Source organism: Erigeron canadensis, chromosome 4 (assembly GCF_010389155.1).
Source record: "Erigeron canadensis isolate Cc75 chromosome 4, C_canadensis_v1, whole genome shotgun sequence".
NCBI classification, from domain to species: Eukaryota; Viridiplantae; Streptophyta; class Magnoliopsida; order Asterales; family Asteraceae; genus Erigeron; species Erigeron canadensis.
The window spans coordinates 36,056,862-36,127,760 of NC_057764.1; the positions used below are offsets into that span (position 1 = coordinate 36,056,862).

At 33.3% G+C, this 70,899-nt stretch overlaps 11 protein-coding genes across 17 annotated transcripts in view; 4 read left to right on the forward strand and 7 right to left on the reverse strand.

The window, feature by feature from the left end:
• The first annotated feature begins 8,703 nt into the window (after positions 1–8,703).
• LOC122596406 (transmembrane protein 256 homolog) lies at positions 8,704–11,501 on the forward strand. The gene is made up of 5 exons (XM_043768977.1): positions 8,704–8,868; positions 9,045–9,115; positions 9,250–9,330; positions 9,741–9,784; positions 11,209–11,501. Exons 1-5 carry the CDS (start codon positions 8,829–8,831, stop codon positions 11,306–11,308), a joined length of 336 nt encoding a protein of 111 aa, XP_043624912.1. The 5' UTR covers positions 8,704–8,828; the 3' UTR covers positions 11,309–11,501.
• Positions 11,502–14,655: 3,154 nt separating this feature from the next.
• Positions 14,656–15,972, reverse strand: LOC122597496 (protein ALP1-like). Its single transcript, XM_043770084.1, has one exon. It carries the CDS (start codon positions 15,970–15,972, stop codon positions 14,656–14,658), a length of 1,317 nt encoding a protein of 438 aa, XP_043626019.1.
• A 1,694-nt stretch (positions 15,973–17,666) lies between these two features.
• Positions 17,667–19,231, reverse strand: LOC122595427 (glucan endo-1,3-beta-glucosidase 12). The gene is made up of 3 exons (XM_043767784.1): positions 19,123–19,231; positions 18,351–18,602; positions 17,667–17,837 (listed from the first exon to the last, which is right to left on the reverse strand). Exons 1-3 carry the CDS (start codon positions 19,190–19,192, stop codon positions 17,803–17,805), a joined length of 357 nt encoding a protein of 118 aa, XP_043623719.1. The 5' UTR covers positions 19,193–19,231; the 3' UTR covers positions 17,667–17,802.
• A 2,263-nt stretch (positions 19,232–21,494) lies between these two features.
• Positions 21,495–23,001, forward strand: LOC122595426 (F-box protein At3g07870-like). Its single transcript, XM_043767783.1, has one exon. The coding sequence runs from the start codon at positions 21,605–21,607 to the stop codon at positions 22,862–22,864; it is 1,260 nt and encodes a 419-aa protein (XP_043623718.1). The 5' UTR covers positions 21,495–21,604; the 3' UTR covers positions 22,865–23,001.
• A 158-nt stretch (positions 23,002–23,159) lies between these two features.
• LOC122595425 (histidine kinase 2-like) lies at positions 23,160–29,918 on the reverse strand. Of its 3 annotated transcripts, none has more exons than XM_043767781.1 (13): positions 29,352–29,918; positions 28,281–28,835; positions 27,911–28,192; positions 27,296–27,465; positions 26,996–27,208; positions 26,717–26,903; positions 26,576–26,627; positions 26,267–26,496; positions 26,072–26,170; positions 25,334–25,989; positions 24,412–24,882; positions 23,771–24,294; positions 23,160–23,585 (listed from the first exon to the last, which is right to left on the reverse strand). In XM_043767781.1, the coding sequence occupies exons 1-12, from the start codon at positions 29,652–29,654 to the stop codon at positions 24,045–24,047; spliced, it is 3,468 nt and encodes a 1,155-aa protein (XP_043623716.1). In that variant the 5' UTR covers positions 29,655–29,918; the 3' UTR covers positions 23,160–23,585; positions 23,771–24,044. The 3 variants fall into 3 exon arrangements, with proteins under 3 accessions (XP_043623716.1, XP_043623715.1, XP_043623717.1); XM_043767780.1 differs by having other exon boundaries at positions 23,160–23,588; XM_043767782.1 differs by having other exon boundaries at positions 23,736–24,294.
• A 2,561-nt stretch (positions 29,919–32,479) lies between these two features.
• On the reverse strand, positions 32,480–33,151 carry LOC122597497. The gene has a single exon (XM_043770085.1). The coding sequence runs from the start codon at positions 33,149–33,151 to the stop codon at positions 32,480–32,482; it is 672 nt and encodes a 223-aa protein (XP_043626020.1).
• An 8,841-nt stretch (positions 33,152–41,992) lies between these two features.
• Positions 41,993–45,664, forward strand: LOC122598165 (F-box/kelch-repeat protein At3g06240-like). Of its 3 annotated transcripts, none has more exons than XM_043770765.1 (6): positions 41,993–42,164; positions 42,852–44,135; positions 44,766–44,956; positions 45,064–45,223; positions 45,348–45,458; positions 45,532–45,664. In XM_043770765.1, the coding sequence occupies exons 2-3, from the start codon at positions 42,871–42,873 to the stop codon at positions 44,806–44,808; spliced, it is 1,308 nt and encodes a 435-aa protein (XP_043626700.1). In that variant the 5' UTR covers positions 41,993–42,164; positions 42,852–42,870; the 3' UTR covers positions 44,809–44,956; positions 45,064–45,223; positions 45,348–45,458; positions 45,532–45,664. The 3 variants fall into 3 exon arrangements, with proteins under 3 accessions (XP_043626700.1, XP_043626699.1, XP_043626698.1); XM_043770764.1 differs by having other exon boundaries at positions 45,348–45,447; XM_043770763.1 differs by having other exon boundaries at positions 45,348–45,664.
• A 1,665-nt stretch (positions 45,665–47,329) lies between these two features.
• LOC122597498 (calcium-dependent protein kinase 25-like) lies at positions 47,330–48,480 on the reverse strand. Its single transcript, XM_043770087.1, has 3 exons — positions 48,145–48,480; positions 47,626–48,001; positions 47,330–47,430 (listed from the first exon to the last, which is right to left on the reverse strand). The coding sequence occupies exons 1-3, from the start codon at positions 48,478–48,480 to the stop codon at positions 47,330–47,332; spliced, it is 813 nt and encodes a 270-aa protein (XP_043626022.1).
• A 3,695-nt stretch (positions 48,481–52,175) lies between these two features.
• Positions 52,176–53,088, reverse strand: LOC122597499 (putative F-box protein At3g16210). The gene has a single exon (XM_043770088.1). It carries the CDS (start codon positions 53,076–53,078, stop codon positions 52,176–52,178), a length of 903 nt encoding a protein of 300 aa, XP_043626023.1. The 5' UTR covers positions 53,079–53,088.
• A 12,422-nt stretch (positions 53,089–65,510) lies between these two features.
• On the forward strand, positions 65,511–68,214 carry LOC122595652 (scarecrow-like transcription factor PAT1). The gene is made up of 2 exons (XM_043768064.1): positions 65,511–65,681; positions 66,478–68,214. The coding sequence occupies exon 2, from the start codon at positions 66,556–66,558 to the stop codon at positions 68,014–68,016; it is 1,461 nt and encodes a 486-aa protein (XP_043623999.1). The 5' UTR covers positions 65,511–65,681; positions 66,478–66,555; the 3' UTR covers positions 68,017–68,214.
• Positions 68,215–68,705: 491 nt separating this feature from the next.
• The window catches only part of LOC122596588 (WRKY transcription factor WRKY24), a 4,349-nt gene continuing 2,155 nt past the window's right edge, over positions 68,706–70,899 (reverse strand). Inside the window, exons 2-5 of one of the 3 annotated variants that reach the window (XM_043769198.1) lie at positions 69,796–70,584; positions 69,548–69,707; positions 69,315–69,473; positions 68,706–69,237 (exon numbers count right to left, since the gene is read on the reverse strand). In XM_043769198.1, the coding sequence (XP_043625133.1) occupies positions 68,988–69,237; positions 69,315–69,473; positions 69,548–69,707; positions 69,796–70,504 (1,278 nt within the window). In that variant the 5' untranslated portion in view covers positions 70,505–70,584 and the 3' untranslated portion in view covers positions 68,706–68,987. Of the gene's footprint in view, positions 69,238–69,314; positions 69,474–69,547; positions 69,708–69,795; positions 70,589–70,899 lie in introns of all 3 variants that reach the window. The other 2 variants (XM_043769200.1, XM_043769197.1) reach the window with 2 other exon arrangements.

Here is a 70,899-nt window from a genome sequence, read left to right on the forward strand (position 1 = left end):
AATTCGGAAGGATAGGAACTCATCATTTGAGAATAGTTGAAACTGATTAGAAGCATTTGAGGGGTAATCAGAAATGGTTCTCTTTAACAAAGACATGGAGTGATGAATTGTTGTTACTTCCTCCCTAACATTTCCTACAAAATGATTTATACAATGATGGTCCACCTACAGTCCTACAGAGAATTTTGTTTTTCAAAAGAGAAATTGAAAATGCTACATGTTGCCAATGCCAAAAGTACCTTAAGTTATAGTAGGGTCAACTGATCCATTTGTAACTAGAGAATTGATAATCGTACCATAACTTCTAATTCATCTACCACTATTATACAATATATACTTGTACTGCATGTTATATTAGTTGTACAGTGTGGTAAATTAATCAAAAGTTTTGGTACACGTATGGGCTCCCTTTGAAACTATTGTGTAAGATATGAAGAATTGACTGGTTGTTGCACCCTGGACAAATAGGATAGGTTAAAGATGTAGGTATCAACATTTTAACACCGAAACTTAATTCGGGCCTGCTTCTCTCTAGCTATATTTGATTATCTACTCCAAATAAAATTTCAGGCATTTATTTATATTACAGTACAAAATATCATTAAATGAGGACAAAATCTGAATAGGATCACATATTAACAAGAAATTTCAGGCAAATTTTGTGTTATCTCCGGACTCCGGATGCGGCGCATCAGCTACAGATTTGATATTTATACCCGACACATCCCTCTCAATGGTGTCAGAAATGCGACGCATCACTCAAAGCTTCAGCGTATAATAGTGCAACACATCTTGTGGATTGTGGCGCACTAGCTTCTAAGTTCGCAGAGTGTGGCACATCACTAGAGGATGCGGCTTTCCTTATTTCACCTTATAGATCCAGGAATAACCACCCGTATCTAAATGTAATCTTATACCCGAGCACGTGTAATATGATGCTTAAACAAAAACCAATCATTAAATGGTATTAGTTTATAGCAATTTTTTTTTTTGGAACAGCAAGGGCCGGATCACGGGTATCCGGACTGGACACCGTGGACCTACCTGATCCCCTCCCCCCCGCCCGCCCCACCAAGTAAAAGCTCCACGAAAGCCCGGACAAAATCCTGGCGGGCAATCACAGGCCGAGAGTATCGAACCTGTGACCTCTTGGACAAAACTCCGGGTGTCCAATCACTGAGGTAATCAGTGAAGAACATTAGTTTATAGCAATTATTTGAATTATCAATGACCGTTTATGGGAAGTGATATTTCTACCACATAATTTGATTAATTTACCACACAATACAAGTATTATAACAGAATGTACAAACAGTTAATGCATAGTTGTGGTAAATTAATCAAGTTATGTAGTACGAATATCATTTCCTATTTTGTAATTTATTAATGAGGAGTTAAAATCATAAAAAAACTAAATATGTGGCAATGATATTACCAAAGTTAGCATAGATGTACGAATAGTTTTTTGGAAATATTGTAAACTTGTTGTCCAAGTTATAAGTTCAAAACCTTTTTTTTAATTAAGACATAGAAATATAGAGAACTTCAACGGCTTTCTTAATTGATCTCCTTAGGCACATTTTTGTTCTGTGAATAAAACTCAAACTTTAAAAACAAAAAAAAAAAAAACACATAGAAATAGAACTATAATAACCAAGAATCAGGGTAATTAAAATAATTTGAGTAAACATAAGAGATTCTCTTGGTTAAAAAATATCAAAAATCAGTTAAGGATAAGGATATTGAAGTTGAAATAACTTTAGAGAATCGAAAATAGAAAACAAAAGTTGGAATTTAAAGGGATTTTGGAAGTGTTTTTCATTGGATTTTTAACTTCCGAAGGTATTGAATTACACTATATACTTTCTTATTGTTCATCTTCTTCTTTATTGTGTTCTTGATGGTGCTTATTGTGACTTCAAGAAGAAAATTTTGATTTTTGTTTTATACAAATGGAATTGTTGAGGATTTTCCATCAGAACCTTGTTTTAATTTTTTTTTTTTTTGTTCATACAAATATGATCTTTGATTAGTTTCTCTCAAAAACTTTCTTTATTTAGGGGTTTCAAATTCCAAGAAATGCTTTTTGATTATCTTTCCTTAAAAACTATGTTTTATCATTTTTTTTCTTAGTTAATGAAAGTTTTTTCTATTTTTGGTTCTATCTTTCTTGATAATTATTTTTTTCATAGTCATTGTTACATGTGTAAGCCATTGTTACATGTGTTTCTTGATGACGTTCTTTGTCTTTATTGAATATTTACATGTTTATAACTGTTATTTAAGAATAGTTATTTTTTATTGGTTTCCTATTTGGAGATATCACAATGGCAAGTTACGACAAGTTCATAGAATTCCCCAAGTTTTTCTCAAATTTCCTGAACAAAAAAAAAATATGAAGGATAAACCCTATGGTTAATATTTTTCAAGACGATGGATCATGGAGGTAAATGGTAGGGATAAATCAATCCCTATCGATTTTATCTGTCAAATATCCCTTGTGTTGTGGGTGATTCTGTCTAAATTTCTAATGTCCACATCAGTCTTTATTGTTAATTGTATGACACATAATATTGGTCACAATATCTTTTGTCTAATACTTTACTCTTAGACATACGATAGATCATCAATTGAGGCATGAATTGGTGCCCGTCTAAAATTTAGAGAAAATGGAGTATTAAAAAGATATTGTAAACAGTCTTTTGTGTTATACAATTAACAGGTAAAGACTTATGTAGCCTATAGAGAAAGATCCCTCATCAGCTCAAGGGACATAGTATAGATAAACTCACGAGGAACAGATTTATCCCTACCGGTTACGTCCAAGATCCCTTGTCTTGCAGAAATATCAACTAGAGGGTTAATCCCCTTATGTTTCGTTATTCTTGTTCAAGAAATCTGGAAAAAAAACTTGACAAATTTTATGAACTTGTCGTAACTTTCCATTTAATATCTTCCAGTAGGAAAGCAACAAAAGATAAGCTCTTTTTTATATAAGAGTTATAAACATGTAAATATTCAATAAAACAAAAAACATCATCAAGAAACACATAATAATGGCTTATAATAGTATAGTACCAATAAGACTAAAAAAAAATAATCATCAAGAAAAACATAACCAAAAGTAAAAAGTACTCTTAAAAACTTGATGCCATCAATAGCTAAGAAACAATGGTAAAACCGGGTTTTTGAGAGAAAATAATCAAGAATCATGTTTTTATAAAGAAAATAAAAAATCTTTATTTTAAATTTGAAACCCTAAAAAAGAAATAAGTTTTTTGAGGAAAAATAATCAAAGATCACATTTGTATTCGTAAAAAGAAAAAAAAATCAACAAAACAGGGGCTTTTGATGGAAAACAATCAAGAATCCCATTTCTATAATACACTAATTAACATTTTAATTTTGAAAATAAAAACCATAAAAAAAAACCATCTTTAAAACGTGATCAAACTAATGAAGTCACAAAAAGTAGCATCAAGAAAACAATGAAGAAAAAGATGAATAATAAGAAAGTATACACTGTGATTGACCTTCGAATGCTAAAAATCCAATGAAAAGCACTTTTAAAATCCCTTTACTTTCCAAGTTTTTGTTTTTAGATTTTAAAACTCTAAAGTTATTTCAACTTTAATACCTTAAATTGATTTTTAATTTTCCTTTAACCAAGAGAATCTCTTATGTATACTCAAATAATTCTGGTTAGTCTAATTTTTGGTTACCATAAATATTTCTATGTTTTTATTTAAGTTAGGATTTTATTCACAGAACGAAAACACGCCTAAGGAAGGAGATCAACTAAGAAAGCCGTTGAAATCCTCTATATTATTATGTCGAACAATAAAAAGCCAAGTTTGACCTTATAACCTGGACAACAGATTACAATGTTTTCATAAATACTATTTATACACATTTGGTAATATCATTGATACATATTTAGCTTTTTCACAACTTTACTTTTGGAAACTTCTTTTCTTAAAACTCCTCCTCAATAAAATACAAAATGATCATTGACATTCAGATAATTACTATAAACTAATACCATCAAGTGATTGATTTTTGTTTAAGCATGATATCACACTTGCTTGGGTATAAGATTACACTTAAGTAAATGGAGTTAATCCTAGATCTATAAGGTGAAATAAGGAAGATACATGGAGGCAGAGAGAGAAAAGTCCTCTAGTTTGACCACAAGCTTACTTGTTTACGCCACTAATCGAGTTGGAGTTGGACTGCAATAGGTTAGAAAGAGTGAGTTAGAGAGTCATGGAGGCAGAGAGAGAAAAGTCCTCTAGTTTGAGGCTTTTGTCTACTATTTATAAAGGAATTGAGGATTTAGGGTTTAGTGATTTGTATGGTGGGTTTTTCATGCTTGGGCCTAAATGAGGCAAATGACCTTGTAGTGATAAGTAGAGAGGAGTCAGGGTTTTAAGTTAAAGGGAGCTTATATACACACCCCCCCTAACAATATGATAAAGTCATGTTGCAATTGTGATTCAAGAACACACTATTTGTGATTCAAAAACACACCATTTATGAACATATACACAGGTTAAAGAACTAAAATTGATGGTTTCTTAACATTTCACATGCTATTTAGACTATAAGAACTAAAAATTAAAACCAAGAACATTCTTGAGAATGTAATTTTTTTTTGGGAAAGTTATATCTCACTTTTGACTCAAGAACACATAATTTGTGATTTAAGAACACACCATTTGTAATTGAAAAACACACCATTTATGAACATATGCACAGGTTAAAAATCTAAATTTGTTATTTCCTAACATTTCACATGCTATTTAGACTATAAAATCTAAAAATGGAAATTAGGTTCATTTTCGAGAATGTAAAAAAATTGGGACATCACTCAACAGAAAGAACTAATCAATTAAAACCATATGTCAATAGAAAAAAATATATTAAAACATAGGTAATATTATGACGATAAATATTTTTAACATTCAAAGCAAACTATGACAATGAAAAAATATATATAAAAATTAGTGTGTATATTTTAACAAAGTGACTAATTTTCATTTATAAAAATCAAAAATCAGTCAGATATAGAAGATTGGGGGAGGCTAGGTTGCCAAAGCCGCTTCCTTTATGCAAACCATAAACATAAACTCTAATGGAAGCTGACTAGTATGGTAGGGGCTAAGCACCAATCGGCCCACCTGTTAGCTCCGCCATTGGGGCTAAGGTCATGTTCAAGTCTATGAGGCTAAATCGGAAGCCTCTGTGGAGGAGCCATGCTTAAGTCTGGATGCCACGTCAGGAGTCTCCATGGAGCAGCCGTGCTTAAGTCCAAATGCTTCGTCAGGAGCTCCTGAGGTTAAGTAAGGTGCCTTCATGGAACATCTAGGCTTAAGACCAGAGGCTACGTCAGGTGCCTCCATGGAACAACCATGCTCAAGTCTGAGGCTTCGTTAGCCTCCATGGAGTATCCATGCTCATTTAGGAGGCTTCGTTAGGAGCAACCATGCAAGTCCGAAGGCTACATCAGGAACCTCCATGGAGCATCTACGCTCAAGTCTGGAGGCTTTGTCAGGCTTGGAGCCTAGTAGCCTCCATAGGGTAGAAAACATATTATCATCACTAAGTTATTAGGGAGGTGGTATATCATCAAGCCTCTCAGCCTAACATTGCATTACAAGCAAGTTTCATCAGGAGCCTCCACGGAGTAGCTATGTTCAATTCTGTAGGCTTTGTTAAGAGCCTCCATGAAGCAAATGTATCAATGTCACGAGGCTTTGTCAGGGAAAAAGTCTCCATCGAGTCAAAAGGATGTTATCTCTAAGCCATTCGAAAGCTATTACGAATGGGTTTGTTTAAAAAATAAAAATGATGAGGAAATGAAAGACAACAAAAACAAATAAAATGTATATTAAAAATGAAATATGAAAATGGTTTTGAGTTGGAAAAAGTGAATTTGTAAAAAAGAATAGAGAGATCCATGGATAGGGATTATGTCATCGGAGTATAACCAACTATGACTCAATGGTTATGTAATGTAGTGATCTTTCAAAATGGCTATCTGATGTAAGTACCTTCCATTTTTGTTCTTTTGATGTATCATACCGGGTAACATCCTATTTGTAACTGGTAATGCCACGTTGGACGTAAAAAAAATAGGGATTAAGGCACCAGAGAGTAACCAATTATGAGGGAATGGTTATGTGATGTAATGACCTATGAAAGTGTTAAATTGATGTAAGAACCTCTCAAATCATGGCCGTAAAAATTATATAAAATTTGTATCAGTTATAAATGCACTGTACGTAGCTATGGTCGTCAGCCACGAAGATAAGATGGCACCGGTTCAAAAACCACGGAACATAAAGCGTCATCTCGACAAAGGTTGCGGAAGTCGTTAATCGTTTTCAGGTCGGTCGACAAGCGAGTTGGGAGTACGCGGGTGTATGCGGTGAGTACTCGGGGATTAAAGTAGCCAAGTCGGAGATTACTCGGAGTAATCAGTCAACTCGACACCCTACCTTGTAGAGAGTACTCGAAGAGTACCCGGCTCTACTCGGTGAGTTTTACAACAGTCACTCGTACATATCCCTTTTCCTTTTGATGTCTTATTTTTAATGGTCGGATCTAGTCACTTTCAGAATCCATTTCAATTCATGGCCGTAAAAACCACAATATTGCTTTTCTTTCCTTTTCTTTATTTCTTCTTCTTCTTCTTTCTCTTTTTCTTGTTAGATCTACGGTTTTATCTTCTTAGATCTAGATGTTTGTGTTTGAGGTAGAATTTTCGCTACTAGGATACTGACAAGAATTTACGCTTTAAGTCCTTCAGTGATAATTACTTAACAATACGCTGTCTTAAAGGATCCTTAGTTTCAGTCAATTTATTAGTTCTAATTGCGTTATGTTGTTATCTTAATATGACAGGATCTTGATAGCACCAGGATCCATGATTTCACTAACGAATATATGTCTAGTACAATAGATATTATGTGCAGAATTGAAGTAAAAGTTGGCAACATGAAGAAAACGTGTTTCAACGGATAGTTTACCACTTCAACCACAAGAATCGGGATTGATAACATTTTTACCATGAGAAGAATAATACTCAACGGTCATCTTTACCATTTCTTCAGCGTAAAGAGCAAGTCCAGGAAGATCCAGATATTTCGGAGATATAGTTCAACGTCTAGCTCTATAAATAGAAGTAGATCTCGTTCAGAAGAGAAGGACATCACAACATATACACACTCAAGCATCCATCCGCTCTACAAACATACAACAATTTAGCTTCTTAGCTAATTATTTGTTTTCATTTCAATTCGTTCATTTCATTGTAATCATTCACAAACAATAATAATAATAATAAAAGAACAACAGTAGGGTTGATTGAATCCTCCCGGGGTTTTTTACCTAAGATCTCTTAATTGGATCAATGGTTTTTCCTCGTCAACAAAATTTTGGTGTCGTTGTCTTTTACGTTTTATCTCTAAGATCCTAGCTTTAATTTTCAGTGCTTTACTTTTATAACAGTTTTCTTAGATTCTCAAAGTAGTTATGTCTCAAAGGCTTTCATAAAACTCTTTTTACTTAAAACTCTTAGTTTTGATTATTATATTTAAGAAAACTTTTTTTTTTATTTGAAGATCCTAAAACACCAAACCCCACTTACAAATCTTTAGTACTTAAGTTGTCTAAAATCCTTTCTAAAATTATCTTATGTAATTTTTGACCGAAACAATATGTATGGCTGTATATTTGTGTAAAGATCTGGTGTTAGAATAAGAATGTAAAGGCGCAAATGGAGATGGCCAGAAGTAGATCCATATTGGTACAAATTCAGATCAATTAATATCGTGGTGGGGGATGATGATGATGATACGTGTATGGATTTGTTGAATGGTGGCGGTGACCGGAGAGTGGTTGTTTCCGGTGGCAGCCTGGTCTTTTGAACAACACCTCAACGTCAATAATTTAGGTAAAATATATGAAGAAATATATATAGATAATACTGTAGTACTTATTTATTTCTCAAAACGGGTCAACCGTTACATTGAATGAACAAAACTGAGAGGTTCTTACATCGATTTAACATTGTCGTAGGTCACTACATTACATAATCATTCGATTATAGTTGGTTACATTACAGTGCCTTAATCCCTTAATTTTATTACCGACTAGTGGTACAACCGGTCACCCGATACATTAACACTCCATTCTTGAGTTTTTTTTTTTATGGGGTAAGAAAGGAAATGGTAAGAAACTCATTCAAATCTTCATTTTTGAGTTTATTTTATAAAAGAAATGATAGGAGATGATAGAAAAAAATAGGTGTTTTAAGACTAAAAGTTTTCTTGCCAATTTGACATGATTTGGCTAGAAAGGAAAGAATATATATAAAGTTACCATTTTACCCTTCACTTCACATCTAATATTACTTTTAAAAAGGCTATACTTGTAAAATTATATCTTTTTTTCTTTTTCTTTCTTTTAAATAAAACTCAAGAATGTAATTAAGTTTTTTTTTTTCTCTCCTCTCATATCCAATCTTATCAATTCTTTTCTTTCAATTATAAACTCAAGAATGTAGTATAAAAGAACAAAAATAAAAAGTGCTTAAATCAAATAATCATTTTAAAAGTTCACTAAATTACATAAATCAAAATTTATTGAGTGATAGATGGATACACTTCGGTTAGTTCCATCGTTGGACGTTGTTTTGTTCCTCACCATAAAATCTGTTGTGGCTACTTTTCTTAAACCCCACAACATTTTATTAAAACTTTATTTTGTGATCATTACATATATATATAAACGCTGATCTGTATATCTATAAACAAAAACCAACAATGAATCCTCTTATTTGGCATAAAGTTGCTGCAATTTCTGGCAAGTTTTGTTGTTATTGTTTGTTGCACAACAAAACCCTTGTTTCTAAATCCATTAAAAGTCAAATATTTGGTTCAATTTTAGTGATACTTGAAAAACACACATTTCTTTTATATTATTTTGAAAAAACTTACTTTGTAATTATTATTTTGTATACATTTATTTGTGGTAAACAGGAATGGCAGCTCTTGGATTAGGAACATATGGTGCTCATGGATTCAAACCAAGCAATCCTTCTTATAAAGAGGTAAAAAAATTTTATTTTTTTAATTAAAATAGTTCATTATTATCTGATTTCTTTTTAATTTTGTATAGTTGGATTGTTAAAAAGTTGAAACTTTTTATGTTTTCTAAACAAAATAAATTACATTGTGTGATTAGGTTTGGAATACAGCATCTCTTTACCATTTAGTTCATACAGCTGCACTGGTTGGTGCTCCTATGGCTAAAAACCCGAATATCGTAAGCTCTTTCTTGGTTTTGTTTGTTTGTAAGGCGTTTAGATAAGCGTTTTGAAAGTGATTATTGAGAGTATGTTAAGATTCAGAATAAGGCAATATGAATGAACTAAAATAGTTTTATCACAATGATAATTCATAAATACTATTTGCCGAACCCTATGCATTTTTCGTGCTGTTTAGTTAATATAGTCACACTGGAGCACATTGCTTAGTTTATATAGTGTGATTATCACAATACGCAAATTTGTAAGTTTAGCTTGAAAAGATTTTGACAGCAATTTGGTAGATATATTTATGTGAAAATGCATCTTCATTGGTGACAAGTCACATTCTCGTTCACAGTCTGAATCTTGTTTGGTTGGATGTAGTAAATCTTATGCTCATGGTTTCTTTTGTTTTTGTGAGTTGTAGTTTGGAGGCCTTTTGGCTACTGGAATCATTGCCTTCTCGGGGACGTAAGTGCTGGTTTTGTGCTCTCATTCACGTTATTTATTATCAGTATATGAGTTTGAAACTTATTTCAGAATTCAGATTTGAGCTACTGAACCTAGTTAATACAAAGCTTTATACTATGTTAGCTAATATTACTGATCATATTATACATACATATACACAAAGCTTGGGGACTAATGTGTTTCACAGAAGACAATAGTAAGTTGAGAATTTCTTTTAGGAGGAACCTCAACTGCATATCTATAATAAGTATCGCTGTAGTACTTTTCTGATTTATCTTAATACCCAATAAATGCGTGTTTTTGAGTTAAGGATTTAATCCTGCGAGCTCCATGTATGTCCGGGAGACTGGATATCAACAGGCAAAGCTTGAAACTTTAAAGGGGGTCACATTGGTTCGCTGTTTAATTTAGTCACTTTAAGTAACTTTAGCCATACCTGTGTTAGAGTAATCTTTACCAAACAATACACCTATATTACTTTGTTTGAAGTATATTATACATATATACAACCACCCGGTTCTTTTGAAGGTTATGTTTTACCTCTGAAAAGCCTTTTTTAACTCAAACTTTATAAGTGATATGATCCATGATAGCGGTGAATCACATTTGACCTCTTTCTATACCATAGGATATCCCTTTCTTTAATATCTAAAGCCCACGATGCTGCCGGATATTAGTTATCCCATATAAGCTTCATGTTCAATGTTAGTTCAGGTCACTCCATTTGACCTCTAACTTTCTTGCTTGGATGAACAACATAAGAAATACGCAGTCAAGGTTTTGGCAAATGAACAGCTTTGTTTTGAAAAAAGTAAGTTTTCCTTGGGCAGATAAGATTTTTTAAAAACTCAACTACTACAGAATGGCTCACAAACACGTAAACACAAAATTCACTAATCTCATACAGGTACTAGTTGTGTTGCTCCATTTTCCAGTAACATTAGATTCTGTTCTGTTCTCCCAACTATTGAAGTTGTATTGAAATTCAACGAAAGTTTGAGGTTGTTTATAGGCCAGTTTCGAGTAAATTTCCATGCTTCTTTAAGATTATGACCGAAGACCCGATTCTCACTTTTATATCAATGTTTGATGTAATTTAAGGTCCCGTGAACTTGTTATCCAGGATTGTGAGCTTAGAACCGTTTTACATTCTCTTATCACAACCCATTTATTGTAGTCAAACCCATTATTTATGATGTACTTTTCCATTTGCTATCGGAGAAGATTTATTCATAAATTTCTTGATGGAAGTAACATGATTGCTTCTGGATGTTGCAAAAACATTAATGAATTCAATGATATGCCAGTTATATCGACCATTGTTGCTTACCCTTTTATATATGCATGTCCTTATTGTGTCTCAATTTCTTGTTCACTCTTTACACTGGTCAAAGATAAAAAAAATGTGGCCTTTAATTTTGCAGATGTTATGCAGTGGCGTTCCTGGAAGACAGAACATACGCTAAAGTAGCCCCACTCGGTGGGTTTGCATTTATTGCTGCCTGGGGAAGCTTGCTGTTCTAAAATGACTTTACCCCGGAGGTGAATGAGGCCAGGAATAATGCCCTTTTAGATTTTAATGGGGTATCTAACTCCTCTGAGAAGTTTTATGTGGGTTATTTTACATGTGTATAGTAAAAGAAATAAGATGTGGAATTACTATCGACCAGATCAACACTTTTACGTTTTTGTGTTATGCAAATACATTTTAACGTGAGTGTTTGTCACTGTTTTGAAGAACTTGCAATTATAACATGTCCACAGCCTTATTGTTCTTGTCACTTTTTTATAAATATTTAAGTAGTGTTGTAGTTTAGTTATATATAATTTTGTATGTTCAAGACTTTAATGTCTTTGATATGCCTGGATATTATCTGTGTTGATAAGCTAGTAGTCAAACATAGCCAAATCCTGAACTAGAAATGGCCAAATGGCAATAAAAGATGAAGTAACAAATAGCCGTGCCCATTTTCCGGTTTTTGCCGGACTTGAACTCGAACCCAACCCGGTTTTTGGCTGCTACTAGCAAAGCAGCCAAATAACAAGACTAGGCTTGGGACTTGAAGCTTTATTTGTTGGGTTAGGAGTTAGGACACGTAATATAATGGGCTGAGCTGGTGGCGCATGTGGGCTAGTTAGGCCACTCACAAAAACTCGTAGCCATGATAACTTTGTTAACACGTTGTGTTTAATTTATAATAATAATCTCTCTATATATAATTAGTCGTAATACCCGTACGATGTATGGTAGATATATATATTTTATCATAAAGAAATTCAAATATGTTACATACATGATCATAAGTATGAAATAAATTGTGGTCAAAATAAACCAATGATCGAAGCGAATTTATAATAAAAAGTAATGATAAATATAATATATGTTTAATTAGAATTTTGGATATACCTTAATTTTTTACAATCACATCATATTCGGAACTTGTAAACATAGCGTATGACAACAAATAGCCTTGTGCTTTTGGATCGTTAACTCAAATTTTTGAAGTCTTTCTGTTAATAACTTATTATAAGTAATTTGAGTAATATAAGTTGAAGAATTGAAAAGGAAAAGGAGACAAATTTATTAATAAAAAAACGATCAATTAAATAAGATTATAATATGTTTTGTATTTATAACATCGAACCAAATTTAGGAAAGATGGGAGATGTAGCGCATGGATTTCCTCAAGGAAACACACCCCCGGAAAAGGACGAAGTGACCAAGAATAGTCCAACACAATGCTTATTTAGAAAAAATCATCACCTTGGACTGGGGGGGGGGGCTTGATGATGTACCCTCTCAGCGGTACGCAAGACTTGCCACACGAAAGAACAGTAACATGTTACGACACGAAGGTTGTCCGTAACGAAGGTTTTCGTTGTAAGATAAAAGGATAAGAATTGTTCCCTATAATTTTGGGATTTGATCTTATCACTTGCAACCAATAATTAAGGAAATAATATTCCTGGCCTAAGACTTAAGGAAACCTTAAAGAGGCTTAACTTTCTCTCCAAGATAAATTCTCCTATAAAAGGAGATTCATAAGACCTCACGAAGACATCATTCATTCATTCTTACTCATTCACAAAGACTCAAATAGATCAGAGCACACTTAAAACACAATAGCACGATCTCAATCGGCTAACAATCAAACCATTATTGATTGGCTAAAGAGATCAAAACTCTACCTTCGGGGAATCGCCAACAAACAATCAAAAACACCCATCATCCCCTTTTCTTAACCTAATCTCGGTTTGGTGTACAATCACTTTCTTACTTGCAGGATCTTACAATGGCGAGTTACTTCACAAATCTTTTCAAAGATTTCTCAAGTTTTCTGCACAAAACAAACGAAGAGGGTCGATCTCCTCCTTCGGAGCTTACATGTCCTATTTGTTTTAATGTGATGACTGATCCTGTCTATTAGATCGTTCATTGTATCTGTTATCTAACACTCTTTTTTTTATTGTATTTTTAAGCTTATAGACCTATGAGCGTAGATGCATTACATCATGGTTCAATCGGGGCAAAAGTACTTGTCCAAGTACATAGGGACGACGTCACTTTGGGGGTAGTGGGGTCAGTTGCCCCCACTCCAATTTTGGTACAATGTAATTTTTTAAAATTTAAATGATATATTTATAATATTTTTTAAAAAATAAGAAAAAATTAATAAGAAATACATAAAAATGTTACCTTTGTTATCATAAGTTTATTCTTTTGAAATCATTGGTTACCGAAACATTAATTTTGAGATAGATCTCTCCATTGAAATAATAAAAACCTTGTGTTAATTTTGATTTTTAATAGAAAGAATGAAAAAAGGTTGAAGAAAAAGTTTTTTTTTTGTTTGGGTATATATTTGTAGTACACAAATAATGTAGTTTGCGGAAAAAAACTATTTTTGTTAAAACTATTATATATTTTTATCACAAACAACAATTTATAATAATCATAATCGTTATGTAGGAAGTATATAATACAAGCTAATTATTTCATAAAAATATATTTTTTGGTTTCTTGCATTATGATTGGATACGTTTTTATTTAATAAGATCTAGTCCGATACATGTGATTTTTATTTATTAAAAAAATGGTATTTTTAAATATGAACGTTATATTCGGTGTGGGGTACAAAATTCTTTTGAGGATCCATTCTCTATTCTTGAGTTAAGGTCCATTTTTTTACATTATTTGATACGCCTCTTATAAGTATGACAAACAACTTTTAAAATTGACCCCACTTAAAAAAATTCCTGGCTCCGTCTATGCGAGTACAGGAGAAAACTTGCAAAACTTAGATCATGTTTCTAATATTGCCCTCGAGAGTCGGATAGTGGAGTGGCGAAAGAGAATTGCATCCCCACAGAGTTTGGTGTGAAGAAGTTCAGAGCCAAATTTAATATGGGACTACATTGCTATGCTTTAGGCTAAGAATGGTGTCTTATCGGCCACTTGTTCTCTTTTGGAGCTATCGAGAAGAAGTAGTAATGAAGTTCGTTTTGCAATGGGGGTGGTGGGTGCTATACCCCACGTCTTAAAACTCATGAATACTTATACTAAGCTAGACACATCTACCCCTCTTCCACACTGCCACATCAGCTTTTTTCTCTCTTCATCCACCTCTTCCACACTCACTCCCTATAACCCCTCTTCCACACCTCTTCTACACTTTTTATTTATTTTATTTTATATTTACATAAAAAATAAATAATTCAACATTTATTTAAAATTAAATATTAAAAAAGCACACTACATTTATTAAAAAAAACACACTACATTAATAAAAAAAACCACAATACATTTATTTAAAAAAAAATACATTACATTTATTAATTAAAAAAACACAACTAGAAAAAACAAAATACACTCAACGTTCACGTTGGTTTTCCGGCAAGTTCCAAATGTGCTCGACGAGGGCGCCTCTTAGACGGTTGTGTGTTGCCCTATCACGTAACTCCCCTGTCATACGTAACTGAATGTCAACACGTTCGTCCCAAGAACGCGTTTGCGGGTTATCGGGAATTAGCTCCAAATCCAAAGGACTGATTGCACGCCCGTTATATTTAACGACCATGTTGTGCAACAACACACAAGAGTACACAATGCGTTTAATTTTGTTAATAGTTAATGGACGCGCACCCTGTTGAAGGATTCTCCATCGGCCTTGAAGTACCCCATATGCACGCTCCATGTCTTTTCTTGCAGACTCTTGGAAGCGTTTGAATTTAGAGGTCTTAGGGTCCATGGGACACTTAAAAGACTTGACAAGTGTAGCCCATTCTGGATAAATACCATCAGCTAGATAATAACCCTTTGTAAACTGTTGGCCATTAACGGTGAAATTTACCGCAAGAGCTCTATCTTGGAGAAGCTGGTCGAACAAGTCAGATTCATTAAGGACGTTGATGTCGTTGTTCGAACCGGCGGGCCCAAAGCAAGCATGCCAAAGCCACAAATCATACAAAGCAACCGCTTCAAGCATAATCGTCTGATGTCCTTTGTCACCACGAGTGTATTGGCCTTGCCATGCCGTTGGGCAGTTTCTCCAAGCCCAATGCATACAATCAACGCTTCCAAGCATACCCGGAAAACCATGTACCGCCTCATGTTTAGCGGTCACGTGGTTAACATCTTCTTGTGTTGGTTCTCTCAAAAACTCGGTGTGATATAATTGAACAACACATTTGCAGAGTGCGTTCAACGAATCGGCAGACGTTTGAGCACCCATTTCGAGGTATTCATCTAACTGGTCGGCAGTAGAACCATAAGCCAGTTGGCGTATAGCGGAAGTACATTTTTGAAAAATGTTTAACGTCGGGCGACCCACAGCATCGGTTGGAGCGTTGTGGAAGAATGCAAAGTGGGGCGGTAATGGTTGTACGGCATCAAAGTTATATATATCGTTCACTATACGAAGAAACATTTCTTTCGGCATTCGAAAACGCCTTCTAAAATAATCGGCAGGATAAACGGGTTGCGGGGCAAAGTAATGATTGTATAAACGTGTGGAGGCTTCCACATGGTTTCTGGTTATTGTTCGTCTCGGTATTTTTGGTCTGTCGGCCATTCTCGAGCTCTCTGCTCCTGCTTCTTCATCTTCGATTATATTAACGAAAGTGTTTAACATTTCGGCATCTATTGTATATTTACTCATGTATGAAAATGAATCTTCGGAACTCGACATATTTAGTGAAAATGTATAGAGTGTGTGTTATTATGTATAAAAACATATGAGTGAAAATAAGTGAATGAGATGAGAATGGTTGAATAGAAGTTGGTTTTTATAGAGGAGGTTTTTTTTTTTATAAAAAAACTAGCTGTTTGAAAAAAAAAAAAAAAAGTTAACGTTGTAATCGGTCCCACCACCACACTCCTCCTCCTCGTCAACACTCTTCGGCCGAACGAAACCACTCGAAGGAAGTAGTTGTCGACGAAGTCGCTCCCTAAGCTTGACTCGTCGACGAGCCCATCGACGACTCCATCGAAGAGGCTTAGTGACCGGCCTAAGAATGAATCCACACTGGATTATAGTTTGAAAGTGATCTTAAATCTCTCTGTCAGCTTCAAGAATAAAAGCACCATAGTATCAGTGGGGGGCATACAAGAATCTATTCAAGCTATGCTTTTTGCAAAGTCAGTGAATGTTAGTGAACATGCTGCTGATAATATTTTTAGCCGTAGTATCCTTGGTGAGGCTAAAAAAATTGATTGGTTCATCTGGAGGCCTAAGGCCCTGGGTCCACCTATTAGTCTATAGGAATGATAATTAATGGTCAAAAAAATGTTGTGCTTGCTCTCAACAATGTCTTTTCATCACTGTCAAATGTAGACTTAAGCTTTTAGATATGACTGTGAGCAACAATAAAGATGCACAAAAAGCTTTATATGCAGAAGACTTTTGGTCTCACCTTGTTACTATTATTCGATCTGACCGGGTCTCTGATGAACCAAGAGATTGCAGTTTCGGTTTTGAGACAGCTTTGTTCACGATACGAAAAGCTTCTGGAGCAGGTGTCTAAGATCGAGTCTCCTTGGAGATTAATTATCTCTATGAGATGCTGAAATGTGGTTCCGATAAAGGGAGGCGAGAGGCCACAAAGATGAGCAACATGATTTTAGCACATCGGAAGAGATATTGGGCGGGCTGAGATGGAACCTGGGTCCGAGTCAAGTCCCGAGTGCGCGCAGGTCCAAGCGTATTCGAAGCCAGTAATGAATTTAATTAGTGCTAATTGAGCTTTAATTTCCTCGGTTCTTTAGATATAGAGTTCGTTTATGTTTAATTTTTCATTTAGGTGATTGCTCGATCAGAAGACTTCGATCTCCAGAAATCTTATCTCACTACATGATGGATGGATATTGCCCAATGGCATTTGAAATATTATCTCACTAGTTTGAGTTGTGGACACAACCGTTGTACATTATCGTATGGCATCACAACCCATTTATTGTAGTCAAACCCATGATTTATGATGTACGTACTTTTTCCATTAGCTATCGAAGAAGATTTATTATTCATAAATTTCTTGATGGAAGTTACATGATTACTTCTGGATGTTGCAAAAACATTAATGAATCAATTCTATGGACCATTGTAAACTCTTTTATATATGCATATGTCCTAGCTTGTTGTGTCTCAATTTCTTGTTTACCCTTTTACACCGGTCAAAGATGGAAAATGTGCCTTTAATTTTGCAAGTTATGCGGTTGTGTTCCTTGAAGACAGATGAACATACGCTAATTAAAGTAGCCCCACTCGGTGGGTTTGCATTATTATCCCTGGCGTTACTGATTTGTTAAAGTATGTTGATATCGTCGTATGTTACCTAACTCGGTCACACCAATATTGTCGGAATCAAAAGTTGAAAAAATCAAGCGTCGGAGAAACCATTGCAACATATATATAGCTGTTAAACAAATAAGATTGTTTTCAAATCAAGAAAGCAAAAAAGTAACATTCTCATGTGAGTAATTATTTTCATCTCATATATAGTTTGTTGTACCAACCATTGCATCAAGGAGTATAATCATACTTGCATGAACCATAACCTGTAGAAATGAAAAGTACGTTAACATTTAAAAGCTTTTCAATGGAAAGAGGGGAAATAATTGCTAGCTAATACAGCTTGTAAAGATAAAACATATATATGCATGTGAACTCAAAGTATATGTTTCCATGCTTTAAAAGCTAGGACTAATAAAAGAAAGCCAAAAGGATGGAGGAAAAGTAAAGTAAATTGGAATTAGAATAAAGGTGTAGTTAAAAGAGTAGGTTATTGGATGAACATGGGTGACCTTTTAGACTAATATAAAGTCCCACAAGAAAAAATAAGACACAAGTCGATCACTAAACTATGCTTAAAATTTATAATAACTACTTATGTGATATGTCTTATCCTTTCTTTAATCACATGGGCGTAACGGGCTGATGGCGAATCTCTCTAGATTGAATGATGCTTTGTAACAGAGAACCCCTTATCCGTTTACCCCTTAAGTAATGACTTCAAATAATGAAAAACACACACATTATATATATGCAGGAATCAAGATATAAGTGCTTACTTGGATCTTTTTCGGTGGTCATGGCGGCGCTATGGAAGTAGCAAGAGGCGCCATTATGCTTAAACATCTGGTAGTAACTATTGAAAGCAAATGAAGCATGGTCCTTTAGTGTGTTTGGAAAGTAACAAGGCTGGTTTTCTTGAATCTTGCTACAATCTGCTCCACCTTCCCCACATGTGTAATCTATAGCTGCTTGTAATTCTGCATCTGTTGCCTGTGAATCTGCTATGCACCATTGCTCAAATTCACCTTCTACAAATTTACCAAAGTTCAGTCCCCAGTTATATATATAAAAAAGTTACAGTTAGCTAAATGACAGAACCATAAGTCTTTTAAATTGTTTAATTATAAAGTATATATATGAATCTGGTTTAGGGGGAGGCTGCAGTGCTCATGCAGGATTAATGGACCACTTGTGTATATATGAATTTTAGGGGGGCTGCAATGCTATGGTCTTGCAGGATCAAATGGGGCCAAAATAAACATTATACTGGATTAAAATGCACATGGGCATTGTGGAAGATGGAATAAGAAACTGAAACTAGCAGGTTTTTTGAGATTGGTGAAAAGTATTTATTACAGTATTATATATGCATGTGTGTCTGTATATGTATACAATATAAACGGGTAAACGGATGAGGTTTTTCCTCGCGGGTGCAAACGATTAACATGTGTACAATGCAAGTTTATACATAGAACATCAATAAATCAAGAAGTTTGGAGTGTTTAGAATGTGAGCTATGAAAATTGAGAAATGAATTAAGGTACTTACTAGATCTTTGTGGGCATACTACCATAAGAAGCAAAATCGAGAGCAAGAATTTTAGTAGAAAAGGTGACATTTTGGGTGAATTGTATAGATAAAGAAAATAGAGAGATGGAATAAGAGAAACAAATGGGGTTTATATATATGACAAAGGAAAAAATATAATAAAACAAGATCCAAACAAGGCTGTAGTTTGTGTTGGATCATGTGGAAGGTGTCTCATAATAACTCCATTGTCTACCACATTCACATGGGAAGGTTCACATTGGTGCCATGAACCAACATCAATCATTTCTACTAGCTAGTAAACCATGTCCATTTTTATCACAAACTAGCCAGCTCGGTCCCAAAATCCGGGGCCGATAGTACTATTTCTAATGTGTGAAGTATAAACCGCATAAGCTTCGGATGTTGGGTATATGTTGGTTTGTTATCAAATTAACCAACAATGCACCATCTTCCCTTATTATGACCATTTGCCCATTCTAATTGTAGAAAACCATCAAATGGTGCAAACATGATAAGAGAACAAGTCTTTTGGTGGTAATGCAAGTGTCATACTTGAAGTAAGCAACGCACATTTTTTACATCTTCATATACAAATAACTTTTTTTGCAATAAGGTATAAAAAAAATGATCTAAACGTAAAAAAGATAACAAATGTCAATGTGTCACATCTAGATTCTTCCAAATATTGATGTAGTCCAAGTCCATACTAACTATACTTTTTATGGTGGTAATTCAATGTATCGAGATGTCAATGATAGATATCATAATCCAAAGACCATATTAAAGTTTGTAATTTTTGTCAAATTCAAAAGATTTTACATGTACACTTCATAATAAAAAATAATTGTTTAAACATTTAAGTAAATAAAGTGTAAAGTTGTTTTTGATCTAGGTGTGAATGTAGAACCTTTTTGAAATAAAAAGCAGAGTAAAAGTCAAAATGGTTACCTATTCCACCTTAACATAAAATAAAATAAAGAATATATAGGTGCAACAAGGGAAAAGTTGAGCATGCTAATCTACCCCTATTTTATGGAGTTAATGTGAATTTCCATATGAAAAAAAGATTATCTACTTGATGCGGGACAAACAATTTTAATTTTGGAAGATTATGTTGTGATTGACTTCTAATGCTTTTATATAACAGTTTCTCATAAAATTTTAATTAAAATAAAACAAGTATTGAAATAAAATAAATAAAATGATATGTTTTTTATTCACTAAAAATCAGCGTGCATCATCAAAATTAATGTACATATAAATACTTGTGTTTTGTGAATCTTCATGCATTAATTTTATTATGATGCAAGGGTTATGATTTTATCTTATTTATTTTACTTTAATATTTTTTTACAATAACTAATCATAGTAGTAATGTATAAAATTTTGATGAAAATTAAAAAATCCTTTGTTCCATGAATATTAGGTTAATATGAAGTAGATATGTATAAGTGGAACTGATGTAAGGTTAGTAATTTTTGTCTCTTTATAAGAAGAGGAAAGATTTTAAGATATTTAATTAAGTTCGTTTCAAAAAAGTATATAGTTCGTTTAAAAACATAATAAAGTTATCTTTAAAAATAGATATGTTTAGGTGAGATGGATGAGGTGGCTTTTACATGAATATTAAGCCGATACCAACAGTGAATTAAGGCGTTAAAGTGGTGAGTGTATGTGTTTTATGCACATTAACCTATTTTGGTAAAGAAATGTTTACAAATGTTAAGTTTAATTAAATAAATATCCATTACGATTTAAGCGTAGAAGTTGAAATGTCATTTTGCATATCAAAATTTTTGTAACAATCAACTTGAGATGTGTAATTTTCATATAGTTTATAGATATAGATACTATCAATTTTGATACTTACTTATCACAATCTCAACAAATGAATAGTATGTCGAGGATGATGACTCAAGAGCTCTTATGACATTCATAACAAAACCTATAAATCAATTAAACATACTTACAATACATCAGTAGAAAAGCATGATATTTAGTCCTAATCTAAATACATTTATATTATCCTAACCCATGTATATAGTTATTTTTATTTATTTAATTAATATATATCTAATTGTTGTGCATCATGATAGGATCATTATCTTCTCAGCCTGAAATTTTTGTCCCAATGTCCGTTTTTAATGGAGAAAAGGTGGACTTTTGTCACATATGCTTACAAATTATTATTCAATCATGGACCCCATCAAACTTAAATTTTATTCAAACTAGCTAGCCCATATACAAAATCATATATTTATACATACAACATCCAATGCACATTGTACACGTCATACTCCATGATTGTTACTATCAATATTCAACACCAACACCTTATATTATTTTCCTTGTGCTTTCCGTCTCTCATAGTTCCAAAAGCATCTTTTGCTTTTGCTTGTGTTTTTATTATTTTCTCCAATTTTCTTGAATCTCTCTTCATCATTTTTTTTTTCCACTTTGGTTTCTTGTTTCCGGGCTCATGGATGATGATTCTAGCTTCCAAATCATACCCAGAAACAAGAAACCAAAACTCGTAGACGATGAAGAGAAAAACAAGATCTTGGTAACAAATAAAAACCCGTGTAAAAACAACAATTTACACGGGTTTGATATATTGCCTAGAGATGTACTTCTTGATGTACTTACTAGGCTACCCATATCTTCATTAATTCAATTCCGGTTTGTAAGCCGGTCATGCGACGTTTTGTCGCATGACCCTGAGCTTCCAAGACTTCACCACCCCATGGCGAAAAAAGCAGACCCCATGTTGGTATTTCATTGTGACTTTCCTATTCGAAACCAGCTTTATTTCGTTACTTATGATGGTGATCATAACAAGAATATTGTACGAAAGATATCGACACCATTCTGTCGTTCCATGCCCGAATTCAACGTTGTTGGGTCCTGCAATGGCTTGTTATGTTTGTCTGATTCTTTGTATGGTGAACCGGTTTTTTTGTTTAACCCGTTTACTAGAAACTATCTAGAGTTGCCAAAATGTGTACAGTTTCAAGACCAAGAGGTTGTTTTCGGGTTTGGGTATCACCCCAAGACTAATGAGTACAAGGTTGTTAGGATTGTGTATTATAGGACACCACGTAGGTTAATCCGAAACCATAGAAGCTACCCGAGATCCGAGGTTCATGTCTTGACCATTGGAGGAGAATCAAATTTGAACAATGAATGGAGATGCTTAGGGAAAGTGCCATACCAACTTGATAGGCAAGCAAAAGAAGCGGTTGTGGTTAATGGACGGCTCCATTGGGTAAGCCGTCCTGGACGTCTTCCAGGTCGAACCATTGTGTCATTCGACCTGGAAGACGAACAGTTTAAGCTTGTTTCCAAGCCGGTTAACCGAAGTAACTATCACTTGGCAGTGATCGATGAATGTCTAGCTGCAGCAGTGTCGTGTGGATACGGAAAGTTGGAGATTTGGGTAATGAAGGAATATGATGCCAAAGAGTCTTGGACAAAGTTGTTTGACATCCATGGGGCGTACTTAGCTAAAGTCCGGACTCACGACTATGGAATATGGAGGAAGGCGATGCACGAGAAGATGGTTCGGGTTTTGTGTGTGTTGAAGAATGGGGAAATATTGATGGAGTATAGAGGAGGGAGTTTGGTAAAGTATGATCCTAAATGGAAAGAGTTTAAGGATGTTGTGTTTCAAGGAATGCCTAAGTTGTTCCAAACATTTGCACATGTTGGTAGCCTTAATTGGATTCATACACCAATCTAGCAAGTAACTGAAACTTGCTAAATATAACATCTACATTTTGAATATAAATCTTACATTTAATTTTCTGTAATGATTGGATATAAGTCAATGGTTATTCAACTAAATTTCATGGTTCTATTACATGTGCTATTTTTCCAGTTTGATTGAACAATCAGTAGCCTGTTGATCGTCTGCAATATCCTAAATTCGTGCTGACAAACACAGAGATACGTTGAATGAATCGTTGATACGCAAACCAAATACTTTGGTACATATGGAAAGTTGCTCGAAATGGATTCAGCATATATAAGTGGCATACAAAAAAATTACTACATACATTCATGAAGGTACATACATCTGTAAAGAATACTGTACAACTACAAATCCTAGTGCACACAACTCTCACCCTCCACATGTCTTTCAAACCCTATACCGCAAAAAATGCAACAAATGCAACTAATAACAATCTAACATGAGCTAGCGACCGTTACACACTTACAAACAACCTATATTGGATTTTGTACAATAAAAAAATAGTAGGCTATACATACATATTTAGGTTACTAGGTTTAATGTTGGTCTTTTCTCGTCTTCTCTTCAAACAAACACTGATTCTATGTTGATTTCTTGGTCAACCGAACAAGGAAAGATACATGAGCCCATGAGGAGTATACCGATGCCGTATTTCTTAGCCACAATGAGGCAGTAAACGAAGACACATGCGTGGATCCCAGGCCCTTCCCTGCTGAAAGTTGGGGAATAATATTATACTTTTAACCTCAAAAAGTATTCTCAATATATCATAATAGAGGCTTGAAATTGTTTAGACTCCAAATAAAAATGAATGATTAGATGAACTCAGTAAGAATATGTTTTTGGGAAATTGATGAACCTGATGGAAAAAGTAGATTAAGGTAAACAAGTTACCATGGAAGGAACAACCCCTTGAATGATGCTACGTTCATGGCAAGGTGGTTAACCAGACTATTAAGACAGTCGGTTAGCTAGGTCAGCCGATGTAACCAACTATGCTGGACTGGACCATGAGACTAAAAAAACGAATTTCAGCTTAATGAATGGTCATGGTGCCGGTCCTGAGGAGAACCAACTGAGAGCCACAGAACCAAACTGTTAATCAAGGCATAACTACGTGTAGACTAGGTGAATTGGTGCAGCCCGCTATGCTGGACCATGTGAACCATCAACCAGACTCAAAAAAGGAAGCTGCAGCCGAGTACAGTTGTTCTTCCTCAAATGGCTTTGACACATACCCATCCATCCCACATTTTATGCATTCTTCATCTGTAGCCTGAATCACATCTGCAGTCATTGCTAAAATAGGTGTGTGCCAATGACCCACATTTCCAAACATTTCAATCGAAATTTCGCCAGATTCAATTTGTTCATTAACCTTGCTTTCTACCTTGCGAATTTGTCTTGTAGCTTCAAACCTATGTACATACAACACCAAAAGTCAGTACTTTTAGCATAACTAAAACAAGATTACTACTATCAAAATGAAGTAACTTCAGATATTACACTATCAAAATGAAGGGAGAAAGTTTTACCCATCCATTTCGGGCATTTGGAGATCCATGAAACATGCATGAAATGAGTGAGGCGGTTTAAGTCTCTCTAATGCAGTCTTCCCGCTATCTACACAGGTGACTAAAGCTCCATACTTCTTCAAAGCACCTTCTGCCACCCGTCTATTGACAACATTATCATCAACCACCAATATTTTTTTATCACGTAGTAAAGTCCCAAGAGTTGGTTTTCTTCTTGCTACAACTCTCTTATCTCCCACATTAAGCTTTTCTTGAAAGCAAGAGATCAAGACGCTTAACCGTAGAGGCTTAGGCACTATGGTAGCTGCCAAGTTACCCAATTTCACCTCGTGATGTATAGTAGTAGGGCTTGCAGTGTTAGCCAATAGAAATAGTTTCTTGCTACTTTTGAGACCACTAAGAAATGCAAGGCCACTCTCCTTGTCCCAAACTTCTTGGTCAATAAGAATCATTGCAAAACCAGCCGAGTCACTACAAAAAGGGAAGAAGATGAATGATTAATAAAGTCATAAATAGTCACTCATGTCCAGTAAATAAGTAGAGGTTTAATCTCAACCCAAAACGCTTATGAATGGGTCAATTCAAGCTTTATATGTAATGGGTCAAACTAAAGGAAATGGGTCAAACTAAAGAAAATGGGTCAAATGGGTTGGGCAGGTCAAACAGGTTGAAGGGTGCCTAGGATATATTTCAAATGCATAAAACATCCTAAACCATTTTAACTCAAAAAGAGCTGGATTATTGTTGGAGAAGTAAATTTTGTAATCAAATTTAGCACATCTTTTTATTTTATATAAAGTTCCAAATGTTTGAACAAGCGTGCTCAAATAAATCAAACCAGACCCAGTCTGTTTTGACCCAAACCTATATTGACTGGTCACATATAGCCCCAGCACCACCATATAACCACCTTCAAGACTACCTTGCTGAGTAAGCTTGTGCAAATTCAAAACTAGATGCGATCTCGACAGATATTCCCAATCTTTGAAGATGGTATCTTGTGACTTCCGCTCTTATGTTTTTCCAATCAATGACTAATGCTTTTAGTCCCCGAAACTCTGATATTGTAGGATAAAACTGCTGCATAACAGTATCAAGAGAGCTTGTTTCCCTTTTCTTGAAAACAGCTGTAAATGAGAAAGTACTTCCAGTACCAGGCTCGCTGACGAAACCGATCTCACCATTCATAAGCCCTACCAATCGTTTACAGATGCTCAGTCCGATTCCAGTCCCACCATAAGTTCTTGACGTTGAGCTGTCAGCCTGCATAAACGGCATAAATATACGGCTTTGCGCTTCTTTTGGGATTCCCACGCCCGTATCTTCAACAGTCACCAGTACTTTGATCTTTTCAGATTCACCAATCATATCTCTGCCTCCCAACTTTTCAAAGTTTTCCAAACTCCTCTTTCTATCGACAACAGGAAGCCCACTCAAAGTATTACTCATTACACTTGAATTTGACCCGTGACCAGAGGTCAAGAGTTGTCTTAGTATGTCGTCCTTCAAGTAAGATACACGTGACACTTCATCTGCTAGATGCACTGACACAAATATGTGTCCTCTATCATTTGTGAACTGCAAAAGGCAATGGATGTAAATAGGACAAGAAGTGCAGTAAAGTCTGTTGTTTCTAATAAATGTGAAGAAAGGTGCTAACTTTAAGTGAATTTGCGACCAGATTTGTGATTATTTGCCTGAAACGTCCTGGGTCTCCAACAACGACTTCAGGAAGTTGATTAGAAACATAAACTGCCAACTTCTCATTCACGACAACATATTAAAGCTTTAGTTAGAACAAATGTACTAATCATAGTGATAGATAAAGCAAAAACGTATATTCATTGGAATCTACCTCAATTCCCTTCTCTTGGGATTTGGTTAGAAACAGTGATAAAACATTATCAAGAATGGTGCGCAACTCAAAAGGGACAGCTTCAAGTTCAAGCCTTCCAGATTCAATTTTGGCCTGATCAAGTACCTCATTAATCAACTTAATCAAATCTTTTCCACTAGCATGAGCAGTCTGGGCAAAATCCAATTGCTTCGCGTCAAGATTTGTGTCCATAAGCATCTGCAGCATACCTGTTATAGAATTCTTTTTTTTAATATTACACTCCCAAGAAGATTAAATGAGATCAACTGAACTAGGTCTACAAGTTACCTAAAACACCATTCATTGGGGTCCTAATTTCATGGGAAACCGTTGCAAGAAACTACAAAAGAGAGTGATCATAATCATGGTCAACATCATGATCATGGGATATGAACAACAAAGCAGATATGGATTTTTTTGTAAATGCACCTGAGATTTTGCTATATCTGCAGCTTCTGCACGATGCTTGAGCTCCCTCATCTTACGACAATCTTGTTCTACTGTTGCAATCCGGTTTATAGCTGCATAGAAGATTTGACCAAGAAGGAAAGTGATTGTAAGCAACCCACCCGATGCTGAAATTGCTGTCCAAGGCAGAGAAGGTCTATGCTTAAACCTGTTACAAAATGAAATCCATGTTATATAAATCAAATCAAGTAGACATCCCATTCATAAGAAAAAAAGTCAAAAGATGTGTAAATATATAACCTGCAACGCATTTCATGCTTCCTAGCAGGATCACCAAAGTCAAGGCTACTGATATGAAGTAGACCTGTATCAATCTCATCAGGACCATACATATTAATAGCTGCAGAAGCATTTGTTGTGTCATAAACATTCACAACAATTGTTTGTTTGCTTGCTAGTTGGTGTAGAAGCTTCTCAACCAATGAAGGGACATCGTAAGATGCACCAAGATACCTGTTATGTTACAAAAGGTTTCATTATTATTAAAAATGAACTAAATCTTGAATCAAAGATATGCTGTTATATTGACATCAAACCTACCCCACAGTGGCCTTAATTCGCTGTTCTGGTGTAGCATTTCGATGAAGATGACCATTATAAACAGCAAAGGTAAGTACAACCCCTAAATGGTTTGATTTTAGAAGCATAAAAGGAGATGTCAAGACTCCTTTTCCAGATGCCCTTGCTCGCAAAATGTTTTCACGGTCTTCCTAAAGGATAGTGGAAACAAAAGAAACTGAGACAGCACAAAAATTGGATATACCATACATGTTATTTAGTTGTTATCATGTTATAACATTAAGAATAAAACTAGCCAAGAATATAGCAACTAAGAGCAGGGGTGGAAAAGTGGGTTTAAGCTTAAAATGGGTAATTTTTGGCAAGGGACGGGTCAGATTGGGTTGGCCGGAAATCTTTCATCCAAAAATATCAAATGTTATTTTTGATTAATGGGTCAAAATATGATTATGAAACTTATAATATTTCAACAGTAGTCCAAGTCTTATGATCAAGCTTTTACGCAATGAAAATACACTTCAGGTGACTTTTGGCCCGTTTCACACAATTTAAGCTAAACTTTTTTCTTACCTGTTGAGATATAACATGGGTTAAACTTTCCACCTCTTTAAAAACGCTTTTAATAAAGATAGATACCTTTCCGGACATCATATCAATAGAGACGATATGAGAAACGGTTTCTTGAGATAAAATAACCGGAGCATATTCATCTTGAATTGGTGACGGATCAAGATTATCAGGGTCACAATCTTGTGCCAAAGTCTGATCCTGGTCTTCGGTTTCCATCTTCTTTATAGTCCATCCATGTTCTTTCTCAAATTTTTCCCTATCAGAATGGCGCACTCTCAAAGCATATGCAACACCACTAGTTAGTGGCCTCTCAAAAGCCGTTCTTTCGGTGTATTCCCCAAAAGTTTTCTGTAATAATATAACAAAAGTTTCTTTTTCTAGAATGTTTTGAGAAAAGGAAACATTAGAGGAATGGGAAAAAAGATAAAAAGGTTACTTGATCCATGGCTGGAGGTTGTTTCCCATGATAGAAGGTGGACACAAGAATAGCAAGGGCATGAACATGGTTCATGCTTACATTGAATTGATCTTGCAACATTCGTGCCCGTTCATCACACATGTTTGCTAGAGTTTCTCTTCTTTTAATCTGAATACCATCATATAAGTACCAAAATAAACAAATTGATACAGTAACTCCAACTAACACAAATAGAACTAGAAGTGTCTTCATCCACTTCCCAGCTCCCCTTGAGGAGCTTTGTGCATGCTCTTTCTTCTTCATCCTGCCTTTACGGTTCTTCCACACACAAGGAATCAGGGTACACAATGCAATTACAAAAAGTCCCCACACGCATGGCTTTATAATACTGTTATCATGCACTCTTTCAAATTCTCCAGGTAGCATTGTCTGCACTGCTTTATCATCATGGATAGGGCATTGACCCCACAATTCCACATTTTGTGCATTATTCAGCATTTTGACAGCACAAGTAAATTTGCGTTTTGTTGACATGTCATCTCCCAACTGTTTGGTACATTTCAACGACGTTATCTGAAAGAGACAGATAAACTTAGAACATAGTTCACATGTCATGGTTCTACAGATCTTGCGGATTCCATTTCTGTTTCATATCTTCTAATTCTATTCACAAGTTAAAGGGACTTCGCCTATCAGAAATACTTTATGCCTACTACACTTTCTGTGTGAATAAGAAGTCATCATAGTATAGTGGTAAGTTTACTTCCCACATAAACATTCCAAATGAAAATCTAGGCCAAAATTCTAAAACACCTTCTAAGGATTATCTGTTGCTAAAAATGAAAGCCACCCTAGGAGTTGAAGCCGTCGAGATTATATATAAGTATAATCACAAAAAAGTAAACATTACTAAAGAGATTGACTAGTTCTAGTTAACACTTTGTTTCTAAACAATTGGAGCCAATTTCCCTATTCTCAGATAGTTTCTACGAATCCAGGTGCTTTAATTACGCCTTCACATGTACATTTGTCAAGATTCACTAAAATGTATGAATATAAAGTAAAAGTTAGAAGCAGAAAATTCATAACCTGATCTGATTCAACGAATGAAGAATTAAGCTCATGAAGAAGGTCCTTGCTGACATTAAACCGTTCAACCAAAACTAAAGATTTATCATCTAATGATCCTACGACCTCGAATTTCTTAATAAAAACACCATTGAACAAAAACAAACCAAACCCGAAAACAATAACAAAAACCCACAAAAGAAGGTACAATCTTTTCCATATCCAGCGATAATTAGACCCTATAACAGGCTCTTTAGCCTTTCTCATCTTTGACCTGGTCAACAATATACCATTTGACTCAGAAATCTTAGAATTCAAAGACATTATTGTTACAAATACCCAATTGAGTAAACACCTTTACAATTCAAGAATTATATGAAAAATCTCATAAAGGTAGAATCTTTATGAGGTACCAATACATCATACATGAACTGATCAGAAGCTTAATAGCTTCTCTTTTTCTTTTTTTTTTTAAACGGCAGAAACTTAATAGCTAACTCAAGAAGCTTAATCACTAGCTTACTTTGGAGGTGCTTTTAATGAGGTATAATGGAATCTTAATGTTCAAAAACATTATTACAACAAATACCCACATGAGAAAACACCCTGAAAATCTATGAATTGAATGAAAAAATCATGCAAAGTTTGAAACTTTATGAGGTACAAATGAATCTTGGAGCAAACCCATATCACAATATAATATTGAGCTGCAAAAACCAATAAGAATCACATCTTGTGAAAGGAATCATGGCAAGTCGGAAGCTTTAGTTTGAATAAGACAAAGAAATGTGAGGAAAGTTTAAGTAATTTTTCTTGAAATGAGGTATGCCTGCCTGCCAAGCCAAAAGCTGTTACAAGTATAAAGAGGTGTCAAGAACAAGACTTTTTTATTTTTATTTTAATGAATTATGAATGTTTGTTACTGAGATAAAATTGAAAATGGAAATGGAAATGGAAATGGAAAGCCAGTTGGGTTATTCAGTGCACACTGCACAACTGGAATCAATAAGTGTTATGTGATTACAGAGGCAAAGCCTTCACTTTTTTATTATATTATATTATATTATTATTTTTATAATATCTATGTTTTTTCTCTTTTTGCTTTCTATCCATAGATAAAAATAGAAATAGATATGGTGGCTTTAGGTTTGTTGTGGCTAGATAGGTATGATCATCTCATCATATCTTGTTGGAGGGTAACTAAATGAATACTGATCTTAGATGTTTTTGTTATGGTTTGTTGCAATGTAGGTTTTTTTTAATGTTAATGCCTCTATTTGATTCTCATCATAAAAATATTTTCTGTTTAAAAATCATTTAATCTTTGTAACCGAGTCTGAGACCTAAATTAAAATAATTTGAAGAATGTTTCTCTCCTATAAAAGTTTGTGTAACGATTTTAAATTAACTACTGAGACAATTTCGAACATGTTTCCTAAAATATAATTCCATTAAGATTTAATGTTTGACAAAGGAAATGTTTGTTTAAAAGATAAAATAAATGAGGTTTTCTAATCTTCAATGCTCATGATCGCCAATTGATTAATTATATAACTCCCTTTTTGTTCTTATGAAATAAATATTATGTGTCCTATGATTAGCGAACATGACTGCAGAAAAATCAATACCTGTCCAATAGTGAATCAAAATCACCAACGATTCACAGATGAACAAGATTCATATGGTTGGATATAATAGTGGCACTCGCATGGGATGTTTGATGACACATGTACACCAATCATATTAACCATTTTTATTGCCATTTTTATTTGGGATTAGTTTCCTCGAATATAAGAAACCTTGAACGAATGTCTATAGTAGGAAATAACTAAAGTTGTGTGTATTGTATGTAAACAACTTTGAAATAATGTTTATTGTATGTAAGAATTTCGTTTCAACCAATTACAATCTGACAAGTGGCACCATTATATGGTTGCCACGTATGTTTTCTTACATACAATAAACATTTTTTCAAGTTGCTTACATACAATACACATAACTTTAGTTTTTTCCTACTTTAGACATTTGGTCAAGGATAATTATATTTCAGGAAACTAATCCCTTTTTATTTATATATTATGTACACCATATCATGTGAAACTATTTAATCTTAATTAAAAATTTACGACAGACAATCACAGCACATATTTATATTCAATATATTTTCCACACACGTTTCTTTTAGAGGGTACTCAATGGTGACCACTCATCCCCAAAGGCTAGTCTCTGTTAGTGCCACATCAGCAAAATGCACCTAATGGACTCATCCCTCAAGGACTAGTCTTGCACCCACCAATTATTTAATTATATCCATTTATCCAAACTTTACACTTTTAACCCTCTAAAATTATAACAAACTAAAACATACCCAAATAAAAAACACTTCATTAAAAATAAAAACATTACACAATTTATTAAAAAAAACACACAAAAAAAACACATTACAATACTTCAAATAAAGAAAACACACATTAAAATAAAAACATTAACAATAGTTTATTATAAAAAACACACATTAAGCCGGGAGGCGCCATATATGCTTCGTAAGATCATGACGAAGAGCATGATGCACAGTGTGATCTCGAAGCTCCTTGCCGGTACTTTGGTGAAATGCAATCCTTTCCTCGAACGTACGTTCCGGTAAAACGATTGGATCACTGTCGTCTCCATCTTCGAGTGAGCGGGGTCTTCAATCTTCATGTTATGCAATATAACACAGGCGTACATTGTTCGAGTGATCCGATTCACGCTTTTTGATCTTGCTGGTTGGGTTAGAATGTGCCATGAGTTTTGAAGCCCTCCAAAGGCACACTCGACATCCTTCCGGGCACTTTCTTGAAACTTTTAAATTTCTTCTGCTTCTCATCTTGAGGGCATGAATACGACTTTACAAAAGTCGACCATTCGGGGTAAATGCCGTCTGCGAGAAAGTAACCCTTTTTGTAGTGGGTGCCATTAACAGTGAACGAGCTATCAGGTGCACGATCTTCAATGATTTCCCTAAATAAAGGCGATTGGTTCAGAACATTTATATCATTGTTCGAACCAGCTGTGCCGAAAAAAGCATGCCAAATCCACCTATCGTATGGAGCTACCGCTTCAAGCATGATGGTTGGATGACCGTGATCACCACGCGTAAACTGACCTTGTCATGCCTTGGGACAGTTCTTCCAAGGCCAGTGCATGCAATCAATGCTTCCAAGCATGCCTGGGAAGCCATGAAGCTCTTCATGTCGAGCGTACAAGCGTTTTATGTCCTCCGGTGTTGGTCTGTGCAAATATTTATCCCTGTAAAGTTCGAACACACACTTACAGTAATAGTCTAGATAACACCTTGTTGTTTCTTCACCCATCTGTAGATACTCGTCAAACGAGTTGGGATTGTAGCCATACGCCAATTGACGTATGGCGCATACACACTTTTGGATGGTGCTGAAACCAGGCTTTCCTCGGGCATCAAGCTGCTTGTTTTGCATTCTTTTAAAATGCAAAGGCACAGAACCTGGATTGCGAGATGGGTATGATATTATGTAGTTCACAATGCGCATGAACATAGGTCTAGACATACAGAATCGTCGCCTAAAACTCTTCAACGAATACTTTGGGTTTTCGTTAAAGTAAGTTGCCATTAGGCGCTCGTCAGCACCATGTCGATCTCTGTCGACGACCATACGAGGTATGAATGGTCTTGATGATTCACCTTGTTTAAGAAAATCAACACATTCGGCCATGATGCCAAAAATCTCATCATCATCGTCTTCGGTAGGAAACAAATCGGGTCTCGTGTACGTTGATAAACTTGAATGAAACTGGTTGTTCATGATGATTTATGTATACAAAAGTGTGTTTTCGTATAATAGAGCTGAATATATGCAAGATTAGTGTCAAATGGTGGTTCACTTGAAGTGTATATATAGCCATTTTGATAAACTAGCCGTTAAAGACTAAAGTTGTCACTTTTTTGAACTAGTTTTGAACAAACAGCCGTTACAGGGACTAAACTTGCCAAATGATGAAACTTATACTTTGTCTTCTTCTTTAATCAGAACTAGTCGTTGCAATTTAAAAAAAATAAAAAAATGAAACACATTCGTCCTTGCAGGAACGAGCTACCAAGACGAGCCCCACGAACGAACCAGGGATGAATCTCACCCAACGGTGTGGACTCATCCGAAGATGTCGAACGAGCCAGGAACTAGTACCATTGGGTACCCTCTTAGTATTTGAAGTATTGTATATTATAAAGACAAACGATAGCTCAATGCCATTTTGCAAAGTAAAATTTACTTTGTATCTCCCTATTAAAAACATAAAAATGACGAATGCATCTATTTAAAAGGTGCTTATATAGACGAGTCTTGCCTGTTCTACACGATCTCGATCTTGATTTTGACTATATGTGTTTCTTTTTTAGACGTGGCAACTGTATAATACAATCATACTTCTAACACAAACTTCAATTAATACACAATCTACCAATAAACTAACCACTCGCTTAATGGCGCAGTGGCCACCCGCCTCCTTACAAAAATTCCTTGGGGGTGAAAGACCTGGGTTCGAAACTCAAACCAAGAAATTTGGAGTCTCATTGCCAGGCAGCATTGCTGGGGTTGCTAGCTTGAGAGAAATATTCTCTATGGGACTAAGTGGTTCCCAGGCAAATACCATTTTTTTCACAATCTACCAATAAACTATGACATAATCCTTGATTGATACGTGTCTTTTTAATTTATATATTTTATTAAATTAACTTTTTTTGATTGTATATAGATTCAATTTTCTTATTAGACTTAGAATTAAACTCTAACTTTTGGCTTATATAGATACAAAACAAATTATAACCTTATTTGATTAATCGTTTTCTTATTAAGAAAATTGTCTCTTTTTTTTTAATTCTTCAATTTCTATTACTTATATTACTTATAATAAATTATTAAATATGAATACTTTAAAATTTTAAATTTACGATTTGAAATCACAAGGCTATTTGTCATCATCCACTATGCTTACAAGTTCCGATTTTGATGTAATTGGAAAAATTTAAGGTAAATCCTAAAATTAAACATATATCATATTTATCATTAGTGTTTATTATAATTAAGCTACAATAATCGATTTACTTTAACCACAATTTATTTCATACTCACGAATCAATTATGAGGTATATTCGAATTTCTTTATAATATAATATATATAGCTACCGTACATCATACGAGTATTAGAAATATTTCATAAACTAAATGATTACGTACAAAAAGATTTTACAAAATTATGCTCTTTTTTGTTAGAACTGTGGTAAGACGAATGATTCCACTTTGTATCGTCAACGTATAGTAGTTTCCTCTAAATTATTGTAAAGTTCAACGGTCAAACTTTTTAGTAGTAAATATTGACCAACCACGTACCAAAAGAATCCAAATAAAACAATACAAATATTTGTTGGGATCGATCATCTTTACTGCTTTCTTCTGCCTTTGAAATACCGAAAGTGCCATTGGACATTTTATGCTTTTAATAAATTAATTTACACTTCAACCCTTATCTTCTAAAATATTTTCACTATCACCTTTACATCAACCTACAATCCTACACCATTTGACACCGCTACCACCACTAATAATACCATCACCGACAACACAAACCGTCATCCCCGCTAACCCCGCCGCATTACGCGGGTACCATTCTCGTGATAATTAAACACAAGTTACCAATAATAATCATAAACTTAAAAAACAAAATGACACAAAATATTACTTGGTTAAATTCGATGACTTTAATCCACTATCACATATATACATTACAAATCACAAATTACTTATATATTACGAATGTATCATCTCTTTTTTTATTTTCAAATTACACATTTGATGTCTTTCACCAATCAACATACTTATCAGCTAACATGCATGATTTATTAAAATTACATTTAATGAAACAATTTACTACATCTATCATTTAACTTCTAACATAAATATAACTATATTTTTCACATCAATTATTTTTATGTAAACATCCTACCGTACTCGTCAGCACCACCATTTGCGCCCCTGCCGTCACATTACATAGGTAAAAATTTAATAATAGACATGTTCCCTCCTAAAAATCGATGATTCTAACAAGAATAAATTGATTGAAATTATCAACTTACCCATCAAAATACTTTTTCTATTAATACCATGGTGGGGCATGAAGTTTGGGGTCAATTACTACCAATAGTTATATTGTTGTAGGAACTACCCTGCAAACAATATTTGCAACTACCTTGCAAACCATATTTGCCTGAGTTACATTTTTGTGTTTAACTTATTGTTTTTCTTTTTAATTCCATCCCTAGCTAGTATAACACATTAACTAATTTTTATTGTGTCCATTTTTTTCCTCAATATATATGCAATCAAGAAATAATCAAGATATATAAATTAGAAGTCATTCTTTTATTCAAATCGGTTTTTGCTATAAGTTACACTAAAAAGGAACAAAAGAAAGATAATTAAGAAAAAAAAATATATATGTATGGAAAGACGAACAACGTAATTTTTCTACAGATGAAGGGAAGTATCGACATCAAGTTTGTCATGAGCACGTGATGTGCTAACTGAAACTGAATTTATGGACCAAAAGTCTCTAAAAGGTGGAGTAGTAGTAGTCCTAATTGTTGGTTGATCATGTTCTGTTTTCTTTCCTCCATATAAATCAAGTTCAAGTGAAAGAAAATCTTGAAAAGACGATGCTCTTGTTGTCGTTGTAGATGTTTTTGTAGTTGTAGTCGCGTTTGGTTGGTGGTAGATCATTTCATCATGATCAGGGTGCACTAATAAGTTTCTTGTTTGCTTCGATTGTCTGCTAATTATGGTTTGGGACTCAGAAAACAATTTTAAGAGCTCCATTTCTTCTCTTTTCTCCCTCATTTTTTCTAGCTGTCTGAATCTTGCTTGCAAAAGAGCAATTGAGGAAGAAGACGCACCACCATCGCCACCTCCTACCGCCATTTGATCACCATGTTGCCGTCCCATGGAATGAAGGGCCATATATATATCCTCAATTGTCAATAGAGGCTATATATATATATATATATATATGAATATATATTGTGTTTTAACTCTAATTAAGAATAATGTGAATGTTAATCGTGTGCATGTGTTAGTTTTTATATATATAGGGGTAGCCGGGTAGGCTTGTTTTGTACTGACATTTTGGTTCCTTGATTATAAGCCACCCTTTGTTGATTCTGAGTGGGCCGGGATCGGCAACAGTAGCACAAGATCCAACTAGAACGTGTCAGGAAAGATAATGTAAGTTATTAGAGTGAGTTTGTTGTTGTATGTATATAAGGGCAAAAGGACTTTTGAATGTGCTATATGTTAAGAGAGCGAGTCCAAATGAATGAGGGATAATTAGCATTTGGAAGGGTGTTTGTGAACGAATATGAGGTTAGGTTTGATGTTGATCTCAGCTTTTGACCTTTTAATTAGCTTAATTAATTTGTATAAAATAGTAATTAAAATGTCACCATATATATATCTACCCCCTAAAACATGCTTATGATTTCCATGCTTTCTTAATTTTATGATAATAATAATAATATGATCGAGGGTCTAAATTTCAAATTCTAGGTGCATGATTTTACCAATAAGTGAGGTGTTTAACTTAGGTAAACCGTAAACTCTCAGATTTATTTTTTTATTTCACGTATGTGACCTTAATTTCTTAACTTCTAAACGACTATCGTGGCATGTGACATAAGACTATCCGCATCAGTTCAGGATATCTTTCTAACAAACATCCTAATCAACATGCTACGTCAGCTTTTCATCCATCATTCTCACAAACACTTTTTACCCACAACAATAATATATCCATCCTTTTTACAAACAACCAAATAAACTCAAAAGTAACTTTTGTCTTTTACCTTTATCTCTCTTCATTCTTCCACATCCTTCTTTACAAACAACCATGGATGGACATCCTCTATGTCATCACCCACATCAATAGTCTCCCTACAAACACCCTCCATGTCACCACAAATGTCCTATGGACATCCTTGTTGTGGATGGTCTAACAACCTATATGACTGACTCGTCAACATAAATATACTTAATCAGTTAATTGCTTCCTAGTGGAGTACAATCACATATATACAATAAGTAATTGGGTTTATATACGATTAGATTAAACTCATGAGTTACATGGTGAATATTTATTGTCGTAATATTCTGATAAAAATAAATAATACATCTTCCAGTTTATAATTTGAAGTATAAGAGTACAACACTATACCAATGTATTTAAATGTAAACTTATTTATTAAAAACGGTTACATAATAAATGGATATATTTTAATCCTAAATAGACTTATCTATCTAATAATACTCCGTATTTAAATCATGCAACTATGTAATAATAAATGAAATTAAAAAAATAGGATATATAAAAGAAAAATGATAAATCCCCCTAACCAAATAGCCTAATAATCCTCCTAATACATTAAGAAGGTGACATATGGTATCCACTAATTATCTTTCCTAATCTTGCCCCCTGATTTTTTTACATGTCATCATCTCATGGTTATGAGGATTATTAGGCTATTTGGTTAGGAGAATTAATCATTTCCCTAAATAAAATATACAGTACACATAAACCATCAACATAAATTCAATTTTAATTTATAAGGATGAAAAGAAATTTTTTTTCACTATATTGTATTTTATTTAATACTAAATCAGTTAGATATAATCGTTATGTAATTTTTACTCTAGATATAGGTATGTGACAAAGTTTAAAATCCGAAAGTTTTTATTCATTATATAATCCTTAAATATTGACTTTTACTGAGTATTTCTCTTAAATAGTATCATACAATACTAAAAAAAGAAGAAAAAAAATATTATAAATGAGCAAACTTAGTTGACATCCAAAGACTTAACCCATATTAGTCTTATCTTATCCTCACTTAGTTATAGTAATAATAATAATACATGTATGAGGTGAAAAAAGATCAATATGATTATAAAAAATGATTACCTTATAAATTTTCAACAATAAAATATCTATAAGAAATAGTAATTTAACCAATGGTAATAAAATGTTATGTAGTTATAATAATATTTTTTAGAATATAAAATATGAAGATTATCGTATATTTAAGAAAACAAATTGAAAAAAACTATTAAAAATATGGAAATAGATATGTCATCCGATTTGGATGATCTCGTAGCTGACTTATTATAATTTATGGGTTTTTTTTATTTTACTTTTTAATTGTTTTTATTATTAATTAATCATAATTTGGATAATGAATACTTTTTAAATAAATGTTTAAAATTAAGAAATTTTTGTAAGTATAACACATAATGAAAAATCATACATGACATTCTATAATAATTGTCAATTAATCAAAAAATTATCTCTTTTTAATTATATAGAGGGATAGTAAAACTAGCGGAACTACTTTTTTATGCACTGTTTGTACTTATAATATAATTTAACTATAATAATATTTTGGGTAAGTAGCGTTTTATACCATATAGTTGAACATAAGCACGAATACTATTAGGGGAATAGGGGGTATGTGACAAGGTTTTAGATGAATCCGATGCCGTAAGATGGACCAGAATGAGTATCAATGCCGAATACAAAAAAAGAAGCATGCTAACCAAAATGTTTGCCATATATGTCATTTCGTTCGATAGTGTTCTCCAAAGTTCACTTGTCTTTATGCACTTGTACAAGCACCATAGTTTGAATCCTGATTGTGAATATCGAACTTGTTCTATTTGACATAAATGGCAAGTCATGGGGTAATTGTTTCTCTTTTCAAACATTCCCAATAATTATAGAAAAATGATAATGACAACTTTTACTTATTACATGCTTAATAATTTATATATAAATTACTTATTACATGCTTAATAATTTATTAATAATTTACTTATTACATGCTTAAAATGATATAACTTTTAAACATTTTAATGATTTTATCTTGTCATTTACATTCAATAGTCAAATGTTGATACAATATAGTTGGTTAGATTAAATCAGTAATATAAAATTATAAATGTTTATTGAAAATAAGATGTTACGGACTAGTATATTTGTTATAGTTTTATGTTTGTAGCATTTGGCTTATATGTTCAAAAAGCAGGCTCAATAAATTCTAGCAATGAATAGTATATTAATTTCATTTAACTTATTCATTTGTTGTAGGCGTGTGTGTCTTTCTAAGGGAAATATTAGGTAAAACATGCAGTATCTATCTTAGGTAAAACAAGAAGAATTATGTAAAATTCAGGGGGGTTTATGTAAAATCCAGAGGGTTATGTATGTTTATCAAATCCAAAGGTTTAATTTGTAACTTATTTTAATGTGGCAGTATTTAAACTTAAATAAAATCTGCAGTATGAATCATTTTCTCGTTTTTTTATATACTTATTTTTACTCTTATATCTTTATGTTTATGTTTATCTTTATCATTATCTTTATCTAATACTATCTTATAAATCATTTTGTTCTTTTTTTTCAAATATCAATTAGGTAATTGAACTACTTAGGGGGCGTTTGGTTCACGAAATGTTTTTGAAGAAATTAGAATCTATCTAAGGAATTGGAATTTAAAGGAATTGGAATTTGAAAGATTTTATATTTATTTTGTGTTTGGTTGACAGAATTCGAAGGATTTGTCTTAATGGAATTCGAATATAAATTATGTCAAATGACAAAATTAACCTTTGTTACATCTTTATAATATACTTTCATTTTCATTATAATAACATATTTTTATACATTTGATAAGATTAATAATACTAATAATACTAATAATAAATATGCATTTGATAAATTAATAATAACAATAATAATATATAATATATACACCCATAGATGAGCATATCTATCAAAACCCACCACCCATCTCTATTCACGAGAACCCAAACCTACATTTTGATCGCCGACAACCTTATACATATTTCACACCATTAATCTATCGCCCATATTCATCATTCATCCATATTAATCTTTCACCAATCTTTCACCGGTTATTAGTCTTTATGACTGTTATTAAATCTGATATCTGGCAGCAAAAGAACACCGACGGTGGTGGATAGTGATTCTATTAAAATCTGGCAACCGACAGCAGCGGGGCATCAATGGTGTTGGATGGTGATGGTTTTTAAAGTTTTGCAACCATCATCCAAAAAAAGAAGACTCTTTTATGTTTCTTTATTTAATTTATAAGAGGGTATTTTGGTAAAGAAAATTAATTCCTTGGAAAGTTTGTATATTCCATCATGTTAGTGAAGGATTTGTCAATTCCTTATTTTAAGGAATTTGATGAAATTTTTCAAACTCCAATTCCATTCATTTTGCCAACCAAACAAAGGAAAGAATGGAATTTGAATTCCAATTCCTACGAATTTCAAAGGATTCTTACGAACCAAACGGCCCCTTAAGTTACCTATTTTCTTTATTCACTAATTTAAACATCTCTATCTAATATACCTATAATACCATTAAATCTCAACCATTTATTTTTCTTTCCCTTCTCAAATCTCAGCCAATCATTTTTTTTTCCTCTTATCCATAAATCATTTTATTACTCTAATTTATTCAAAATATTTTATTTCAAAAATCGTATATCAATAAATTATAAAAATTGTATAGGTGTTCTTAAAATTTCATGCTTTTTCATTAGAGATGTCATTCGATATACTTTCGACGAATTTTTAAATACGAAGACGGAGCCCGTACAATTAAGACATTTAGTTATCATACTCTATGACTTGATCTATCACCCCCACCATCCCACCGCCATAACGCGCGAGCACTATCTCTCGTTCAATATAATAGAGAAACTTTTTTTTAAAATCTCAAATTACAATTTTGAACCACCTAAATTACCATTCTTCGTTATTTACTAATTTAAATATCTCAACTCAATATATCTATAATATCCTTAAATCTCAATCACTCATTTTCTTCTTTTTACTCAAATCTCAATCACTCATTTTTTTTTTCTCTTTTCCATAAACCATTTTATTCTTTTAATTTATTCTAAATCTTTTATCTCAAACACCTTATATCGATAAATTATAAAAATTATATAGGTGTTCTTAAAATTTAATGATCTTTTATTAGAGATGTCATTCGATAAATTTTTAAATTAAGGGTGAAACCTGTATGGCTAAAGCACACATTTAAGGCTTTTTTTTATACATTTAATAAAAAAAATCATATTATGGATCATTTCCTTCTTTATCTTTATATATATACAATAAAGAAGAATTGTTTTTTAAAAGTATTTTTAGAAAGATTATGATGTGTTATTATCATACATTTTTTAAAAGGTTTTTTCTTTCATTTATGATGTCATATTTGACCATTAAAAAAACAACCTCACTTAATGCTTATTTAAAATTCTTAATCTTTTATTTGGAATAAATAAATCTTACATTTTTTACGTATCAATGTGTTAGTTGATTAACTATCTTCATATCAAATTATAATATATTAATAAGAAAAACTACATACATTCTTTTGCATTTTTTAGTAAATTTTGATTAGTCCGGGTTGAACCCGGGTTGTTTAGTGGTACATTTCATAAAAAAAAATCATAAGAGCCAAACGTTATCAAATTTATACTTGAGGATCATTTCCATCGCCTCCTTATAGCCACGTGACTAATCGCTTTGTTTCTCTATTGTGCCCGCCTCCTTCATCTTCTACGTTATCTTAATTGTGTATTATATATGATTATGATTATTATTGTTGATCCAAGATCAAGGTTTAGACTTTTGTATCAAATCGATTTAGGGTATGGAAGTAGCCGCCGTGAATTTTGAGGTATGAATTTCATCTTCAAGCTTTAAATTTAGATACCCAGTAATTATTTCTATCTTTTTAGGCCTCAAAATCCTTTTTTTTATTATTATAGAAAATTAAGGTAAAAAATCAAGTCTTTTTTCGGATTATTAGGCACAAAGCAAGTCTCTTTTGTATTATTTAGGTATATTCAAGTTTATTAGTTACAAATTAAGGCTTTTGATATTAAACTTTATAAGCATTTTCCTGCCCAAAAAAAATCAGCTATCTACTGTTTATTTAGCATATAAGCATAGAGTTTGTTATCGGTAACATGTTTCGTGTTTACACATTGTAGCGTAACGTATATCGAATGGGAAAGGATTACATATCATATCATAATCAGGATGAACAAGTTCATATTTGCGTGGAGAACCTTGAGACTTAATCGAAATGTATTTTCATGGAATTTTGTCCAAGTCTCAAGTGTTGCCCAAAGGCCAAATCTCTGGCCTTCATGTTATTATTTTGTGTGGTTTCTGGATACCAAAGTTGTCTGTTTTTTTAGAAAGTGTTTATAATAAAGGTAACCCAGGCATGCATCTTAGTGAATGTCTTTTAAGACAAGTGCACAAATCGGGTTTTTGAGAATCCATGACGTTGGTTTTTTTTTTTGTTATTAGGTTAAATGTTTACATTAAACATGACATTTTCTTTTCTGCTACCCAGAAATAGAGTAAAACGGAGAATGTTAGCTCCTGGTGTTTCCAAAGAGGATCAGCCAAGAATGCAGAACCTCCCTGATGATGTTTTATGCAAAATATTCATCCGTTTACAGGCACGTTTGGTTGCTCAAATGAGATGTGTATCTAAACCCCTGAATGCTCTTTTATCTCAACCCTTCTTTATTAAATCTCACCTTAATCGTTCAATCGACAACCACTATAAAATTCCATTGATCTTTGGAAGACTAAGCAGATTACACAACAAACTATTCAGGGTGCACCCGTTTCAAAAATGTATTCAACTCCCTGCTAACGCACCATCTGGACATGCATGTTGCTTTATTACCGGTTCCATAAATGGCTTAGTATGCTTTTCTAGTTATAGAAACCCGTGTGTTAAAGGTTCCATTCACATTTGGAACCCTTCTCTCTCTGCCTTTTTAACTCTCTCACCGGGATCTAATATTCACTCAGAGGGTTTTCATGTCCTTGTTCGGTTTGGTTTTGATCCAAAAACCAATGACTACAAAGTTGTTAACCTTAACTTTTCGGAACAAGGAAATACATACACATGTTATGGAGGAATTTTTTCCTGTAAAAAGTGGCTGCAAGTTGAGGTTTATAGTATGCGAAAGGGTTCTTGGCATTCAATCACTCAAAGGTTTCCATCACATGTTACTAGGATTCATTATCAAAATTATCTTTGCGCAGATGGACTTGATGGTCATGTTTATTGGGTCGGTGATCTTGGTAAGGAGAGGAAGCTACAAACAATAGTTGTATTTGATCTTGGTGCGGAGACTTTCAAGGAGATAGCTCTTCCAGATTCTATAGCGTATGATAATGGAAATAAGCTAGCTGTTTTGGGTGGAAATATTTGCTTGATTTCATCAAGCGGAGGTAGAGAGGGTCAGAGTGAGGTTTGGAAAATGGAGAAGTATGGGGTGGCTGAATCGTGGGTGAGAACCCATATTTTTCCACAAAGTTGTGGTATTTTAAGCCCAGCTGGATTCACATTGAGTAATGACCTGCTTATAGTATCTAAGTCAGAGGGTCAAATAGCATGGTACAATCTAGATACAGCAAAGGTCAAATACATTGACAATAACGATGATAATATGAACAATCTCCACGTACCTGGAACCGTAAATGTTTGGTATATTGACAGTCTCGTTTGGGTAGCACCTCCTAAACGCAGTGTGGGATGGAAAGATGGTCTCCACTGCGACTTCAAAAGATGGATTGGCTCAAAGGTTAACGATAAAAAGTGGCTTCAAGCCTTCAAGAGGCAAGACACCATATCTACTTCTTTTATATCTTTTATTAGGACTTACACGACATATTACTGTCCTTAACTGTCCTTAACAGTGATGTGTTTGTTGTCGCCTATATATATATTCATCAAGATATGATGGATGCATAAAATTGAAAATTGTGATTTTTTGAGTTTTGATGGATTAATGTGTTAACAGTTTTTTAATGATAAGTAGTTTTACACTGTATTAGTTTTATGGACTTATAGTGCATCAAAATGATGTTTTTATGTGTTCTCACAGAAAACCACCTTATATATTATATACACATGAATTTTTACCTCTTCCTTAACATGTAGATATGCTAGTACATCTTTAAACTTATGTTGCTGATATTTATAGTTCCAGTCACTCTTTCCCATGAGAATTTAACCACCATCCAGCTTGTTTGGACTTTGTTAATTTGATATATAAAGCCTCTTTTTTAAAACCAGTTGAGGTTTTTCTAGCAGTACGTGTTAGATATTTCAAATTGTTGTATCTTCTTTTTTATGTTTGTATACTGATGCATGTTTAGCCATTAAAATTCTTGCATCCTCATTCTTGTTTTGCAATGTCTTGCAGTCATGCCAATTTTTATAAACTATGTATCAAATATCTCGCAGATTTATTTGTGAGGAACGGGAAGGAGAAAATTGCAGGCAGTGAATTACAGAAATTGATGGTTTTGAGCATAGGTCTAAGTCAGTGAAGAGTGTGGTACTGTGGTAGAATAATAACGATGTCGTTGTTCTCCTCACCTTCTCTTTCTCTTCACCCCAAACACCCAATTGTCATTGGGTTGCCACCGGTGAAGGTAAGCCTTCTTTTGTTACAATAGTAGTTTTTGTTAATCTGGTATGGACGTAGTAAATCATATACATGTTTTGTTACCCTATCTCAGAGTATCATAATTTTGTATAGGAAAATGAGAATTCATATATCAAAATCCACCATCAATGGCCATGTTGATTTATGATAGTTTGGTAAACCAGTATCTATACGCATAGACGTGCTCATCTTTTACTACCCTTGCGGTAAGAGGTGGAAGAATGAAACACCCCATCGTCATTGGGTGGCCACCGTAAGCCTTCTTTTGTCACAATTAGTAGTTTTTGTTAATCCGCTATGGACATAGTAAATCATATAGGAGTACATGTTTTGTTACGCGTGACTATCTTTCCCAATCCAATGCTCATGTAAAACAGGGCAAATTGGAGGCTAAATGGCATACCACTTTACTGTCTTGTGGAGCCTCGCCTGGATGACATGGTGTTGAGTCATGGATTCGCTGAGAGACTCAGCGAGGTACTTCATCAGTGAGCTCTCAACGACCTCTATTATCTTCGAGTTAAAGGATAAGTTCAATGACTAACCACCATATTTTGTAAGTCAAATATGGGCAGGAAAATGAAGATAAGAAGGATGGTCCCAAGAATACGTGGTGCAAGATCAAGATGAAGCCATGTGACCTTGTACCGATTTAGTACTAAGGAGTTTCTCTTTCATGCCGTTTTAGGAAACAAACAAGATGAAGAAAGAAGAACTCTGCAGATCTGAACCATCCTCCAATAGATGGTTGACAACCTTCATGTGTCAACATCTATTGGGTTGTCATGTGATTCTCATCTTTGCCTATATAAAGAACCACTTGACCTAGCCGCAACTCTTGTTGGTTTGTTCTACAATTGTCACTGTGTGTTCCTTCATTTATTGTAGAACATTTAAGTTTTTGTGTGTCCAAAAACTTAACAAGTATTCTTTTTTCTTATTCTTTGTAAACCGACCATGTATTCACTGTTTAATTAATTAATACATATAATTAAACGTGTTTACATTCTTGTCTTACATTCTTAATATAGTTTACTTTAGTCATTTAATCATATAATCGTTGCAAACTTGGGACTTTCACATGGTATTGCCTACATTCTCATTTTGATTCTTCCTTATAATCTTTTTTTGAATGGTACTAAACCTTAAATGTAGTTATCATTTTATTAACTTATATAGCAAAAGTTTGATTTTTGACATCGCCATATAATCGAATTCATGACCACCACTTGACAGAAAGAAGGTACCTTATGAGATGTTGCGAAACATAATGCTAGAGAAACACACTTGGAGGGCGGGTTTCCCTTTTAAAGATCCACTTATTCGGCTTTGAAGTTTAGGACTTGTGGTAAATAAAAATCCATCTATTAGTATCCATCACAAGCTCCGATCTTTCAGTAGTCTTGGTGTTGTTTTGCCCGATGTTTTTCTTGTTACAAAACAGGTTTGAGATTGGAGGTGTAATTGTTAAACTTTTGGCTGTTTAAGATTTTATCCCATTGGCCTATTAGCTTTCATGCGTGGGTGCATTTTGTAGGCGAATACATTTACGTATATTAAATCCAGAACTCAGATTTTATGAATATATTTTCTGGTGCTTTCCCTGTGAATCACACTATTACTTGGCAACTGTGGCATGTTCCAGTACGTTTGTAGATTATGGTTCATGGGTTTGTGTATGTAGCTATGATCATCCAGTTAATTAACTCAACTGAAAGGATGAAAGCTAAGCTGATTTTAGAAGTCGCCCGATCATGTTAGCTGAATTTGTTATTCAGGTCAAATGGTTGGGTCAGATGTGGTATGTAGACCTCAAGTTCTTCAAAATATGAGCCAGTGATCAATTGCTCTTAACAAAGTTTGACAGTGACTGTGTTCTGCTTATCGGCAATTCATTACTAAAAAAAATCAATGTAGTACTCTAAAGCCAAAACGTTAATATGTGGTGACAGATTTCATAACTATTAACATGACCGTTTGTCTTTAAAAACAATTTTCTTTTGATGTTGACGCGGAAAACTGTAAATCTGAACAAGCTTTTATTGACGGTGAGACGGAAAACTATGAATTTGAGCTCGGGCCAACAAATCAAAAGAAAGGCATCCATTAACCATAGCTCAAGTAAAGTAGCTAAGGTGAAAATTTATATCATATCATAACAAATGTAATTACTCACTCCGCAATATGTTCCAAAAACGACTATATATGTTCTAGCTAAGTAGCTAACACAGTACTTCCCAAAGAATACTAATACTCATAAGAAGAAAGAAGAGATCGAGGAAATTAATTAGATGAATCAGAAGAATATATAAGAGGGGGGTACGTAAACACCACCGATCGATCATCAGTTGATCACACACTACAAGATCCTGCAGCATTCACCACAGCGGGTGATCTCAGATGAATCTCCTTGGGGGCTGCTGTCATCATCATGAATACGAGTCTTTATCCAAGGATGGTCTGCACGCAATAAGCAAATTAATTATTGTATTACTGTATATATAGCCAGCGTATATGCATGCATAAATCTAGTTTAGTTAAGTAATTAATTAGCTAGCTAGCTAGTGACATGATAAAATTTGAAATTTCTATTATATTAATAGTAGAACTAAGCTTAAATATTTAGTTTTGGTAAAAGCTATAGATATTAATTACCCAGAACTTGTGAAGCAGTGGGTCGGTTATTGGGGTCTTCCGACATCATCTTGACCAACAAGTCCTTTGCTTCCTGAGATATTAGAATGGGCTTTTCCATAAGATAAAGATCGAACGTGCCTTCTGTAACACGCCGTTTAAGCTCGATGGGAGTACGATCAGTGTACTCGCCATAGAGTAACGAGTACAATATGACCCCGGCATCACGTACATCAACACGTGGACCGTCGTTCATTATCGAAAACGCATCTGTCACTTTTGCGGTATAGCCGAAATCTATCAACTTTAAGACAGCGTCTTCATCATCATCTACATTGTACATCATATTATACGGTTTACCATCGCCGTGACACACACCGGCCGTCTCATGGCAATACTGATCAAACAAAACAGTAAATAAAATTAATGTGATTAGTTAGTTTTCGCATTAATTGATTATACCTGTACATGCACATACTAATTCTTGAGATTTAAATCAAACCGGAAAGATCAATTAAAGATTATATGTATATTACGTACCTGAAGAGCGTTCATTATCTGATGCATAACCTTGGCCGCACTGGGTTCATCATACGCCCCTTTCTGGATAATTCTGTCATACAAAGTTCCCCCACGGCACAATTCCATCACGATATAAACATACTTGTCATCTTGATAGTTTCCAGCCACTTCCACTATGTTATCATGAACAAGATTTTTCATCCACTGCAACTCGTTCCAAGGATCAAGTCTCAATTCAATCTTCTTGCACGCATAGTGAATTTGCGTTTCTTTTTCCACGCACTCATCAACACTCCCCATAGACCCACTACCCAGTTCATTCAGTAATTCATATTTTTCATAAAAAGACCCCATTATCAAGATTAAAGAACTAATAACAACTGGGGATCGAAGAAAATGTAGTATATACCCAATTAAACCGTTCAAAGAAAGAACGATATATGATGATAACTAACTGATCGACCGACCGACCGACCGAGAGAAAGAATTGAAATATATGGGCCGGGATCGAAGAAAGTGTATTATATGCGCTATATATAACTAAATCGATTAAAACAAAAAAAAGAAAACTAACTCAAAAGGCAATAAGAAATGGGGAAGACGGTGTTTTGCGATATAACTGAATCCCTAACAAGCATAAGATCGCTAGCTGTTTCAAAGACTTTCCAAATTCAAACATATATAACGCGCGGTGGCTTTCCTTCATACATGTATAAATTACCTGTGGTTTATGGTTTTTAGACCCTATGCTTTTAAAATATTACAAACTACATCCCTTAGCTACTTTAAGAAAATTATAATTAGATACAATAATGGTCCCTAAATCTGAAACAATTTGGCAAGCATAGTCCGATCTGTCAACTCCCCATCCGTCAAATTTCCATGTGCCTCTCATGAGAGGGCTCATATCGTCTTTTCTCATTGTTGTAGAGTTTTAAAGGCTGGTATAACGCTTAAAGATGCTCTCTCGTTATGTTACTTGTCTTGTAGGGGTAGATTTAAAGGTTTTATAATAACGGTCAAACAACGAACTTAACGAGTCACGAATAATATATGGCCGGATACATATATTTAACCTAATAGTTTTGTGTTTACGAGAGAATTATTCATTTGAAAATTAAAATTTTTGTGAAAATTAGAAAACTTGTCAAAACACATTATATTAAGTTCTAAATCACAGTGTGTTATTGATAGCGCGTGAAAAGAAAACTGGCCAAACATACTGTTATCTGAACTTAACACAATATGTTTTTTACATTGTGTTAAATTCAGATCACATTATGTTTTGACCAATTTTCTAGTTTTCACAAAAATTATAGTTTTCAAATAAATAATACCCATAAATATCAAATGAATGGCAACGGGTACAAAATTGAAAATCAAAAAGCATCTCATCAGGGGTGTCTAATGTGCATGGGAGCGGGAGTGATGCGAAGGAAAAAAAACATAAAACAAAGTTAAATCTTCTTGAACGAATTAACTTTTTTGACAAGTGAATTTTACCTTAAACGCGTATGATGTGTGTTAATCGCACAACGAAAGGATCCGGCACTAAGCGGATCTTAAATAGCCTTTCTCACCATACCACCTCCATAATTGGAAATTAAATACCGTCGAGGAGAACCTCAAGGCTCGAACTCGAGACCTTGGAATAAACTCCCCCGGGACCCCGCATAGCAGGTTTAGTGAAACACCCTTGACTATTGGTGGTTTCTTGAACGAATTAACTATCACCATAAATATGGATTTTCACCACCAATCATATTTATATGAAAATTAAATTATATTATATAATCTAATCTATAAGATATCTTAAATCAATTATTAGATAATAATAGTAATAATACACTTACAACAAAAATATCATTTGTCTACATATATTTCTTTCATTTTTAGTGAAGTGTGAAAAAATTTATTAGTTTATTCACATTTCAATATTTTAAGTTGTATTGAAAAAGTTCACATTTAGAAATGTGAATTATTTTCATTAATCATACGGAGTAATTTCTACACACTTATATAAAAATGTTCACACTTACAAGTGAGAATAAGTGTCAAATATTTACACACTTAAAATGTGAATGTTAATTTGTAACACCTAATATGTTCACGCTCTACATCGCATAAAGAAATTTAGTGTTACAGTGTGACTTTTTATATTTTTACATCTGAACAATTAATATATTTTTACACATACATTTATAAGTGTAAACTTTTTTTCCTCGCATATAAAAGTGTCAAAAAACTAAAACAATTTAAAGTTTTTCACACTTTTAAATGTGGGTTCTTTATCTATACTCCATATTAAAAATTATCTTACCCCTTGTTGAAAGTTTACACTATTTTGGACATGCGATATTACCTTTTTGCCCTTGCTTCACTCCTCCTCTTTTGTCTCTAATCTCCATCTCTTAATTTCTCCAACAATCTGAATCTCCCATCTCCCAATAAATATTTACACATTAATAATAAATATTACCTAGTATCTTTCATCTCTTAGTAAATATTTAACACGCCTCCTGCTCACTCTCCAAAATTGAAATGACTTCCATTCCCTATGCTTTCAAATTCAAATCTATCCTCGGATCTTCAAGATTTCAATTTCAAAAACTATTTTCAGATTTAATCCTCATCATTTTGTGGTTTTAGTGTTAATAGCTTGCTGATGCATCAACATTGGTTTGATAAGCTTCTGCATTTATTTGTACAGATAGTAATTTTTGTTTAACATGTTAAAATAACATTTATTTATGCACTGTTTGGCCGTACTTTATTGATTGCCCATTTATACAATTTCCGGTAATCACAACATTGGATGCGTATCCGCAACAACGTGCGGATACCATGCTCGTATACATTTATAAGTTTGAAAAAGTTTAACAAATTTTTTCATATTTTTCAAAATTTAGTGTAGTATATCTGTTATAGTGTATATATTTCTAAATCGTAAATGAATATTATTCCGTACTACTTATTATTTACTTATCTATTATATTATATAAATATAAATAATATAAAATTTTGATGACATCATTTTTTATATAAAAAATAGCTACTTGTAATTATTAAAAACTATCTTATTAGTTATATTTTTATTTGAATTGGTATATAACATCACCTTTATGAAATTTTGATTTTCAATTTTCTCATTAATGAAATATTAATTATATTAAAATCAATGTACATAAAATTTGATATGGCGCCATAAATATATGATTTATAAATGATAAATTAAATGCATTTTTCATCTTAGACTTTTTATGCTAGCAGTTCAAAAAAAAGTGTTTCATGTAATATACTCATACCAAAATATTAAGAAAGGGCTAAGTAGTTTCAAAAAATTAATGTGAACAAATCACATATTTATTATAGCGTATATATTTTTAAATTGTAAATGAATATTATTCCGTACTACATATATTGGAGTATTTACTTATGGCGCCTGGTAACTCGACCAAACTTTTTGCAGCAACCCTGACAGGGAGCCCGTTTTTATTCTGCCATATTTATCATTATAGACATGGGCCCGCATTTTTTTTCACTTTTATCTATCTAACATGATAAAAACTATATGAATCATGTTTTACAACTATGACTTTAAACTAGGTGATACTATTATAGCCGTACGTACCACCATCCATTAATTGACCGGATATATAATTCAACAATTTAAGATTCAAACTCAAAAGTCACATACTAACACCAAAGAGCCAAACCTAGCTTTGCGTGCATAAGTTTATACTCGTAATTCGCAGTCTTATTGTTCTTCTTCAGCTTCTTCGTTTTGTTCTTTTTCTTTCTTTTTGTTACAGGTAATTGTCGGCTGCATGCCTAGCAAGGAAATCCAATGTCTAACAACGCGAGGCTGTCGACATATGTATCAATGGACACTGTTTTAGGACCATACGTTGGTTCAGGCGGCAGTGTGTAGACAACCCGTCTCGAAGCAATATTGTAGACTTTAAAGTTCTTCCTGTCGATAGTCTTGAACAACAAATCACCATTTGTTAGTTGGAAAATAATATGTAAGCCTCCCTCATACTTACAAATTAAATACTGTTAAAACTAGCAGCCATACGCCAACAAGAAGCTGATGATGCAACATTATTATTATTATTGTTATCATTGTTTACTTCTTTCTTCATCATTGTCCAAACGCGATGATATTCAGTGATTACGGCTAGAGTAGAACCTTTTAAAATTTTCAGGCATCCTGCATATCGCCTGGGTTCCCACGGCAAAGCAATTGTGCTGATAACATGTGTACTCAAATCAAATCTCATGATACAACGATCATGTAGAGAGTTGTTGGCAAAAGCAAGCCAGTGCAACGCTCCGTTGACACAACAACCGTGTGGTGAAGACAAAGTATAAGAAAATGGAATAGTAGGTAAAGCAATCTTACACCAAGTACCCGTGTTGGTTGTGTAAACAAATGAATCTACTATAGCCGTATGACTGCAAGATAGCCTCACAATCTTGTAATCATTCGTGATTGGGTCAAAACCAAAACCGAATACTGATGCAAGTGGTGCGTATAAAGACATGTGAGGAGGTATGCTGAATATGCGCCTGATTGAAGGGTTCCATAAACTAATAACATCATAATTGTGATTAAGTAGACATATGATTCCATTACTTGAACCGGCTCTTGAATAATCACCGAGCTTGAATGTTGGTCGTGTGCCCGTGTATCCATACAATAACAATGGCAATGGATCTTCTGAATCTAACATGGAGAGCATTTGATGTAATTTTTTGTTTTGATAAATTTCGTGTTCCAATATAACTTTTTGCACTGATGGGCGAAGAGTACTATGCCTACGGATGAATTCAGGGCTAGATATTCGACAACACCATGACTTGGAGAGACATCGAAATCTGATAAGCGATTTCACTGGTAGTCTTTCAAATATATCAGCAATTAAATCTTCACATACGTAATCTGGCATTGTACGTGCACGTAATCTACAATGCATATTATTGTTCGTTAATTAATTAGTTCAAAAAATAAATAAATGATAAAAATAGCTAGACATCCGATAAATTCTATCGGAGAAGATTAGCATGAGTACCGGGCCCTTCGTAATTAAAGATAGGGTAGCAAAGAAAAGCTCACGAATTAATTATCTTAAATTTCCAACACAAAGAGTCTAGAGATATATACGAGTATACGCGCGGAGTATATATATTAATTGAAATCACTAACCAAAACTATATATTTTTCGGTTACAAGCAGATAGATGTAAAAAATGATACATGAAACGCAAATATTATAGTTTTATATGACGATGATTATTAAGATCTTAATCTGATAAAATTGATGCACAAATTTTATTTTATTTAACATAAGTATAGAATTTTTATTATATATGCATTAACGATATTCAATTAGTTAAAAAAGATTGTTTTATTTGTTATATACCAATAGTTTAATATCAAATCTTATTAAAACTTGAACCTGTGTTATACTATAAACATATGGGTATAGGTATTAATGTATTATTATATATATAAATTTAATTAAGCAAACAAAAACTAGATACATAATCTTAACAAAGCATGCATCAACAGTTAATAAGATCACTGATCACTCACCAAAATATAATCACAAACGTATGAATAAATAGAAGCTCATGGGTCATGGCAAAATATCAAACTTAATTAATTAACCCACCCACCCTGCTGTACGTATCTTATATATATTGTGCCAGTCTGGCAAAATATGAAGTTGTGTTTGTGTCAAATTGTTGGTTACGCCTTACGATATTCAACTTTTGTCATTATCATGTAAATTTGAATTATCTTGTCTCTCTTAAAGATAATAATGAATTAATACTTTCTAACAAATATTATTACGAAAACTAGATTTTATTCTCACCTACCCAATAGAACAGGCTGTTGAAATATGTAGATTAAATTCTTTTTAAAGTGCTTTTCATGGACTAATTTTTTACGAGTAATATGAAAAATGAAACTTGACCATAATAAAAATTAATAAAAAGAAATTAATTATAAATGATTACATTAAATATAGGGGCATATCATACGTACAGCCGTTGTATCAAGGGGTATAATCGAGCCGACACAGTGTCAAGCTCGAGCTCAACTCGATTGTAAAACTCGAAGCTCGACTCGAGCTCGACCAAGCCTTTATTTTCAAGCTCGAGCTCAAGCTCGCTCTATGAATCGACACTTTCGAGCTCGACTCGATTAATAACTAAAAATAAGTTTTAAATCAAATTAGTATTATAGGCTCGATAATTTCATGCTCGACTCGATAAGATCAACTCAGTAGAATAAAAATTATGTAAAGATATATAATATTCAAGGGTAATATTGTAAATAAGTACAAGTTCGATTAAGCTTGCGAGCTTTTCGAGTAGGCTATAATGAGGCTCGAGCTCGACTCAAAAGTCTACTCAAGTAGCTCAAACTCGAGATCGAGCTCGACTCGACTAAGACCGAGTCGATTTCGAATAAATTGTGAGTCGAATTCGGGTAACTCGCGAACTGTATCATCTCGTTTACACCCCTAGCGTGTATGTATTCTCGGTACAACACTCATGGAAAATTAGGGGACATTTATGATATATAAATAAGTTTAAGGGTCAAAATGTAAAATGTTTAAATTTTTTGTGTATGAAGTGTACCCATCATTTTCCCTATGTATATAGTATCAAATAAACAAACAGTTGTAACAGGGAAGTGATATTTGTAATACAGAATTTGATAAATTTACCACTATCATGCATTACATACTTATACATGCAGTATGCTATAAAACATGTAGAATGTGGTAAATGTATTCAAACTTGTGGTACTATTATAGTTCCATTTGTAATATGTCTTTCAAAGAAACTTTGGATTCTGTTTTCAAAAGTCAAACATCCCCTAGGAATTAAACACTTCTAGTATCCCAACCAACCAAAAAGTGTGTGCCCCATGTTTATAATGGTATACATGATAGAGTAAAAAGCGGACCCCCTGTCATTAATAATCTGGTCGGATTACCAAAATAATGGTCGGGATACCAGACGCCGAATTAAAAGATAAAGAAGAAAAGAGAGGCAGGCCCAATACTTTATTATTACGGACCAGTTCAATCTAACGAACCCCTAAATATCTATAATATCGATCGACTTGTCGAGTTACAACTAAATTTGACAAGTTGTAGCCAGACTGGGCCAATGTTACTTATCAAAATATAAACATACCTGATGAGCAGGATCAGCCCATCTTAATTAACACCTGTTCATTTCTTTACATATAGAAGATGCGAGATAATTTACATGCTCAAATACATGTACATGCACGCCAAAAAAATAATAATATGTACATGGCTAGTTAGTAATAAAAAGTACAAGCCATTTATGGGTTAGCATAATTATTTTGCTTACCCAGTTAGTCAGTTTCCCTTCGTTGTATTTTCGCATGTTGTGCACGCTTAAGTGAAATAAGTTGGAAAACTGCGTTTTTTCTATCATTTACTTTTGTTATACATTCACAATATAATTTTTAACTAATAAAAACTGTTTTATGTAATATAGTGATGATTGTACTTTTTCTATTATTACAAAGTTCATAAGGATTTTGAACTTGAAAGTCAACACCAATTGTTAGGTGTAGGTTCTGTTGTACTTGCATCACCCCATTCACGAAAACAAGTTAAACTTTTAACAAGTAAAATTACCAAGTGAAAACCATAAAACTTTATTACTCCTAATAAATAAATTTCCACGATTTAGTGGGAAACATGTTGGGTATATAGACAATTAACTGAGGTGTGTTTGTCTCAAGTATGTCGCAATATAAACAACCATATACAGCCATGGTAAAGTTTATCAATTGATTTAATAACATGTTCAATAGAAATTTCTTTCTTACGTGGGTCTTCATTCGAGTGTACTAATTAAGTAACTAACATATTTCATAAATGATGTTCACACAATCCACCGATTTTTTTTATTTTCTTTCTAAAAAGTGTATATTAAGCACAATTGATGAGAGATCTCGCATACATATGTATAATAGATCTTATTAAAGTCCGATTTAAAGAGTTCATTGTATAATAGATCATCAAGTACTTAATGAGAAAACTCATCTTGAAGAGAAAACTCATATAGGCCTCCTTGCCACTAGGCCATTTATTGCAAGATTGCTCCCTCTAATTTATACAGGTTAACAATGAGGTCTCTTTTTAAGTATAGTTGCAATAGGGGTCTCTGTTTTGAGATTTTTTTTGCAAGATTGGTCCCATTTTAACAAAATCATCAACGGGCGTCGTCAAGTCTATATGTGCCCATCACGTAGGGGCCCCTTTTCTAGTTGAATAACAATAGAGTTAATTCCCTTTTGTATTGTATGAAATAGCGATATTGCCCATGCACGTGATGGCCACCTGAAAACTTAATGACACTCGCTAACAATTCCGTTAAAAAATGACCAATCTTGCAAAAAATTCTTAAAACAGAGATCTCCATTGGAATGACACTTGAAAAGGGACCTCATTGTTAAACTGTACAAACCACATTAACCAATCTTGCAATTAATTCAAAAGTATATATATGTGGTCACCTCAAAATATACCTAAGTGTTTTGGGGCGTTTTGGTAGTAGCAGTGGCCGGTGGCGACTATTTATATATAAAATATTTTAACGATTAAAAGGTATATGAACTATTTTTCATGTAATCTTTGAATTCATTTCTGTTATGAATTATTAATTTTTCTCTGGAATAGAACACGAAAGTAACTCTTAATGTCGTCTTTTATAGGTTTTGGGTCCCAAATATCGTTTTCGACAGTGTATGGGAGAGGTTGAAATGTAGACAACCTTACCCCTACCAAAGTTAGAGGCTCTTACAAATGTAAAAAAAGACCTCCAGCCTTGCTAACATGAGAATCGAACCCTTGACCTCTGTCTCCAAAAGTAAAGACTCCAACCATTAATCCAACCCAATTGGTTTTTATATCTATTTTGGAATGAAACATGACTAAAAGGTGAAAACACTACATCTACTATACTATATTCATTACTAAACTGTGTTTTAAATTGCACTTATCCCTAATTCTAATGTTGCTCCATACTTTTATTCCTTATGCAAGTACCTACTTCGAATAGGAGGAATCACTAGAATGGACCCACAAGAAACTCATCTTACAGGACAGTCGGATCCATGTTAAACTTATAAAACCCTTTTTGCTTTATCGTTATTATTAAGGGCTCTCCTTAGACCATTCCCATCGATCGCCATGTTAATTTCATTGTTCGGTTGGGCATAATGATGGGACCCATGAAGATTCATTACATTTTCTCTCCGACTTGTTTGTATCACCAACTAATGTTGGGCTATTTTCTTAATATTTTCAATAATATAAGTGGATATAACTTTATGGGGAAATATTAGGTAAAGCATACGGTATCTATCTTAGGTAAAACAGTGGGGGATTATGTAAAATTCAGGGGAGTTTATATAAAATTCAGGGGGGGGGTTATGTATGTTTATTAAATTCAAAGGTTTAATATGTAACTTTTTTTAATGTGACAGTACCTAAGCTTAGATAAAGTCTGCAGTACGGATCATTTTCCCTAACTTTATTTGATGGGTGTGTAAAGTTTAGTTTATTTAATAATAAAAAATAGAGTTTGGTTGGGTTGTTAATGGGGTTGTAAAAATTGGTTTTAGTTGGGTTGGATGAATATAAGAAAGAAAAAGTAGTTTTTTAATGAATAGTATTGTTGGATTTGGTTGTGAATGAGGATGATCTTATAGGCTCACATATAATTTTTACATAATAGAGTTACTATTAGGGCATTGGGGTTAGTTGTTCTCAATCTAATTTTGGTTAAATGTAGTTTTTTAAAATTTAAATAGTATATTTGTTATTTTTTTAAATAAGAAAAAAAAAAAATACATACAAATATTATTATAGTTGTCATAATCTTATTATTTGGAAGTCATTGGTTATCGAAACATTAACTTTGAGATAAATCTCTCCATTATGAGAGTAAAAAACTTGAGTTGTTTAAATTTTTAATGGAAAAAATGAAGAAAGGTTAAAGTGAACATGTAAAGGATGAATGTATGTATCATCTATATACTATTTAACATGACATAACAAAATATAATACATCATGATTTAAGTATTCATTATCAATTAACGTTGTGTGGGGTTGGAAAAAGATGCATGCATATACATTGACCTTGCCATCTACTATTCTACGTACTATTGCGCATGCTTATGCTTATGATATTTAAATAATTAAATACATTTTCACAAAATCCATACAAACTAGGAGTTGCTACCCCGCATAACGGGTTCTAATACCATGTTTGTGCATTGTTATGTGTATTTGTTTTCTTGTTAAAAGACAAGATCACAAATACAATATCATAGATGGGTTTATGGTTACTATTCAAACTCATGTCAGTTCAATTAATTATGTTATACGAGTCATATATCCACGTAATGCGACGAGGATAATGATAGTGGCGCGGGGCGGCAGTGGCGTTTACGGGTGGCGGTGGTGACGAGTGGTAGGGTCGGCAATGGTGGTGAATATAAAAATAATTGATATTAAATGAGGTATTATAGTTATATTAAGAATTGAGAGATTTATGTTGTAAATTATTTCATTAAGGGTATTATAGTAATCTTATATAAGATGTTTAAATTAATAAATAAAAAGAAAGGATATTTAAGGTATTTCAATTTTTTTAATTGAAACTTTAGAAAAAAGATTGTTCATTTATTATGTATTACATAACATGATATAATTATGAAAGAAAAATTAAAATCATCTTAATTAATAAGATTTGATAATTACTATTTTAATAGTTTTTAATTAATGAATTAATAAATAAATATTTATTATATGTTTTTACAAATGAGTTTGTAATTTTAGTTTCTTTTTATCAAATCAATTCCTGAAACTAGTAATCTCAGCTTTGATCTTTAAACATTTTTCTTATTCATTGACCGAAAGTGTTTCTTTTTACAAAATTTTATATACGAAAAGTACTGTGCACATTTATTTAACTAAAACATATGATAAAAATGATATAAAGCAAGATTCATGGGACCATCGGAAAATGCAATATGCGCATGGTGTCTATCAACAACGTGACTCGAATTATAAATATACAAAAATCAAATCTTTAATTTTGGTGTTTTCTTATCACATTCAATCCTTCTTTTGTTGCTTTTAATTTTTTAAACTTTTTATTTCTTTATAAGATTTGGTGGTACATTATGTACGTGGACAGGTTGAACCAGTTAACAAGATATAACATTTTCATTCAAAGTTCGAACTATACTTAGGACGTGTAAAGACATGTTTTTCTTATCTGGTTGATATTTGTAATCACTTTTGGTCTGTCTTTTTGAATTGTTTACAATTTAATCCTTTAAGTTTCATGAATATACACAATTATAGATTTTAAAATTTTTAGAATGATTTATTAGTAAGTTATAAACTGTTGTTTGTCCATAACTCCATATTATATTCATTCTTATTATTATAATGTACTATATAAACAAAGCTTAACTAGTGATATTTTTTTAGATACGAAAATTTAACTTTAGGTGAATTAAGTTTATCCTCAATTTAATATTTTGTATAAACTTTTTAAATTTAAAAGTATATATAATATTAAATAAACTAAAGAAGGTCATGGGTTCAAATTACTTTTATTTTTATTTTTTCTTTTTTTTTAATGGGTTCAAATTGTTTCAATAACCTACTTCAAATAGCTTGTGAGATTAATTAGGAGTTTATAAAAACCAATAAACTAGAAACTATCCAAAATATTTAGTCAAACACAAACAAAAACATGCAAGCTCTAACTTGAGCGTCAAACATACTTGAGTGTTAGAGCATCTTCAATGAAATTTTTTCTAAAGCTTTTTATTATTCAAAAAAACTTTTGCATAACTTTTTTTCCATTGGAGTAAAAAGCTTTTTATCAAAAGCTTGACAATCCTCAAGTCTTTGAAAGAATCTAACACTCTCTTTCTTCCTAATCTTGTTATTAAATACTACCTTAAAGACTTTTTTATGACTTTAACCATTGGAGCACCAACTTGATCAAAAGTTTTTTTAAAAAAGCTTTACCATTGGAGATGCTCTTATTAAAAGCATAGTTATAATAATAATAATAATAATAATCTCTTTTATTTAAAAATAATAAAAAAAATAATAATAAAGTGTTGTTTTTATAAAATAAAATACTAATAATAATAGAAAAAAAACTAATTAAGATAGGGGTTTTGTTAAACGAAGCCATAAGGGCTTTCGTTAACTTGCATTAATTAGTTGTATAATTATCATAAAATTCAGGGGTGAACTTTTGAAAATGTACTATTTTTTATGCGCGTTAATTGAAGCCTTAATAGCTTTGTTTAGTATTCTCCTTTGCGAACATCGAGTGATTATCGACCAATACTGCAACCACATTTCCACTTCAACAGAAAGTCGCACTGTTGGAAATTGAAACCAAAACGAAAGGAAAAGATGATGAGGATATATAGTTTACAAGTCATTAATTAAGTACAACAGTACCATATATTATTAGTACTATTATATACGAGTATCTATATTCTGCATATTCAAGCTGCAAAATTTTAAGTATAGCTTCTAGCACTTTTTTTATGTACGCTTAATCCAAGTACTTCAATTCTTAAATTGCACTTACTGTTATTATTATCTGTATTAAACCGACTAAAAAATTATGTATTTCATCCACACTTGCAAGTGGTGCAATTTTGACTAATGTAACCCAAATTAAACATGGATCCACCCTATTAGTTTTAAAAGAGGTAGTTATAAATTATAATAGATGAGTTGACTACACTAATTACAGCATTTAATCAAATAAAGTCGAGACCATAATTGCTCAAAATCTAATCAAATGGAAAAGGACCTTGTAAATGTGATTGAATGCAAAGTTGATAAGAAATGATATTTTCAACCTATAGTGATTTTGATTGTTGATAAGATCTGATTTCGATTCCAAAATTTATGTTTATGAATGGACATTTTATCTTTTGTAAAATGATTGGTGGCAAATTGCCAATGGTCCACATGGCTTGATAAATCCCATCTTTCCTCATTAGTTACAAGTATACGATTTGGAGGCAAATATATAAATAATGTAAGTAATTAAAGAAAATAAGTTAGAGGTTACATCGATATTAACGTAACAATACTGACTAGATTGATTACTAAGTTACAATACCAACAACTGACCCTAAATAATCCTAAAACGTCACTGAGAATTTGAGACCAAATTGGAACGAGGGTAAAAGTTCTACATGCTAACTTCAATTTATATACATTGCCATTAGTCCTTTAGCATTAGAATTAATTGGTAAATTCAAGTATTAGATCAAAATATCAGTTGTTAATTAGAATCTTGTTTATATATGCTTTAAGCTTCTAAAATTCTCTTGCTAAACATAATCTAAGGTCCATTCGTTCACGTCTCTTTTAAAAACGTTTTGATCGGTGGGTCAAAGGAATAGTAGCGAGAGCGATGGGTAAAAATGTATTCAACAAAAAAGGAAGTTCGTAAACATGATGCTGAGAGTGATGGTTGGGCACCACGCAATTTTGTACCGGCCAAAACAAAGATAGCAAATATGAAATGGTGGGGGCCTCTTTAGAACATTTTTATGCATTTCCGACTTACTTAAAATGAAAAAAGGACTGTTTTATATAATAGAATAGAAATACGAGAAATGGAAAAAGAAATACTTCCTTTATTTGTCTGCAATAAAGGAAAGGAATCAGAATGGAGAGGTGAAAGAATCAATTTCATTCTTTACTATTTGTAAAATATTATAGAAAATTAGTGTGAATGATTTTTTTTTCCTTTTTAAAGATTGTATAGGTATTAAATTTGTTATTATTTAAACTTATGTATTTTTTTTTATATTCTTTTTTTGTGGGTACCAAATAATAGACTACATTTTCTTTTCAAATATTCATTATATTTTTTTTATTATTTTCGATCTCTATTACATTTTCATCGTTTATGATTCCTTCATATCAAACACCCTAAAAAACTATCATTAATATCAATAATACGAGATAGGTACCCGCGTAATGCGGCGACGGTGACGGCAACGGGTGGTGCTAGTGGCGGTGGTGGTAACAATGTGGTTATTAATCTAAAAATAATTGACGTAAATGTTAGTGTAGTCATTTTATGGTTAAGGGATGTGATGCGGTTTCACACGCACTCAAATGACTCAAGACTGAAAGATTAAATCAAAGACCGAAATCATTGACAAAACGTCAATTCTCTTATAATTCAATAATAATCAACTGAAATTTACATCAACCAAAATCCTTATTTATACTAAGAGAAAAGTGAATATGGGGCTGTTATGCACCCAACTTGGGTGAAAAACCCCTCACATACCAATATTTTAATATTTTGAATAAATGCTTAGCCCCCCATGATTTTTATGGTTTAAAAAAGGTATGTGAGGGGTTTTTCACCCAACTTAAATGCCTAACAGCCTCATATTCCCTTCCCCCTTATACTAAACTTAACACCTCTAAAATATGAAACTAAATCAACCCATAATTATCCTAATAAATAAGAAGATAACTTATAAAAATAAAAGATTATTTAATAAACCATAAAAATAGAAGATCACGCAACTGCATCAGGATGTATCTTTTGTAAATAACTTTATTATAGAGATATTAGGTGGAAATATTTAAATTAATTAATAAAGAAGATTGATAGTTTGGATAAATATGAGTGTTAAATATTTTAGGGACATATTAGGTAGATTTAGTGTGTGAGTTAAAAATGTGTTAAAAATTAAGAGTTTTCTTGGTATTTTAAAGGTAGAGAGTTGAAAAAAGGGGATGTTAGTTTGTTTATTAATATAGTATAAATAGTTGTATTTTCACCTCTCTACGTTTTACTTATTCTATTTACCTTTTTTACATTTTTACCTACCTTTAAACATGATCTTATGCATTTTTAATATGTAGCACCAATTTTACAGCACTAAATTCAGGTGTAAAATAAATATCATGAAAAAAATAATTGTTCTGATATAAGTAAGCATGATAATTGCTAATGGGTTAGTGACCCATTTGTAAGGTCTTAGAGCTTGAAGAATTTCACCAGAGTTTAGATCCAACTTTCTACATTTCTAAGAGTGGATTAAAGGAGGGGTTACTCGAGAGTCATGAGTTTCATCCCAGACATGCGTAGTTCGAACTCCGCATACTGTCCAATTGATTGTCACTATGGTGTTTCAAATGTTAACTACTAAGTCGCTGTTTAAAAAATAATAAATAATAAAAATGGTAATTTAATTTCAAAAAATCAATGTAACATTCTTAAGTTTAATTACTATATAAAGAAAAGCCAGTCCATTATGTCTATGGTACGTCGTACTTGTATATATGTTGCATCAAACGGTCCTTTGGTAACTTCCACACTTCCATTAATTAGCCTAACCACGTACCTAGAGTCGTATTCTTAAATTGACAAGTGATTAACTTAAGCCTTAAGCTTAAATTCTAACATCTGTTCATACAAGTTCAGTTTCGTAGACCCTACACATTTCAAACTAAGTGATAATTCATGTAATATGTAAAAATTAAAGGATGGATTTGTAGTTCGAAGCATAATCGGATAATCCCTTTGATACCATGTTTAGCAAAGCTTACCTTATAATTTACATGGTGTAAAATGTGTTATACATAAAGGTAGCCGTCTCTAATTATCATCTTCGATTTTCATATACAACATTTAGTATATCTTTCGAGTAAAATATTTTTTAAAGTGATATACTTATGATAGATACTTAAGCATATCTCATTTTACTTTAATATAATATATACTAGATTTTAGACCCGTGTCCAACAATGGACACGAAACTTACAATATTATCATTTTAAAAATATGTTTATCAAAGTTGTAGATTGTGATACACTTAATGATTTCTGTATATTAAAAAAAATACAATATGCACATTGAAATTATAAATAAATTTAAAATCATAACAGATCACTATTATTTTGTTTGTTTTATTTTTACACATATTGTATTGAATTCTTATTTTACACCATTAGAAATAATATTTTATTGTTATATAAACATATCTTTGATAATTCAATAAAAATATGTCAATATTTTATGTGTTTCTTATAAAGATGTCATTTTACAAGCTTTGGTTTTCTTATATGTATCAAGACAATTATTAAAAAAACATTTTAAAAAAAGTGTAGCTGTATAATTCTTTTTAAAATCTCAATATATTTAGAATGAATTTTATTTATTTGTAATTAATTAATTTTGTATTTATATGATAACATACTATTTGGATATTAACTATTATTTTATTTAATATATATTAGCTATTCTTTTTATTTACTATATTAAAATTATTAGTTAAAAGTATGATTAAAAAATGATAAAAACAAAAGGTGTAAATTAAAGTTAAATACTTAAGCATATCTCATTTTCTTTAATATAATATATATAGTTGGATAAATATTGCACTTTTAAGAGTTTAAATTAATAAAGGAAAAAAATTTGTTTTTTTCTCCAAACATTGTTTTATATGACATTAAGGAAACCTAACCGTATAACGGTGAATCCTTACGCGTTCCTTATACAACAAGATGTTAATCAAGACCGTTACAAGTATTCTGTGGGAATATTCGAACGTTTGTCATCTTTAAAAATCAAACTATGATCTTGGGTAATAACGGGAGTGTTTTTGATCAGTTGACCTCAAATTCATAAAGTAAACAATAAATTTATATTAATTTTTACTTGTTTACAACAATAACTGTATCATATATCATGCAATAAAAAAATATACACTTGGATTACTAAATATTGTTGTAAACTTTATTTATCACTATCCTTATTAAATATACAGATTGATCTTGACGTTGCAATATCCAAGTTGGGCGCTTTCAGCATACGAATACTATCCCCTATATAGGTTATATATTAAATTGAATTGAAGTTATCACTTGTAGAATCTTCTAAAATTCAACATCTCATGCTCTAATTGCTATTTCTGTCTTTCCCCTGTATCATCCATCCTACACTCCACTTCCTAATAAAGTTTTGGTTGGGAGAAATATTTTCATTCAACTAAACAGCATATTATCAATTAATTAGTCTTGATCAACTGAATTTTAAAAGAACCTTAATAAATCTTTTGCAAATTTGTGTAAGATAAAGGTGTTTGGAATAGCTTATTAAAATAAAAGAAGTAGCTTTATTAACTTTTGTACAAGCTACCTTTTAGGTGTGTTTGCAAAAAAACTACAGTAAATTTTATCTTTTAAAAAACTAATGAAGCAATTTTTCTTGTAAAAGTGTTTATTTATTTATGTGTTTTGATAATGAAATTAACTAGTACTACTAAACTCATTAACAAGCTGCCCCAAACACCCCTTATATAATCTTTGTCCATCCTTCATTATCTAACTGTCTCCCATCCATTTTGGTACCCCCCCTGCAGAAACTGAGCTCAAGAATTTATTTTCATGGTGATTCAAGAGGTGGGTCTCTCTCTCTCTCTCCCTCTCTCTCTCTCTCTATATATATATATATGTTTGTGTATGTGTGTGTGTTTCTGAATGTTCAGATGATGTTATTAAGATTGATTTATAGTCTTTTATTTGCAAGGAAGGTGGCTGATTTATATCTTGTTTTTAAATTTATGCACTTCATTTGTGGCATTCAGGTTCTATTGTTTATGGGAAGATGTTTGATGATGGTGATCAGGGTAGTTTTTTATTTCCAAAAAAGATTGAAACTTTGATATGGGTTATTGTAAAAAAAGACAACTTTTTTAAACTACCTCGTATTTTTTGCAATTTAATATGGTCTTATATCTGTTTAACTGATGAGCCTAATGACTCTTGCTAAATAATAAAATATAAAAAGAAAAAAGAGCTCAAGAAAGATTGAAAACTTGAGATGGGCTTTTCTGATAAGGCAAAGGACAGGACATGCTATGGGGAGGTGGGATGTAGAGAGTCATACGTTTACCCGAGGTAGAGTCAGAATGACCCTAGTATTTCTGCAAGTTAATAAAAGTTTTTAAAAATTTTAACTATGATTTGATGAAACTTAAGATATCTTGTTGGTTTGTTCTGTTCTTGGGAGCTAGAATCAAACTATGCTTATGAGTTATGACTTCTTATTTTCTTCTTAGTTTCTAGAAAGACTTTTTCTTTATTCTATGAAGTGATTGGGATTGAGGAATATTGACCAAGTACATGCCAAATTTCTAGTTTGTTTGACCATGACTTCCAAACTGTTCTTTATATGAAGCTTCCTTCTTTTGTGTAGATTGTGGAAGTTGAAAGTGTCTGCAACTGAGAGTTTCACCTAATTTTTCGAACAAGCATCTTGAAAGAAAAACCAGCCATGTCAAATGTGTGGTATTACCAATCAATGCAAGAATCTGAGGTTCTTTGTAAGCCCCAGTTCCAAATGTTTGATAGTATTAGCCATGGAAGCGATTTGTTCATCAAACCTGAACCATATTGCACCCTTGATTCCTCCTCGGCTACTGGTAGTTATACCATTGACTCGCCAGTAACCGAGTCTTGTGTGACTGATGACTTGAATGAATTTAGACAGAAGTTAAGGCAATTGGAGACAGTAATGCTTTCGGATTTCTATGATGAGTCCGATAATGGGAAGTTCTTGGTTGGCAATGGCGTTCTTGACCTTCCTGGTATAGAACTATGGAAAGAAATGGTGGAGGGTGTTCCAAAACGTGACTTGAAAGAGGTTCTCATTGCGTGCGCAAATGCAGTTTCTGAAAATGATTTCTCGACTGCCCAGTTACTCATTTCGGAACTGCAGCAGCTGGTGTCAGTTTCTGGAGAGCCAATCCAGCGGCTAGGGGCTTACATGTTAGAAGGGCTGGTAGCCAGGCTCTCATATTCCGGAAGTTTGATATGCAAAGAGCCTGCAAGCCACGAGCTTTTATCTTACACAAACAATTTGTATGAGGTTTGCCCATATTTTAAGTTTGGTTACATGTCAGCAAACGGGGCAATCGCCGAGGCTATGAAGGATGAAAACCAAGTACACATAATTGACTTCCAGATTTGTCAAGGAAGTCAATGGGTCCCCTTGATCCAGGCGTTTGCAGCCCGGCGTGGAGGACCGCCCCACATCCGGATAACAGGTTTTGACGACTCCACATCAGCACATGCCCGTGGAGGTGGGTTGCACATTGTAGGTCAGCGACTCTGCAGGCTCGCAAAATCTTTCAACGTGCCATTTGAGTTCCATTCTGCATTGGTTCCCATTTCTGAAGCTGAAATCCAACATTTCCAAATTCGCCCTGGGGAAGCCTTGGCGGTTAACTTTGCCTTTGTGTTGCACCATATGCCAGACGAGAGTGTGAGCACTGAAAACCATCGGGATCGGATATTAAGGCTTGTGAAGAGTATGAAACCGAAAGTTGTAACCTTGGTTGAGAAAGAGTCGAACACAAACACAGCTGCATTCTATCCTCGGTTTCTTGAAGCTCTTGATTACTACACAGCAATGTTTGAATCAATGGATGCGAGTCTTCCACGTCAGCACAGGGACAGGATAAGTGTTGAACAACATTGCTTAGCAAAAGCCGTTGTGAATATAATAGCGTGTGAAGGGAATGAGAGGGTGGAAAGGCACGAGCTTCTCGGGAAGTGGAAATTACGCTTTATGATGGCAGGGTTTAGCCCATACCCTTTGAGTTCATTAGTCAATGGGACGATAAAAACGCTGATGAAGAAGTATAGTGAGAGGTATAGGCTTGAAGAAAGGGATGGAGCTCTGTATCTAGGTTGGATGAATAGAGATTTGGTTGCTTCCTGTGCTTGGAAATGAACAAAACAGTTCAAACTGTATGCTTCTGATGTAACCGAAACTATCTCTGTATGAACAGAAGTGATCACGTCTTGATCTTTGTTTGAGCGTCATTCCAAGAATCTAAAATAGGGTTAAAATTTCATTCTTGTTGATAAACGTTGACCTTACATCGGTTCCAATCTAAGTGAAAAACGTTCGGAAGTGTTTGTGGTTCTACTTTCTTACCATTTGGTCCGTGATGTAGACTACGAAAATCTTGTACAGATAAAACTTGTTTGTTTAGGAAAGTTAGAACTACAATTACTTTGGCAAAGTGATGCAATTAAACGACCCATCTAAAAGTACATATAGGTTTTTCCCATTCTATCTAGGGTGAACCACTCTGTTATAGCCTAACACGTCTTATTTCTTAAGGGTCCCCTAAAAAGTATATAGATCATAACTCTCATAAAGAGCAGTCCATCAGTAGATCATCTAGATTGTCCCGACATTAAAGCTATGTAAAGCATAAATGTTCGATAACAACTTTATTGCAGTTCGAATCAAGCTATGAAAATGTTACCTCTAAACAAAATGCAAAATTAACCAGAAATTAGCATTTTGGAAACTGGTAAATGGGAAAGCATCAAGCTGTAAGCATGATAAACAATTGAGCATAAAAGAACCAACATGGGATATAAAGATCAACCAACTACACCCCCGCTAAGGACTGATAAGCATTCTTGGTCTATTTCACAATTCAAAAGGGTGACATTGAGCTGCTACAACCACGGTCTGTGTCATAAACGACGTGCAGCTTGTATTGTTCAAATAAAATCAAATATAAATATCTGTTCATATGATATCTATAGCTCATCCAAATAACTCAATCTTTAATCTGCCAATCATGACGATTTATGGGTATATAACAACACTATGTGACTACCATCGAGACCTAAGGGTAGAACAGAAAAAGTAAATTAGATAACCATGGTGCTTTGGTAAGTAGCTCAGGTAGCACTAACATGAAGAACCATTTCCATACTGCCAGATTCAGGTTGAGATCTTGAACCATCATTGTTGACAGACGTGATGCCAGTGCTGGTTCCAGACATGTTTTGAGAAACAGTTCGACCACCGGCAGGCATATCATGATCATGTCGTCCCTCATAAGTTGTAATGACCACTTTTTCATCATGAGATGCCCGTTCTACATGTTTCTTAGCAAAACAGCCAGCACTTGAACATCGGTAATAACTCCTGGATTAAGATAAAAAAAACATGAGTATAAAATTAACATAAAGATTTACATATGTATAAAAATTTCAATCGTGTACCTCGGATTGAGGTTGCCTTTTACTAATTTCTGCCCATACTTTCGCCACCGATAGCCATCATTTACAATATCAACTGCACTTGTTGTCTGCACAACTACTCTCGGTTCACAGTTTGTCTTAGTTGAAATACCTTCAATTGTGCTTGGGTTCTCTCTCTTCCTGTAATGGACAGCCGGAAATATAAATATTCCATAAAACAATATACGCCAAAATGAATTAATTTTTTAACTCACTGTCTCTTCGAGTCTGATGATAGATCGATGCTAGCCTCATTTTTCATATCATTTGACTGTGAAACTGCAACTTCCACCGGATTCTCAGTCGGGGGAACTATTGAGAGCTTGGGGGTCTCTGTTTCTGATGACTCAGGATCAGGATGCACAGATGAATGGTCTTTACAGAACAAGGCGTTTAGTAGGGTAATAAAAGAATTAATAATCAATACCATCAAATGAATATATTAATAGAATTAGTTATGCACCTTCTGATGTTGTCAAAGAGAGCTCATCAGATGCTTTAGATTGAACAGACAGAACATATGTTGTTGACGCTTTTTGAAGCATCTGTGGCTTAGGGTGGTCATGTTTCCACAAGTAATTTATTTCAGTAATATTACCATCATGTGAACGCTCCACCTGTTTTCTTGCCGGGCAATTAGTAAATGTACATTTGTAATAGCTTCGGACAAATGTATTCCCTTTTACAAATTTTTGACCATACTTTCTCCAATTATATCCATCGCCAGTAGGTTTTTCAGGTAGTTTTGAGAAAGCTACTCCTTGATCAGGAGGAGCCAGAGGAGGGGTAATGTTGTCAGCATTGCGTCTCAGTGGTAATTTATCCAATCCTTTCTCAGGCCTTACAGCCACAACAATATTGTCCTGATCTTGTTCCGATTCAGCAGTTTGCTGTGACGTGTTGGATTCATTCTTAGGTATTTTAGCAATAGCATTTCCTTCCTGAAGACATTCTGATGCAGCACTTCCGGTAGGAAGGGTAGAATCTTGTTTTTCTAACTCTTTGTCAGGTGATACAGTGATTGAACTCCCTTCTTGATTAGAATGTGAGGCATGGCTACCACTTTCATGCGACTCCTTAACTACTGTAGACTCCGACTTTGTTTCTTGGTCGGACAATGATGTTTGGTCTTTATTGGTCAACTCCAAATTTTCAGATGCCTTGTCCATCATGACAGTATCACTTCCATCTTGGTTGCTTTGTGATTGAGTTTTGTTGCTATTAGCACCCGTCTCTCAAACTTCAGCCAACCCTGGCTAAGAAAATAGATAAATATACCATTGTTACAATATCGTCAAAAAGGAATTACGTTGTCCAAGAAGAGAATCATTCAAGACGTATGTTAAGGCACCTTCTATTAATCATAAGCAAATTCTCTACAGTTATTCTTTATTCATGCCATCCACCCCTAATTACTTGTATATACCACAAAGGTTAAGTTTTCATAGTTGAAATGATCTTTAAGTTTTAAATGATTGAGTATCAGTTGATGAACAAGTCATAGTTGAAATTATAACTTTTTGCATCAACTACTCAACTTCACAGTAAAAAAAACATATTAGTTAAA

Excerpts from the sequence above, each read along its gene's own strand:
- LOC122596406 (XM_043768977.1), top strand. The coding sequence starts at position 8,829 with ATGAATCCTCTTATTTGGCATAAAGTTGCTGCAATTTCTG. Across the intron at positions 9,116-9,249 it reads GCAATCCTTCTTATAAAGAG|GTTTGGAATACAGCATCTCT; the intron begins GTAAAAAAATTT and ends TTGTGTGATTAG. Across the intron at positions 9,785-11,208 it reads ATCATTGCCTTCTCGGGGAC|ATGTTATGCAGTGGCGTTCC; the intron begins GTAAGTGCTGGT and ends TTAATTTTGCAG.
- LOC122597496 (XM_043770084.1), bottom strand. The coding sequence starts at position 15,972 with ATGTCGAGTTCCGAAGATTCATTTTCATACATGAGTAAATATACAATA.
- LOC122595427 (XM_043767784.1), bottom strand. The coding sequence starts at position 19,192 with ATGTCACCTTTTCTACTAAAATTCTTGCTCTCGATTTTGCTTCTTATG. Across the intron at positions 18,603-19,122 it reads AGTATGCCCACAAAGATCTA|AAGGTGAATTTGAGCAATGG; the intron begins GTAAGTACCTTA and ends GTAAATTTGTAG. Across the intron at positions 17,838-18,350 it reads GACCACCGAAAAAGATCCAA|GTTATGGTTCATGCAAGTAT; the intron begins GTAAGCACTTAT and ends TCATTTCTACAG.
- LOC122595426 (XM_043767783.1), top strand. The coding sequence starts at position 21,605 with ATGGATGATGATTCTAGCTTCCAAATCATACCCAGAAACAAGAAACCA.
- LOC122595425 (XM_043767781.1), bottom strand. The coding sequence starts at position 29,654 with ATGTCTTTGAATTCTAAGATTTCTGAGTCAAATGGTATATTGTTGACC. Across the intron at positions 27,209-27,295 it reads CGAATTAAGGCCACTGTGGG|GTATCTTGGTGCATCTTACG; the intron begins GTAGGTTTGATG and ends GTAACATAACAG. Across the intron at positions 26,497-26,575 it reads CCCAATGAATGGTGTTTTAG|GTATGCTGCAGATGCTTATG; the intron begins GTAACTTGTAGA and ends ATTCTATAACAG.
- LOC122597497 (XM_043770085.1), bottom strand. The coding sequence starts at position 33,151 with ATGAACAACCAGTTTCATTCAAGTTTATCAACGTACACGAGACCCGAT.
- LOC122598165 (XM_043770763.1), top strand. The coding sequence starts at position 42,871 with ATGTTAGCTCCTGGTGTTTCCAAAGAGGATCAGCCAAGAATGCAGAAC. Across the intron at positions 44,136-44,765 it reads TGGCTTCAAGCCTTCAAGAG|ATTTATTTGTGAGGAACGGG; the intron begins GCAAGACACCAT and ends AATATCTCGCAG.
- LOC122597498 (XM_043770087.1), bottom strand. The coding sequence starts at position 48,480 with ATGGGGTCTTTTTATGAAAAATATGAATTACTGAATGAACTGGGTAGT. Across the intron at positions 48,002-48,144 it reads AGATAATGAACGCTCTTCAG|TATTGCCATGAGACGGCCGG; the intron begins GTACGTAATATA and ends TTGTTTGATCAG. Across the intron at positions 47,431-47,625 it reads CACTGCTTCACAAGTTCTGG|ACCATCCTTGGATAAAGACT; the intron begins GTAATTAATATC and ends TATTGCGTGCAG.
- LOC122597499 (XM_043770088.1), bottom strand. The coding sequence starts at position 53,078 with ATGCCAGATTACGTATGTGAAGATTTAATTGCTGATATATTTGAAAGA.
- LOC122595652 (XM_043768064.1), top strand. The coding sequence starts at position 66,556 with ATGTCAAATGTGTGGTATTACCAATCAATGCAAGAATCTGAGGTTCTT.